Source organism: Cupressus sempervirens, chromosome 1 (genome assembly GCF_028749045.1).
Source record: "Cupressus sempervirens isolate cs-2001-9-10 chromosome 1, ASM2874904v1, whole genome shotgun sequence".
Lineage (NCBI taxonomy): Eukaryota > Viridiplantae > Streptophyta > Pinopsida > Cupressales > Cupressaceae > Cupressus > Cupressus sempervirens.
The window spans coordinates 84527213-84599301 of record NC_143118.1 but is presented as its reverse complement, the minus strand read 5'-3'; the positions used below and the strand labels follow the sequence as shown (position 1 = coordinate 84599301).

General features: G+C 35.7%; 1 protein-coding gene and 1 pseudogene across 1 annotated transcript; both read right to left on the bottom strand.

Moving 5' to 3' along the window:
* Positions 1–28151: 28151 nt before the first annotated feature.
* Positions 28152–32260, bottom strand: LOC149576351 (uncharacterized). The gene is made up of 3 exons (XM_089794273.1): positions 32222–32260; positions 28820–29034; positions 28152–28422 (listed from the first exon to the last, which is right to left on the bottom strand). The coding sequence occupies exons 1-3, from the start codon at positions 32258–32260 to the stop codon at positions 28152–28154; spliced, it is 525 nt and encodes a 174-aa protein (XP_089650399.1).
* A 114-nt stretch (positions 32261–32374) lies between these two features.
* On the bottom strand, positions 32375–34319 carry LOC149576350 (uncharacterized; annotated as a pseudogene).
* Positions 34320–72089: the final 37770 nt, after the last annotated feature.

Below are 72089 nucleotides of genomic sequence, written 5' to 3'. Positions count from 1 at the left end.
AGAGAAAATAGTTTATGACTATATAGGTCATACACATAGAGATAGATGGTTAGATGAGAAATTCAAGTAGTGTAATGACACTTTTCCCTTGGGTACAATTATGTTATTTGTTGAATTCTCTGAAAACTGTAAACTAAAACCTCAAAATGAAGTGCAACCAATGTATTACAACTCTATAAAAGTGTCAATTTTTGTACACGTGGCATTTATTCATGCACATGATAGCACCGAGGATGAAAAAAAATTATTAAGAGAGTATCACTGCTATATCAATGATGATTGAACTCATTCATCAGAGTTTGTAGGAGGATGCTTTAGATTTTTATATGATAATTTGAGGGAAATAGATGAAAGATACAATCAACACATTATATGTTCAAAAAAATGCATCACACAATTCAAGAATGCAAGGATGTTCTATTGGTTGAGTAGGATGCATGTGACAAGTGCAAAATTTTTGGAATTTCATTAAGGTAGGACATGGAAAGGGAGAGCGTGATGGTGTTAGAGCATGTGTGAAAAGAGCCCTTAGTAGAGAGGAATTAAAGTATGAAGATGGCGCAATAGTAGAAAATACTGAAACAATTTTCCAATGGTGCAATTCTACGATGGGACTAGGTAATGCAAGTAAGTCTATGGTTTCTATATATTTTTGGTTGATGTGTGAACCTAACATTTTAAATTTTCAAGATTGTTGTACACTTACAGGATCAAGTGAGATGCATTCATTTCGAAGTTCAAATGCAATGTCACTAGCTATTCATACTAGAAAGCTTGCATGCTTTTTCTCTTTATGTATGTATAATTAATGGAATGAATTTGAATCAAAAGAGTGGGTTGACCAATGGTCTTGTAGACCTTTTCATCCAATTGATTCATATCAACTTCCTATAGCACTACAGCTCAACTAGGTTGAAGCATCAATAGATGTTGAGCATGTATCTGACCTAGTTGAACCAGGTACTAAGTTATCAATTTAATACTTGGTTAAAATAGATTACTTTCAACTTTTCCATTAACTTATCCTTCTATATAATGCAAGTCATGTATATGCAGTTATTGCATATTAAAATAATGATGAAGGAACATATTGCTTTCTATGATGGTGTATTTAGCCCAAAAAGAAACTAATAGCTATAGTCATTGTTGGTGAGGATATTGAGTACCTAATAGGATCCATCATTGTGATAGATACATGGCTTAGAAGGTAGTAAATTTTTTTCCCAAGCCATTAAGATCTCTTTAAGTCAATTTGTTATGTGTAATGTATTAATTTTGACTTTAAATTTTCTTTACAATTAAATGTAGGCAGCCTATCAAGAATTCTACCACATGGTTATTTGAGGATTTTGAGACACACAGACATATTCTTCATTACTCTAACCTTATTGTTGCAAAAAATATTTAATTGATATCATATCATGGTAGGACTCTTAACAAGAAGTTGTGGAAAGTACATGAATCTGATCATGAGGCAATACATGGTATAATAAGGGTTAGAGCTAACTCAAAAGGTTCCCTTAATTGATTATGTGTTATATAGCTGAATCATTCTACATATGGTAGAATAATTTTGTATATATGTTATGATAAATGTTGCAACTTCATAGTGATGTGCATATGTAGTTGCCAAATTTTTTATATAAAAAAGAGAAGACATTACATGTGCATATTTATATGTCATATTTTGTATAAAAATCTGATAAGAGATGTCACATGTGCATATTTAGATGCTAGATTTTGTGTATAAAATTGATAAGAGATGTAAATATTGTACATCATTGTTAAAAATTTATTATAGATTTTTAATAAATTTTTCCTCTTGCATTTTATCATTGAGCTCAATAGGTTCTACAAAAATTCTGGGTGAGGTTTTTACCATAGGTAAGGTTTATGGTTAAGTTTGAGATGACAAGAAGGTCATTTGACCAAATTGGTGAAAATTTGCAAAAAAATATAAAACTTTGCAACTTTCAAAAGTTGCCTAAGTAACTTTTGGCAAGAAATTTACATAGAGTTGAAGAGGAGACCTAAAGGGTGACTAACCACCCAACCATCCTATATAAAACATGAGAAGAGATTTGATAGGTTGGTGAACTCATTTGGAGACCAAAAGATCACCTAGTGTTTGTTTGTCTAGGTTGTTCTAGGTTGGTCAAACATAGTCAACATTTGGTAAAATGTAGACTCAAGGTTGGATTAGATAATTTTTGGTCATCTTTAGTCTTTAGACATTATTTGGAATCAGTTCATACCTGGTTGGATTCAAATTTCATAGTAGTGCAAAAAGTTGTTAAAAAGTGCAAAGTGAAAATTTTGCAATTTCTTACAAAAGTTGGCAAGAATGCACAAACAAGTGCAAAAGTTGGTTGATAAATGAACAAATGACTTGGAGGAGTGTACATGTGTTGGAGATTATGATGTAGAGGCTAATGGAGGATTTTCAAAATCTTCTTAGGAGAATGCTAATGTTTTCTTTTGTTTTGTAACAACACCTTACTCTTCCTTCCAAAAGAATAAACTCTAGGCCCTCAACCCACACTATAGACCTATTAGTGGTAAATTTCATCATTTCATAACCCCACTAGACTCCAAAAGCTCAATCTTCTTCCCCATCTACATATCCATGCATTCAACCATGCCCCATGCTCTATTGTTGCCTTCAAACCAACCAACCCAACACCCCTCAATCTCTCCAGTAGGTGTTCCTAACTTCCAAATGTCCCCAATACCTTAGAAATAACATATCCAATACTTCCCAAGTGATAGGTTAAAATGGTTAATCACCTACAACCATATTGTCCTCTTCTAAGACTATCCTACTAGTCCTACCCAATGAGAAATTTGTAGATTTCTCCAAATTTTCCCAAAAGAATTTCCAAAAAAATTATATATTCAAATACCCTTTTCCAATTTATTAAAAATATGTATAAATAAACCCCACTTGTTTTGCAACATCCCTTCCAAAAAATATTTCTTTACTTCTGGATTCTAGGCCTAATACCCCAAATTTTCAAAGCAACTCTATCATGGGTGTACTCCTAGACCTTTCTACTTTCAAAAGAATCACAAAATGGATCTAATTAGAGGAAAATGCATCAAATTTGACTCTATGACACCTCTAGATATGAAAGCCCCAGTTTGGACCTAAAACCCCAAAAATCTAGGGCTTGCTCAATGTCTAACCTCCCAACACCATGCTTGAAAAATGAAATTTGTTACACCATCCTTAGACTATTCTAAGAAGGAATCCATCATAAAAATACCCCCTTCCAATGGCTAGATCTTCTTCTGCTACACCTATGGCTCCATTTCATGACCCCAAAAGCACTCGAAAATACCATCAAACTCCTCCAAACACTCTCCACCTAAAAACTCTTATTCTTTCCTACATTCACATTTTTATAATGTTGTAATAAAATGTGAACCTTCTATTCTTCAAGAAGTGCCCTACACCAGATCACCAAATTTTTTACTTGGAATCAAGAAGACAAGTTTTGCAGCAATTTTTTGTGCCTTCTAGAGTGTTGATCCATACTTTTCCAAGAGTTTTTTTGGTTTTTTATGATGAGATGATTGGATCTAGTCCTTGGATTTCTTTCAATTGTTCAATGAAATTATTTGAATCGGACCAATAGATTGCCTTCATTTTCCTTCATTTTGTGCTTTCCTAGCAACTAGAGTTTTGAAGCTTCTAATCCATTCCTAGCAATCAATGGTTGCTCTATTAGCCCCAGTTGATTAGGTTTAGGCTAGAACCAACCTCATTTCAGCCACAACATCCCTTTTATGGTATCGACTACACTAAATGGAAGTGTCCCTAAGGGTCTCTAAGCACCATCAAGATGGGACCTTGATCAAGAATTTCTCTAAGCTCGTGTGAGGTATTAATGAACTATCAAGTGTGATAGGATTGCATAATCTAGGCCTACAACAACCTATCTTAATTTTTAGAGATTTGACTTTGTTTAGATTTTGCATCTATATCTCGCATATTGCCAAAAATTGCAATGTTGCTTAGTTCAAATGAGCAAGGTTGTGTATATTTTAAACCATTGGTCCTAGGATCGAATCATCTAATTTATTAGCTCTTATTGGTTAGATCTAGACTAGTACCAACATTTTTTCAACCACAACATCCCTCTAATGGTATCAACCACAATAAATGGAAGTGTCCCTAAAGGTCTCTAAGCACCATTGGGTTGTGATCTTTGATTGATCATTTCCCTAAGCTCATGTGGGGTATTGAGGAACTCTTAGGTGCTACAAGATCATGTTATCTAGGCCTACAACAACCTATCTTAGTTTTTAGAGATTTGATTTTGTTTGGATTTGGCATCCGTATCTTTCCTATTGCCAAAAGTTGCAATGGTGCTCAGTTAAAACGAGCAAGGTTGTGTATAATTCAAACCGTTGGTCCTAGGATCGAATCGCCTACTCTGTTAGCTCTGATTGGTCAAGTTTTGACTAGGACCAACCTTTTTTTAGCCATAACATGCCTCCAATGGTATCGACCACACTGAATGGAAGTGTCCCTAAGGGTCTCTAAGTATTATCGAGTTGCGATCTTTAACACAAATACAAAAAATAATAACATATTTTTAATTTTCATGTCTTATTACATCAAAATAAGTAACATATTATTACATGTTATAATGAATTTGATAAACATGTTACATTTTCTATATAAAATAATGAACATTCATGTGTTTGATTAATTGCAAGAAAGTAAGCTGAAATACAAGTTTGTATGAACACATTGAACGAGTTGGATGGAAATCCAAGTTTAATGAATATCAAAATAAACAACATATTATGCCATATCAACCATATAGTTACAAAAGGATGTTGTGTCTGATCAAAACAATGCAAAAATTGAATACCCAATAAATGTCGAATATGTACAAGAAAAATGTTGAATGTGCACAATACAAATCTTGAATATATACAATACAAAAGTCAAATACCAACAAATGTTGTGTGTGTGCAATAGAAATATCGAATGTACACAATACAAATCTTGAATATATACAATACAAAAGTTGAATATATGTCAATGTCATGTGATGACCACAACTACATATGTATATCAATATCAATATCTATGACTCTACAAGATCTTCAAAATTGAGCCTCTTTGATGCAATTTGTGGCTTGCTAGGTGTTTGCAGAAGAAAAATTAAAATACACTATCAAATATCTTATCTATAAGTAATATGAAAATAACTAGAAATTGGGTTCTAAATTGTAGATAGTTGAGTTGTTTGTTACCTCATCTGTTTGTCCCATGATTGGACTAAATGATAATGGTAATGGGATCCTTCATTAATGGGTGGGACTCCTAACAAAATGTTGAGGTAGGCTGACAATGGGGCATAGAACTATCGATGAATCAATGCTCATGGGAGGCACAACCACTAATGAATCAATGCTCATATGAGGCACAACCTATATGGTAAGTGATAAAATGTTAGAATTATAGAGTGGCATTAGGGATTCCAAACAAAGTAAAAAAACAAAAAATGTACTGCAACCTAAGCTAGATCTCTCGTGCTAGCAAGAGTTACAACCACTGATGAATTAGTGTTGGTATGAGACACAACTTATATGGTAAGCAATAAAATGTTAGCATTATAGAGTGGCATTACAGGTTCCAAATAGAGTAAAAAAAAATTTAAAAAACATATTGCAGCTTGAGCTAGATCTCTCGTGCTAGTAGGAGGTACAACCACTAATGAACCAATGCTAGTATAAGGTGCAAACTATATGGTAAGCGATAAAATATTAGAATTGTAGAGTGGACATTAAGGATTCCAATAGATTAAAAAATAAAAAAAAGGTACTGCAACCTGAGCTAGATCTCTCGTGCCAAAAGGAGGTACAACCACTGATGAATCAATGTTGGTATAAGGCACAACCTGTATGGTAAGCAATAAAATCTTAGCATTATAGAGTGGCCTTAGAAATTAAAATAGAGCAAAAAAAAATTTAAAAATATACTACAGCCTGAGTTGGATCTCTTGTGCTAGCAGGAGGCATAACCACTAATGAATCAATGCTGGTATGAGGCACATCTTGTATGGTAAGCATTAAAATGTTAGAATTCTAGAGTAGGCATTAGGGATTTCTATTACACACACAAGAAAATCCAAATTGAGATCACAAGAGGGCTTTGTAAGAATTTGGTATAGCTTTGATACCATGTAAGAATTTGGTATAGCTCTAATACCATGTAATAGTTTTTCTTAGGGCAAAATTCACCCAAGACCAAGGAACTGAAGCACAAGCACAACAATAGGCAAAAAGAGTATGATTAGAATAATGATATGATATTAAATTCAATGTATGAATGATTGATATAGTAGAGGTTCCTGTATATAAAGGCCTATAGAATTCTTCTAGAATGCCTAGAAGTTAGCAACATGATAAGTCATACAACTAGGCACATGTCTACCAAGTGTGGATTATCCTCCATTAAGCACAGGAGTAAGTACGATGATTAGAGGATAAGCCTAAAAAGGTGCAGCACACAAAAGTATGTTGTAGACAACATGTGCTAAAATAGGAGTGTGAATAACTATGTTTTCTACATGACAACTCAATTAATTATGCAAACTCTAGTGTTGTAGACACCATGTGTTGAATTAGAGTTGTTTACTTCAGTATTTTCAACATGACAACTCATAAGAGTACGCAAACTCCTAAGTGTCTCACCTAAGAAATAATAAAATAATGCATTAACCTAAGTAAACTTAAGTAAAGTGTAATAAGTAAATACTTATTTACACCAACAAGCCCCTTAAGTACAACTTAGGGGAATGCACTTAAGCTTACAAAAGCTAGGATGAAATGCAAGATGAGTCCCAGCTACTAGGCCATGTTAGGTACCCATGTACAAAAGTGCAATGCAATATCTCATAAAGGGGAGAAAGAGGGAAAACCTCATGGGAGAAACCCTCCCCCAAAAAGAGAGATGAAAAGACAAGATGCATGGATGGATGGAATAATCAAGACCCCCCCATTACAACATACATCAAGTATATACAAAAGAAGTAGAAGGGAAAAACCCCATAAGCGGAAAATATCCCCCCCATTAAAGAGAAGAAGAAGGAGACAAGGTAGTCCCCCCCCCTAAATGTAGAGTGTCAATCAGTGATAGCTGCTCCAATATAGAAGTTGATCCATGACTGCTGAATAATGTTCCTCCCCTTTAGAAGAAACAATGGCTGAGGTATAGGTGATATGCTTCCCCTATATGTAGAAAGAATCCCAAAGATGAATGGTGTCTCTCAAACCTACTCAACTATCCCTATGTTGATGTTGATGGTTGCCCCTTCTAATACTAGGAAAAAGAATGAGTGCAAATCTAGCAAGGATGGATGTAGAACATGTCCCAAAGAAAAATTTGTCTCCTCAAATGATAAAGAGACCTCCTACAACTGTTGTACATAAGAATCCATAATCACATCAACCTCTGAAGACTAACCATGTAGAGTATGGACAAGAGGGTCAAAGTGAGCCATCACAACAACTAAAAAAGGATATGCTTCATCAAAGAGAAGATGTAGATCATCAATGAAGTCTCCCAAATCTGCTATGTGTGACTCCACAAACAAACCTAAAATATCTAGATCAAGAATTCATCCACTAATGTTGGAGCTAGAAGACAAGGTGTACCTTGTTGTTTTGGACCTATCACTGTGGTTATGGATCAAGTATTTGCCTCAAAAAAGAGAAGATGTATATCATCGATGATGTCTCCCACATCTTCAATGTGAGACTCCATGAACATACCTGCAATATCTAAAAGGAAGTTGTCTCATGAAGGTAGAGTAGGAAGACATAGTGTTTCTTGTTGCACTGAATCAAAAGCATCTATGGCTGGAATTGGATCAATATTAGCAATAGGAGCATTAGGAGTTGTGATCTCATCTAGAGGTGAAGGAACCATAGCTGAAGTGACTAATCATAAAATGTCTTCTAGAAAAGGAGGAACTGTTGAATCTCCATATTATTTCCAAAGAGCCATCCACATATCATAAGGGTGAATGAGCTTTTTAATGGAAGGCCAATAATCTGAACTAATATTCAATATAATGATATCCAAAATTATGTTAATAGGTGGTTGTTCTTCAATGTCAGAGATCGGTTTGTTGGAACATAAATAAGGAAATACTTCCTTATGCTCACTTCTTAGATGATCAATGATTAAAGCACTCCATTTATGATAGTTCCATTTTGTCAATGGGGGCCTAACTTGCTGACATGTGTGGCAAAACTCCTCCATGAGATCAATGAATGTATGCACCACCAAAATGCAAGAGAGAATCAAATAAACCCTCCCCTAATGGATAATTTAGGCACTGTATAGCCACTTGCCAATTTAGGGCCTATTTTTGAAAGTATTATTTCTATCCACACAAGCCTACAATCTGATTGTAGATCTGGAAAATAGAAAAAAAAAATATGCACTTTCAAAAAAAATAGAACCTAATTATGTGTCCAGATGACCTCGTACTAATCATTTGAAGTGGAAAAATTTAGGATTTATGAGTTGCAAAAATATTCAGCAATAGAGATCTCAAACCACCTACACCAATGTGTAGATCATGAAATTCTACCCCAAAACAAACAAAAAAATAGCTCAAAAAAAAGAGTCTATATTAGGGAGATATCGTTGTTTAAAAATCACTTCTATTATTATTTTCTAGAATTGCCACCATTGCGCCTCCAAAAATCAATTAACTCTAGATTTCACCTCAAATGTTCGATTTTGATGAAACAAAAGTCAATTTAGGAGTTTTTTGACCTTGTGAATATGATGCCAATATCTAATTAGCAACACCAAGCTCTAATCTTTGCCTACAAAAAATCTCTCCTACTGGCCTGATGACCAAAAAAATTTCAAAAAATAATGTAGATCTGAAAAAATAGTAGAGATTCAAATGATAAAATATGCAGATCTAAAATTTAAATTCAGAGATCTGAAATGATATACGAATTCTGAAAGTCGGGCCTCTGAGTGCCGGTTTACAAAAAAAAAATTGCCTCAAATTCAACTATGGCCCAATATAGGAAAAATTATAGTCATTTTTTATCAAATCGACATTTCAAATGCAATGGTGAGCTCTACTTATCTGTAGATTCTCTGGATCTAGGTTGAGGTGTTGAAGCAAGAATGGTCTCAAAAATGGCTATGTGAAGATAATCTCCCTAAGCTCTAATACCATGTAATAATTTGGTATAGCTATAATACCATGTAATAATTTGGTATAGATCTAATACCATGTAAGAATTTTCCTTAGGGAAAAAAATTTCCAAGACCAAGGAACTCAAACACAAGCACAACAGTAGACCAAAAGAGTATTATCAAAATAATGATATAATATTCAATTCAATGTATGATTGATTGATACACTAGAGGTACCTATATATAAAGGCCTCTGGAATGCTTCTAGAATAACTTGAAGTTAGCAACATGATAAGTCATACAATCAAGCACATGTTCACCAAGTGTGGATTATCCTCCATTAAGCATAGGAGTAAGTGTGATGATGAGAGAATAAGCCTACAAAGGTGTAGCATGCAAAATTATGTTGTAGACACCATGTGCTAAAATAGGAGTGTGAATAACTAGGTTGTCTACATGACAACTTAGTTAATTATGCAAACTCCAATGTTGTAGACACCATGTGCTGAATTAGAGTTTCTTACTCCAATGTTGTCAACATGACAACTCATAAGAGTATGAAAACTCCTAAGTGTTTCACCTAAGAAATAATAAAATAATGCATTAACATAAGTAAACTTAATTAAAGTGTAATAAGTAAAAACTTATTTACACCAACAAGCTTCAACTAAGACTCTACATACATACCTCTAGCCTATGTTATGTTTGACAAAGTCTTTGATGCCCAAGACTCCTAAAAATATGAAATGGGAAAGGATTTGCACAAAGTCTCAAATATTTTTGTAATAGGTAAAAGATAAATAACACATGTCAATAAGACAAACTATTGATAATTACTATAAAAGTGATAGAAAAACATGTACTCATTTGTAAATGAAACTGTTTAATATTTATATAGAACAAATGTATACTATAACCTAAAATTTATAAGAAGGAAAATATGAAATTTTACCTCTTCCATTGCCTCAACATCGAGAGTCTCAGGTGCATTCATCAACTCTACAAAACTAAATTGTTTCTAAATATATTCAACAAACAAGTCAACACATATTCCTCAATATTGAGTACATGTATATACATTTATTCATAATAAATTTAAAAATATGAACTTGACTTGTATTTAATACATTTTTTTGTTTCGGTGTTATTGTTGATTTCCTTCCCTTTCCTCTAGACCTCAAGCTATGTGGAGTACCCTAAAGAAGAAAAAAATATAACAAAAGAGGAATCAATAAGACATATCATGAGTTCAACTTGAATCATAAACTTGATAGGTGTGCAAGCTATGATACCACATAGCTCTCAAGGCCAGAGTTAATGGTAGAAAGTATGGCATCATCAATTTGAAAAATTTCAGCCACTGATAAGTCCTATAAAATAATGAAGAGTATTGTTATAAATTTGAGATAATGTTGTAAATGGAAAGAAGGCACAATAACAAGAGAAAGATCCTAGGAGGGCAAGAAGACACAATAAAGACTTGAGGGATGATATTGGAAGGATAGTTGAAAGATAGGAAAAATTGGGGCTTAAAAAGACTATAAGGCCTAAATTGAAAATAAAGAGACTAAGAAGGAAAAGAGAGATGTGAATGAACTTTTGGCACCTTGTCAAGAAATAAAAGTGGAGATTTATGATCTCCACAATCCTATAAGACACCCTATGTGATATGGAGGTTCTTCGATGTGGATGGGTATATGGAGGATGAACTCATGAGATTCATTAATTGGATTTCAAGTATGTTAGGAGAAAGATATGTAGATGGGAATTGGATGGATTTGATGAATTTGGGAGGGTTTCAATGATGGTAGGAGATGGAAAGGTATTATTGTACTTTTAAGAATACCAATTAATAAACAATATTTCAAAGCCAATGTATTATTTTACTTTTAAGAATATTTAAAAACTTTTCCTCAGGTGTTCTTTCTCCTAACCTCATACCTCTAGTAGAATGAGTACTATGTGGTGTTCGCATGCCCCTTGTTGCACCCTACATTTCATATTGTTTGAACATATAAATCTAAATTTCTCTATAAAATAAAAAAATATTTTTACTTTTATGATATTTATATGATTAAATAATATCATGTCAAAACTCATGAGGTTCATTAGATGGGGTTTGGGTAATTCTAGGAGCAAGAGATGTGGATGGGAATTGGATCGATTTAATGAATGATAGGGTTTCAATGATGATAAGAGATGGAAGGTTCTTAGTGTCATACCAATTACGAAACAATATTTTTAAGCCAATGTATTATTATACTTTTAAGAATATTTAAAAAACTTTACCTCATGTGTTCTTGCTCCTAGCCTTATAGCTCTAGCAGAATGAGTACTCCATGGTGTTCTTGTACTGCTTTGCACCCTGCATTGCATATTGTTCACATATCAATCTAGAGTGATCTATAAAATAATTTATTTTTTACTTTTACGATGTTTAGGTGATTAAATAATATCATGTCAAAACTCAAACAAACAAACCTATGTATCCTAACTACCAAAGACCATCACCATCAAATCATCTATGAGTGTGACATCCCCACCTTTGTATGAATAAAAAGTATCCCCATAATGTACACATCAATGAGATGACACTCCATCCTAAGACACCTCCATATCCATCCCATCACTCATGTGTTGATAGTTTTAAAAAAAAAATTGATTGGGCCATAAAGACTATAATGATGCATGTGATGATGATACAAGTGGCACAAGTAAGGATGACACTAGTGGTGCAGGTGACACAAGAAAAGATGACACTAGTGGTGCAAGTGACACAAGCGGAGATGACACTGATGGTGCAAGTGATGTTGATGGATTTATCATAGGCTATAATGACTAAGGTGCCATAGGTGATGATGATGGAGTTGTCACATGCTGTGATGACCCTAAAGGTGCATCTAATGATGGTTGAGGTGCCATAGGTGAAGGAAAACCACCTAACTATGAGCCATGCTCAATGATAACATTTGTTAATGATGTAGCCACATGAAGAGTCTATAAATCAATAGAGTCCTTTATAATTGATGGGAGTACAACATGAGGCATTTTTTTCCATGATGTATGTCTCCTCTCATGTTGTGGCACCACCATGTGAGCCCCAAGTCTATCCTATGCAAAGCCTCTCCCTCTATCCTAGAATTGACAGATGTCAATGTAATTTGGCTTCTCACCAAGGATGAATTTACAATATAGCTTTCTCAAAAAATATAAAGGCACCTCATAATTATTACATGGTGGTAGGTCAAATACCATACACCACCTATCCCAAAAACATGATCACATCCTAGGCTGAGTGCACCAATGAATAAGAAAAGTTTTGGTTGTGTAATACGGATTTTCCAGATATAGGATCAGTGAAAAGATAATATATAGTACCTTTCTTTATGTCTTTATCTTTCACTTTCTAATATGATAACCCATCGGTATAAAATGCATGATACATATCCGTCCACAGACCCCATTTCGTAACCTCCCTAGACACCAAATTTGTATTTTGGGCCATTTGTTCAAGTGTATTCACTAGGGTTGAGTGGTGAGAAAGTGTATATAACCGCAACCTATTGACCATTTGGGTAATGCTAGCACTAGTTTGTGTAAGGTAGTTTACGAGGTCCTCTTGTGTAGTAGTTAAATGATTTAATTTTATGTAGGAAGGGTTTATAGGAGGCAATGGTTGTTGAACATGAACATTGAGAGGAGGGTTTTATGGTTGTGTCACTATGGGTGGAGGGTTTTGTGATTTTGTTGCTATGGGTGGAGTGTTTTGTGGTTGTGTCATGATGGGTAGAGGGTTTGATTGTGTAGGAGGTGGACTTTTGTCTCTCCCTTTTTTTCTTGGATTCCTTGATGCATCTATATTAAAAAATAATTATAAACAATTATAGAACTTATCAATTATAAAACCACAGTACAAATTTTGATGGAAAAATACATAAACATTGAATAAAAGGAAGACCTACCTCGTTTGTGAGGCACCATGGATGGAAATGTAATAAAAAATCAATTTTTATCCCAAACCTAATTGGATTTTGACCTTCTCCTCTGCACTCCACATTGTTGTTGTCATTTGAGGGTATAAAAATGCCCTCAAATATGAGCAATAGACAAAAATACATACTTTTCAAAACCTGATTGAGTTTTTGTAATTATCTTATTTAATAACCTGACTAAGTTTTACAAAACCCAATCAGGTTTTCTAAAGTATAATGGCCAAGCTTGGATACCAAGCCTAGCCTGTATTTCACTTTTAAATAACCCAAAAAGGTTTATTAAAAAATTTGTTTTTTTGGTTTTTGGGTGTCCACTTTTTGTGTACGCCAACTTGGTACACTCACCCTCCTCTCCTACTATTTCAAGTTCTTGTAGTATGAGCTAGATTTGAATCAATTGATTATCAATGACCTTTCCCAATTTTTAAGCCTTTACCTCTAAGATCTCAACTCTCAAGTGGTTAAACACTTTATAAGAGAACAAGGCTCTCTGATACCAATTATTGGAAGTCTATTGGGAAACTAAGATATTGGGGGGGGGAGGTAACATAACATATAATTTTAAATTTTGTAATAAATCTAACTATTTATCACATCTATCAATCATGAAAAAGTAAACACATAATACAAAGATTTTGGTTACCCAAAAACCCTCCAAGGTGAAGGTAAAATTGGGGTGAGGATGACACCCACAAATCTTCACTACTACATTAACAAACTTAGCCTATTAGGACTACAAATTTTATCACTTCGTATGATCTACCCTGTAAGGGGTCTAACCTATTAGGAGCTTTACAAAGGCTATTTGGTATACCTTGATTAAAGGATTTAACACTTATAATGAAGTAAGGAATCTATTAAGAGATTTACATAGGTCTGTTAGGACCACTTTGTTAAAATATTTACCTTGATTTACTTTACCAAAATGATTCAGTACATGATCCTTTGGTCTACACTTACAATGTCGATTATAGATCTCCTCTTTCCAATATTTGATCTAATCTCCTATCTGATATATCTTTACTCTATCCTTCCCTACTTCACTGGGTCGTTAAACTTTGTTACTTTGCAACTTTCTCTTGTAGCTTCCAAAACCTAACTCTTTTGTAGAATACATCACTTCCTTTCTCTTCATACGGACATACTATTCATTCTATATGAAAATTGGTTTTGGATATTACCTTATAGAGACATATGTGGAGTCTTCTCAAATAAGATCAAAGATCTAGATGTCTCTTTCTTTGTATCTTCATCTGATTGGTTGTCCCACCTTCATAGGGATTGATGATCCAAGCCAAAATGTATAACAACTAATATAATAAACTATATGATCATTAAATTTTATTTAAATGTCAGCTCAAAATGGTTTATGTGATGAAATAACTTGCACAATAGAAGAAATAATATGAAATATTATATAAATACTTGATAATAACTGAGATTAATAGGCCACTTCAAGGGGGAAACCTCCAAATATCTCCAATGAGAACACACTTCACAATATGATGATGAAATAAGACTCACAAGCTCCTATATATACCTAATTATGCTTAGGTTGAATAGACACAACCCTACATAACACCTAGGCCTACCTACCTACCTAAATAATAATATAATAATTATAACATGACTTAATTAAGAATTAAGATAGCCACAAGTTGACTATTTATAACACTATATACACCAATATCAAGGGTGTATCATGCCCCCTCTCTTAAAAGAAGTATTGTCCTCAATGCTAACCAAGTTTGGATTCTTTTGAATGAACTCCTCATCCTCCCATGTGGCCCCTTCAATTAGTAAATTCTTCCATTGAATGAGATACTAAGTTAGGGTTCTTTTCCTCAGCTTCTTAGTGCATGTTTTAAGAATGCACTCTGGTTCTAAAATTATTCTTCCTTCTTCATCCAGTTCTGGTAGTACTATTTGAATAGGAATATTTTGCCCAGTTACCTTCTTCAAACAAGAAACATGAAAAACTGGATGCATCTTTGTTGTTGGTGGCAACTCAAGCTTGTAGGCAAGACTACCAATCTTTTGCACGGTCTATAAGATCTTGGAGACAACTTATTATTCTTTTTTTGTTGCTTCATTGAGATTTTTTTATAAGGCTACAATCTTTGGAAGACCCAGTCCCCAACTTCAAAAATATTTTCACTATGATGTTGGTTTTCTTTTTGTTTCATTCAATTTTTTGCCATAGCTAAATTCTCCTTGAGTCTTGAAAGTACCTATTGTTGATGAAGCAAGTGGTCCTCTACTGCCTAAACTCTCAGTGACACCTTTAATGATGATGTGATGGAAGGAGGATGATATCCATAAAGTGTCAAAAATGGAGCCATTTTTTATGAGCTATGAAATACCACCATTCTACAAGAGGTAGTCAATCTACCCTTTGAGATTATTTTTCTGAAGTGAAACAATGTAGATATCCTTCCAAAAATTTACTAACCATCTCAGTTTGCCCATTTTATTAAGGATGGTATGAAGAACTATGAGCCAATTAAGTACCCAAACATGAGAATAAATCTTTCCAAAAGTGACTAGTAAAATTAGGATCATGATCACTAACAATAACCTTAGGTGTACCATGTAGTTTTTGGATATTCTCCAAGCACCTATACTTGTTGTAAAAGGATGTGATAATGCAATGTAATGTGCATATTAAGTGAGGTGATCAACTACTACCATGATAACATTATGACTTTGGGAAGCCCTGTGATGAAGTTCATGGATACCTCTTCCCAACATTGACTAGGAATAGATAAAGGCTACATGAGACCTGGTGTCATAATTGTTTCCCCCTTATTTCTTTGACAAACCAAACATTCAGACACAAATTTTTGAACATCACCTTTTAGCCCTTCCCAAAAAAAATCTTGCTTGACCCGATGATATGTCTTGAAAATTTTTGAATGACAACCAATTTGGGACTCATGTAGTTCTTTGAGAATCTTTTGTTTAAGAGTGGAATTCTTGTAGAGATACAAGCACTCTTTATACCAAAGAATATCCCCCTTTAAACAAAACTTATTTTAACTACTAGGGTCACTTTTTATTTTCTAGATGAGATTACTTGTTGCGACATCATTTTGTCACTCTTCTTTGGCTTCTACCACCCAATTTTCTTGTAATATTGAAAGGGCACATAATAAGGCTTCATCTTTTTCATCCTTCCTAGAAAGTCCATCTGCCACAATATTTTGCTTCCCTTTCTTGTATACAATTTCAAAGTCATATCCCAACATCTTAGTGACCAATTTTTGTTGCTCTTCTAATGATAGTCTTTACTCTAAAAAATATTTTAGGCTATCATGATCTGTCTTAACCTTGAAGTTTTGACCCATTAAACAAGGCCTCCATTTTTTAACTATATGAAGGATTGCTAACATTTCCTTCTCATAAATAGGTTTGACTTGATTTTTACCTTTTCATTGATGATTCTCAAAAGCAATTGGTTGACCTTCTTGCATGAGAATTACTCCTATCCCATTTCTAGAAGCATCACATTCCACAATGAATTCCTTGGTGAAGTCTAGAGTGCAAGCACTAGAGTTGTACACATAACCTTCTTCAATTGCTCAAATGATACATTAATAGATTCATTCCAATGAAAAGAATCCTTCTTCAATAGAGTTGTAAGGGGTGGTACTATATGACCATAATTCTTCACAATATCTTTTCAATCCCAAGAAACCCCTCAACTTCTTAATAGTTTTTGAATAGGCCATTTCATGATAGCCTTAATTTTGTTAGGGTCCACCTTTACTCCTTTATGTGAAACTATGTGTCCCAAATACTCCACCTCCTTAAGACCAAAATCAAACTTGGATGGCTTATCATAGAGTTGATTATCTTTGAGTAATTGTAATTCTTGATCTACATCTTGCAAATGTTCTTCCCAAGTCTTTCTATAAATTAATATATCATCAAAAAACACTAACACAAAATTTCTCAAGAACTTCTTAAAAATGGAATTCATCAAACTTTGGAATGTAGGTGGTGCATTGGTAAGACCAAATGGCATCATAGAAAACTCATAATGACCCTCATGAGTTCAAAATTTTGTCTTACAAATATCTTCCACTTTAATCCGAATTTGATGATAACCCAATCTAAGATCTAACTTGGTAAAATAAATAGCTCCATTTAATTCATTTAGAAGATCATCGATGATTGGAATAGGAAACTTATCTTTAATGGTGTACTTGTTGAGCACTCTATAATCTAAACACATGTGCTAAGTTTCATCCTTCTTACACACCAGCACAACAAGTGAGGAGTAAGCACTTTGCTATGCTTGATAATTCCTACCTCTAGAATTTCCTCAACAATTTTTTCTACCTCACTTTTTTGTATGTGTGGGTCTTCACTAGTCACCTGGTCAACTATATCAGATAGTTGCTCTATAATTGGTGTTGACTCATCTAGAGATTGTAAGCAGAAAGCTTCTGTGAATATGTCTTTGATTTCATTCAAGGTAAGCTTATGTTTGTGTTCTTTTCTTAATGCTTCTTGTCTCCTTCTTCTGTCCAATGCACTCTGAATTTCATTGATCTTCTCTTCAGTGAGAGTGCTAGATTCATAATATGTAATCTTTATTTCTTCATCAAGCTCAGGAACTCCATAGTGAAGTTTCCTAACTGTCTTTGATGAGCTTGAGCCTGGTGTCCTGATTTGTAGCTGTAACCCATCTATGCTCGGCTACTAAAGAGTCTGTGTTGGAGTACCAAATTTTTGTAATGCAAACAATGTTTGTATTGCAAACTCCTCCTTCTTCTTTGTCTCATCTTTTTCTTCAGCTTGATTATCCCTTTTATGATCGCTAGGTGGGGTTGAACTTGTTCGTTGTTCAGATGTTTCTTTTATTTCTTCTGCTGTTGTACTTGGCATTTGAAGTGTATAAGTGACTACACTTGGTGGAGGTGGTGGTGGAAGAAATAGAATACCAATAGTTTGTATGGTCAAGGGTGGCACTTGTGCTTTTACCTTGACTATCTTTGTTTTAACTTCTAGATTTTGTAATTCATCAACACTGACCAATACAGTATTTGAACTTAATTTTGCAACTAGTGATGATTGGTCAAGGATTTCTAAATCCTTTGCAGTTAATGGATTGATGTTTGGATTTGAAGTGTCTGTAACATCTTTTATTTTTATAATATCTGCAGGTGTGATGGTGGCATGAGGAGGACTAGGAGGAGATACCTGTGTGTCTTGCATACTTTGATCTTGTGGCTCAGTTGTATCTTTCTCTTCCTCTTTATCCTCTGTATGTGCCTTTTCTTCCTTTTCTTCTTCACTTTTCTTCTCCACTTGTTCCTTCTCTTTTTCCTTGGTTCCTAACATCTTCTTTTCTCTTATCTTGGCACTTGCCTCTGCCTTAAATTCTTCATTATACACATCTTCTATTTTTTTGTAAACTATTTTCCACAATCTTGTGGATTTTGTAACTACCTCTTCAATTTTATTATGTAATATGTTGAATGCTCTATGCTTGGGAGTGAATCTATTATTATGCCTTTTTACTGCATTTTTTACTTGATCTCTAGTCAAATCAAGCAACAATCTAACTAATGTTGACTCCCTTATCTCCTTTTCCATTTGTAAACAAAAATGTCATTTATCCTCTACAATTTTATACAATTCTTTCCGCATTGATTCATCTAATTCTAGAGGTGTGTGCTTATATTAAGCCATCATAGCATACACAAATTCCTCTAATTTATTTTTCTCTTCTTTGGTGAGCTTAGAAAAATTCAGGTTCTTTAAACCTTTCAAATCATCATTCCTATTTTTTGAACATAATTTATCAACAACAGTCTGAGGTTTGTGTCTTACCACTTGAAATTGACTATTGTCCTCTGACTCTATCTTCTCCTCATCTGTTTCAGGCTGGGCAATAAATTTTCTTTACTTAGACTCGACAATAGTCTTCTTTGAGTCTTTCTTCTTTCCTTTTGCCTCCTCTTGGGCTTTTTGTGCTGCAACCCTTGTGGTAGGTCTCTTTGGTGCAGGAGCAGCTACTTTCTTTCCCTTGGATTGAGTAGTAGGAGGAGTTGTGGCTTTTCTTTTAAATTGTGCTTCCTCAGCTTCCTCTTCCTCAGCACTTTCCTCTTTATCTTCTCCTAACCCTTGAGTTAGACCTTGAGGTTTATCTCCCTCTTCTTCAATGTCTTCTCCTTCGTCTTCTACTGTTCCTTCTTCTTCAACACAAAATTTTCTCTTGATTTGTCTCACCATTTTTTCTTTCTTCTTTACTACAGAAGCAGTCTTCAAATCTGTTATCACCCTTGATTTAACAATGTCATAGGTTCATAAAGCTTTTGCATTTTTATCAGCTTCTTCTGCAAGGAGGGTTGTTATCGCTGCAGAAGCTTGATCAATATCAAGTTCATAACCTAGTGGCCTAAGCCATCTTACTCTAGGTATAACTACTTGTATATAGGTATAATCTATATCTACAAGAAAAAAAATGTCCTTTTCATATTTCTCAGTCAATGAGACTGGAATCCTCATTCTTTGTTTCATGGACTTTTTGAAGTCCTCAAAGTAACTAGTCATTTGGGCATCAAAATTTTCACCCATTTGTTCAATGTATCCATTGATTTTTTCAACAATTGTTTTGTTTGGACTCCATCTTACCTTACCCACAGAAGGGAATTCTTTCATCAGATAGAAAAATATGCACACCAAAACTGATCCAAATTTGCACTGAGCTCCCTTGCTCTTCCTTATAGCTCCCAGATTTTCATTAATCTGTTGAAACATGAGCTCCGCTAAATCGTAAGTGTGATCCTTTTTAATTATCTTGTATGTAACATCAACTACTATACAAGGTACACTGTTTAACCTACTTGATTGATAGAATTTGTGTGAAATGATTCTCATAGAAAAATCTAGTAGGGGATCTGTGACTGTGCCAATAGTCATTCCTCTATTATTCCATTTAGCACCTATGTTTTTCTCTATTACTTCCCTTTTGTCACTTTGCAGGGTCTTTGGCCGATCTAGGGTTGGAATACCAGTAACCCTATGAACAATTTTCTTGGTGAATTTTACTGGCCCTGACTCTAACCAAAAAGCTCCATCGTGTATTCTACTCAAAACTATCCATACCCATTCAGTTTTGAAAACAATCAGAAATTCTAGGGTTTTGGTTAATCCTTTTCTTTCTATTATTGAGAACTCATCTTTCAGTCTTTTGTTCTCACATAGCTTGTCATATGCATTGTAGATCTCTAAATCCCTATGGCTCCAATTTTGCAGTTATAACATTTGCGAACATCTTGGACCATAACAACTTTATCCGGAATAACTGATAATGCACCTGCGGGATCATTCTTGTATGCTACTTCTGGAATGGGCTTGAATTCAAGTTGTTTAACTTCATTGCTAACCAGTTGTATCTCATGACTCTCTCTACCCTTAGTGGTTCTTGACCTAGATGCCATTGTTTTCCAAACTAGGGTTTACAATTTAAACAAGTTTATAAATTCTACGTAGCTCGGCACTTAAGTAAAATACCTCAAATCGATGAAACTTGTCCTGAATTATTGTTGAAATCTTCACAAATAGCTTCTGAGCTGACCTTGATCTTCTCTACTCTTTTCGACTTTGCTTCTCATTTGAATGGTGGGAAAATGATCAAAAATTGAATTTATGTACCCTTCAAAATAGAGTAATTAATGCTTAGTGCGCTGACAACTGTCTAATCGACACTTGAAGGGTTTCAACATGACTCGGCACCCATTGTGTTTCACTTTGCTTGGCTCCTATTGATACTTCACAGCTTGGCATCATCTATCAACTCGATCGTTGTTAGCAACTCGGCACCTAAAGACAACTTTGATAGATCTTGCAAAATTCTCAATTTTGACTTGGCATCTTTGCTTATGTTGATTTCTTCTTTGCAGTTCTTCTATGTCTTGGGACTGATGTATGATGTAACTTGGTTTATCAAACCCACACACTTATTCTTGCTTATTTTGATGAAGTGTGATCACTTGACCTATTAGGTGAAGTGATCTCTACACTTGATGTGCTATACTCATCTTTCTTCTTCCATGTCTTAGTCATTTCACTTTTGATATGTCCAACATCTATCTTTGCCTTTCCATTGTTGAACTCAGAACTTGATGCCTTTGACCTTGTTGGGAAATTCCTGGTGACATGACTAGTTTTTAAGCAACTGAAACACGTAGTTTGACTCAACCATCTTTTATAGTTTCCCTTGAAATGTGTTCTTATGCAATTTTGGGGTATATGTCCATATTCTTGACAATAGTGACAACTGTACCTGGTGTTGTAATCCCAAAATTCATGGTTTGATGTCTTTGCTGGTTGATTTAATGTCCATAGGCTTTGATCTAAATTCAAAAGCTCTATGTCCATACTTTTTGCAATTATAAAAATGTCCATCAAATCTTGATGTCTTAGTAGTTTTGGTTCTGCATTAATATGCTTGATGACCTTGCTTCTTGCATTTATGACAATGGTTTATACTTTTAGGTTTATCATGCTTATGGGCATTCTTGCTTCTACATATATTAGATGTATGTCCTTTCTTTCCACATAAATAACATGTAGGTTTAACATCTTTACCTTTATCACTTCTTTGTTTTGCACTCTTTGATGATTCTCCAACTTCAGCGTTGTTGTATCCAAGTCCTAATGTATCATGGGTTGATCTTGGGGATTTCAGTAATTGCTCAAAATATTTGATGGCTTCACTTGACTTGTTGAGATTCTCTGCCACCTCTTTTTCTCTGTTCAATTCATTCTTCATTTGTTCATTTTGCATCTTCAAAGTAGAGATCTCAATATCTTTCACATTGAGTTCATGATGAAGGTTCATCATTTGGGCAAGTGTATCCATCTGCATGTTTGAGATCCTTGTCAATTCAGTACATTTTTCTTCAAGTCTGTTTGCAAGATTTCTTTTGTCATTTTCTATCATGACCTTGTCATCAACTGCTCTTTTCTTTTCTTTAGTAATTTCACATGTCATTATGGCTTGTGATTCATGTTCCATCTTGAGAGATCTTATCTCCTCTGTTTGAGCTTTGTTTTTCTCCATCAATTCTGCTATTGCTGCATCAAACTCTTTAGTATCTACGTTGGAAAATATGTTGGTGGTATCAATCTCTTTGTAGTTTATCTCATTTTCAGCTATGGCTGGATCCTTCCTTTTTTTTAATGAATTTCTCAACTTGTTTCTAAATTCCTCCAAGCTATGTAGAGCAAGCTGCACATCTATCACCTGATTTTCAATGATCTTTCCAAGTTTGAAAGCTTCCATCTTTAGATCTTTTCCTCCAAGCTGTTAGGCTTTTCCTTGTGAGAACTTGGATTTTCTCTGATACCAATTGTTGAAATATTCAAATATGGAAAGAGTACTTATGAGAGGGGGGGGTGAATCATAAGTATCACACTTTAGCCAATAAAACTTTTAGGTGGAAGTAAATTCCATACATGTAAATACATCAAATAAACATGAAACTAAGACATGCATCAACAACACATAACATTGGAATTTGGTAACCTAGAAACCCTCCAGGAATAAGAAGGTAAAACTAGGGTGGGGATGATACCCACAAAAATTACTGCAGCAATATTGTTCAACCACTTCTGATGGTCTGCCCTGTTAAAGGCTTTATATTGTGTCAATAGTGACCTGGTTAAAGGATTTCAAACACTTAACATGAAGTGTCACCCTGTTAAAGGATTTAATCGCCTAATTAAAGGATCTACAAAATAGTTGTTAAGCTAACCTATCACCATAGGATTTTCATTCTAATACAATTGCTAGAAAGTATTAGGTATAATGAACCTGATAGATTACAATCCTTGATTGCTGAATGCAGGTACCTGTTCCGCTTTCTCTGATCTTGATCCTTTTATGATCTGATAATCCTCACTTCTGAAAATAGATTTTCTTGTGCACCCTTGTATGTCCACTCATATATTTTTACAATGAAATTTTGTCTTCCTTATAAATACATTTGAGGATTTAGGGTTAAATCTCAATTTCCCACTCAATACTTGTCTTTTGCTGATTGGTTGCATGCCTTTCCAAGTTTTCCAATTGGATGCATGAAAATTGCATAGGAAATGTAAAAGATTCATTCTTATCTCTATATCTTTCGAGATTTATCTTATGTTGACTGCAAAAACTATTTGCATCATAGTTTGTGCAATTACAAACTCTTATGTTGATATTCTGAGTTACTCGGCTCTTGAAGCATTGTTGATGCTCGACACATGTTGTTTCCTGGATAGCTCAGCATCTAAGAAAAACTGTATCACTCGGCACCCACTGTTACTCGGCACTTGTTAACACTCAGCACTTGTTAATCACTCGGCACTTGTTAACACTCGGCACTTACTCTTTGTTCAGCATTGTTTAGTGGAAAAATGGTTAAGTGTATTGACACTCAGTTGTCAAAATTATTCTTTAAACTAACAATATCTCCTTGTAGGTCACACATATCCCTCTTAACCTCTTCCTTGAACTTACTAAGTTCCTCATTCAGATTACTATCCTCTATTGCTTCCCAATCTTGATCAGAGGATTTCCCTAGTGTGGTAGCATTCTTTTTGCTTCTTGTTGAAGGCCTTGTCATGATGGAAACCAATGTTTTTGAAATAAATCATAGAAATGAAATGTAAATTCTCTAATTTTTTTGTTCTAAAACTTACTAGGGCCAAGATACCCTTACTCAAAAAAAAATCCCCAAAACAAAGTTAGCAAATTTGTTGCCTTGAGAGAGAATTTTCCTAATTTTGCAATATATTTCTTATTTTTGTTTTTCAATTTCTCCAAGCTTTGAATTTAGGATCCTCTACTATGTATTGAAAAATTGAATACTCCAATATGGCAGGATGTGAGAGATATGAAGATCTCAATAATTTGTGTAGAAATATTAATTTTACAATAATTTTCTCAAATTTTCTCCAATTCCCCTAAATTTTGGACTATATATTCCTTAATATGGTCTTCAAAAACCCTTTAAAAATCTTTGAAAAATTTGCTAAAATCTGAAAGTTACGCTCTTCCCAAAATCACCCCAGTGTTGAGAAAAAATCTTGCCTCTATGGTGCCAAGATCATGCTCTAATACCACTTTTAATGAAATAACTTACACAATAGAAGAAATAATGTCAAATATTATATAAGTACTTGATAATAACTGAGAGCAATAGGACACTTCAAGGGGGCAACCTCCAAATATCTCCAATGAGAACACATTTCACAATATGATGATGAAATAAGACTCACAACCTCCTATATATACCTAATTATGCTTAGGTTGAATAGACACAACCCTACATAACACCTAGGCCAACCTACCTACTTAAGTAATAATATAATAATGATAACATGACTTAATTAAGGATTAAGATAGACACAAGTTGACTATTCATAACCCTATATACACCAATATTAAGGGCATCGTAATTTACCTCAAAACTTGTACCATTTCAAACATTTTTGTATGCATTGTGTTACTTGGCACATACTGTCTCTGATGCTTAGATGTAACTATTCTTCTTATTGATACTTGGCCTCAACTAACTCAGCTACTCTTGTATGACTTGGCATCTATATCCTTTGTTTACTCGACAATTATTGAACTCAGCTCATATAGTGTAATGTCCCCACTTTAGCAGTTAAATTAATTTCTTATAAAGTCATTAAATAAATTTAAAATTAAAAGGTGACTTTATATTTAATTAATTTAATTAATTCTTGTATTACAAGGGAGAAGCTTCTAGAGTGTGTATTAATTATTGGAAAGGGGGAAACCTCTAGTAATTTAATTTTTTAGAAGCACAATTAATTATTGTATTGCAAGGAAGGAGTTTCTAGAGAGTGCGTTAATTATTGGAAGGGGGAAGCTTCTAGCACTTGCAATTAATTAATATTTGGTTTCCTTCTCAAAGGGGGTAGGGAAAGTATAAATAGAGGTGGAAGCCTCATTGTTTAGCATCAGATCATTGTGAATTGCATTTGATAAAATCTTGGAGGTGTGAGTTAGAGATTTGGTCTTGGCATTAGAGGACGTCCATCCTCTCTTGTAACATTCTAGACATCATTCCCTTGGGGTTTGAACTTTGGAATACATTACTATGTATTTGACTTTATCATTTTGAGAACTAACATTATTTTAGCAGCAGTTGAAATCTATGCAAAGACATTAAAATCACTTTTAGCAATTGGCTTAGTTCTTCAGCATTTCTAGGGTGCCCATTACAGTGGTATTAGAGCTTGCCTAAAAAGTATAACTAGTGGGTGCCCTTTACAGTGGTATCAGGGCTATCCATTATAGTGGTATCTGAGCTATAAGTCCTACCATCCTGTGGAGGTCTTATAGGGAATTTGGAACAACCAAATAGAGGGAAAAATGTTTGACAAAATGTGTATCAGTCTAGGTTAGGAAAATGTACTGTTTAGGTTACTGGGTACATTAGAGGAGCAAAATAGGCGAATGGATATGATGCAATAGGAGTAGAATAGGCGAATGGATATGATGTTGTAGCTTATGGCTAGATAGATGGGCATCAATATTGATGATTTGTATGTTGCTCTAAGGTAGGAGGCAATTGATTCCTCTGGTAAGATCGAGACAAGTATAGAGCAACCCAGCTCTAATGTTGGTGATGTGGACATTTTAGTGGAGTCAGTAGATGTGGGTTTATACTTTAGTATTATTTATTCACAATCTAGTGTTGAGTCATGTGTGTAGAGTCAAGAGTCTGCATATGAAGCTTTGTCAGGGGATGGTGATGCAACAATAGTGGGAATAGGGGAATGCGAGGATTTTGTCATATCAACAACCACTTCTGTGTTAGTTGAAACATCCAATGAGGAGTTTAGCAGTATTCTTGCAATGGTTGATGTGTGTTCTAATGATGGTGCACATGTTGATTATGAGTTTTCATCAACTACAGATTCAATTAAGTTTTTTGTTGCAGCAGTTAGTGTTGTTCCTATGTCCACATATTTTGATGTGGATACACCTATTTTTGATACAATTAGCATGAGTACATATGGTTCACTTTTCGTTACATCTTCTTCAATGCATGTTGGTGATGATGGTGATTCCAGTCCAATATATATTATGTGGGTGGATACAAAGAAGAAAAGGTTACAAAGATCTTCTACGGAGTTACTTTCTGGTGACATTTTGACTTCTACATCATCAACACAAGTTTTGGGTGCTAGGCTACAGGACATATGGTTGGTCCTGATGATGTTAGTTTGCAGTTGGTTTAATGTCCACAGGGATTTTACATACTACTTCAATTGGGATCCAAGTGGAGGTTGGAGTTCATTGTGTTGTTAGATTGCTTGAGGACAAGCAATTTCAAGGAGGGTGGATTATAATGTCCCCACTTTAGCAGTTAAATTAATTTCTTATAAAGTCATTAAAAAAATTAAAAGGTGAATTTATATTTAATTAATTTAATTAATTATTGTATTACAAGGGAGAAGCTTCTAGAGTGTGTATTAATTATTGGAAAGGGGGAAGCCTCTAGTAATTTAATTTTCTAGAAGCACAATAAATTTTTGTATTGCAAGGTAGGAGTTTCTAGAGAGTGCATTAATTATTGGAAGGGGGAAGCTTCTAGTACTTGCAATTAATTAATATTTGGTTTCCTTCTAGAAGGGGGTAGGGAAAGTATAAATAGAGGTGGAAGCCTCATTGTTTAGCATTGGATGATTGTAAATTGCATTTGATAAAATCTTGGAGGTGTGAGTTAGAGATTCGGTCTTGGCATTAGAGGAAATCCATCCTCTCTTGTAACATTCTAGACATCATTCCCTTGGGGTTTGGTCTTTGGAATACTTTACTATGTATTTGATTTTATCATTTTGAGAACTAATATTATTTCAGTAGTGGTTCAATCTTCAATTTGCATAAAGTCCTTCTTGTTCATGTTATGTGGATTGAGACCTATTCAAAGACATTAAAATCACTTTTCAGTAGTTGGTTCAGTTTTTGGGCATTTCTAGGGAGCCCATTACATATAGGAATACTCAACAACCAAAGACTTTCTTAGCTCCTATAGAGCTCAACATATACATGAGTATTTGCAAGTCTTTACAAATACATGACTTAGCCTATACAAAGTGCCTCGGTCATAGTGATGACCAATGAACTCTTCCATATATATGACTAAGTGTTTCACACTAATAGACAACAAAACTTAGAGAGATCAACACTCTATTGTTAACAAAGTGATCCCAAAGGGTTTTCAAAATGACTCTCTAGATAACCTTATTTTTCATTGTCATGATTTGGTGAATACAGTCCAAAGTTACTTCAGCATCAAAGGCCATTTTCCTATTTTAGTTACCAAGCTTAATGGTAGTTTCCATACTTAAGGGAAGAGAATGGGAAATAAGATAACTAGAGAGCCCCAAGGAGGTCTAGAAATAATAGAAACCATTATAATTTTCATGATAATTTTTCATCACTAATAAATTTGGCATCGATTTGTGATGGCTATGTGTCACAATTACGACAGCAATGTGTCACCACTGCAACAGTAATAGACGTCATTGTTTTTTAGTCATAAATTACAATGTCTATCCTATACCATTGCAATTACGATGCCTATCCATCACTATGCAACCACTTTATTGTGACATCAACCCCATCACAATTCTTGTGAATGATGTCGCAATTGCGATGAAAATTTGGGCAATTGCGACGACAGTTGGTGTCACAGCTACAGCAACCCCATCGCAATGCTTGTGGTTGACGTTGCAATTGCGACAACAATTGGCATCACCGCTATAGAAACCCCATCACAATGCTTATGGCTGACATCACAATTACAATGAACACCCTGGCAATTGCGACGGTAGTTTGTGTCGCCGCTATAGAAACCCCATCACAATGCTTGTGGTTGACGTTGCAATTGCGAAGGATACAAAGTAAAACAAAACAAAAAATTTCCTCAGTTATATTCAGTTGTCAATACCTGCCCATACTGACCTTTGATGTCCTCTTCATCTTCTTCATAATCTTCCCTTGCATTAAGGGCAAGCATTTGGCATATAAGCCAAAACAAAGAAGCATCTAAAGCCAGGAAGGCAGCTCCACCATATAAGCCAGTCTTTATAGTTGGGCATTTTGTTGTGAGATCATGATGTACATTCTGTGTTCTATGCAGACTCTTTGTGATTGTATCCCACATCATCAAGGCTTCCATGAGAAAAGAGATGGCCCTAGTATAAAGATACATGATATTAGCATGAGCAAACACATTTAGCTATCCAGACAGCCTTTTATTTATATCCAAAATTGAAAAGGTTAAAGTAGTAAGTTATTTCAAATAGCTAGTTGATTAAACTCCACTGGCTCATCTCATGTTAAATTATAACAATGTTATCCAATCCTTGAATTTTATCTTCCATTCAACATTTACGTCCTCAAACACCTAAATAGGGAAAAGAAATTGATTGTACACTATAGATAGAGAATATTAAAAATGTGTTGACTAGTATATTGAAAATGCACCTATCATTTTTTTATTTTCTTTTTAAGATTCCAAATATTGATGATAAAAAATGCTAACATGGTTAAATTCAAAAGCTATCAAGACATATTTTTGTGATTACTTACATAGCAATAGTGAAAAACACCACCAGAGAAGTGGTCCTTTGGAGAGTGTACACAGGAATAGCTTTCCCTTTGTAGGGATAAAATATAGCTACAACCCCAAACACAGTTGATAAGAATGACAATATGATTGAGAAGCTGACCAATGCAATAGTTGGATCAAAAGGGTATTTGCAGATGAAAATGCCCTTCCCTGTAATAGCGGTTCCCGAAGCAGGCTGCAGAACACATAAAAGAAGTAAAATATTAACTGTAGCTTTGTAAAACTAAGCCAGTGTTTTCAAATACAAAGGAAAAAGTTAAATTTATTTTTTTCTACATACATAATCGAATAATCAATTTATTCTAAATACTAAAGCAGATTGGTAAAATGCAATGTGGTCCCTATAAATTTAAACTAACAACAATCCCGATATACTTGATGTCATGCATCTTGCTACTAATGGGTAATTATATGGATATTATAAATAAAATGAGGAAATTCTTTTTTACAAGGAACAAATACCAATAATAAATTTGTATTTATGGCTTGGAACAGAATTTGTTAACTAGTGGGATATGGGGGAAGTAGTATCAAAAATCAACTACATCAAAACCAAGCTTTAGGGGCAAATTATTTTTGGAAAATTCATCATGAACCACATTTCAAGTGTGTTAGAATCTTAAGAGAGATATACCTTGAAAACCTAAATAGGGAGGAAGCCTTAAGAATTACAAAATTTCCCAAAGGATCCTAAATATGGATCTTTATATCTAACTCTAGTAAAATAATACTAGACCACACCACATGGAACATAATGGAGGGAAGTAAAGCTTTATTTTGGGATGATTCATGGGGAGGATACCCATCGTTAGAAAACTATTGAATTTAGAAGGATGAAAAAAAATGCCTTGAAAGATGGGGAAAATATGCCAAGGACAACATTACAATCCAGAGCCTAGCCCTAAGAGTATGTTGAAATGGAAACAACTGGAAAGTCTAAGATTGCATCGGGAAGACATAGACAACCTAAATAAAATCTTCAAAGATAGGTTTTTCATTCTTAAACCAAGTAGTGATGAAATCATTTGGAATGGTGCTAAATCAAGAAAATACGGTGGGAAGGAAGCATACAAGGTAATCTCCAATCGACAAAATCAAACTGAATCTCAAATGCCAATTTAGTTATGCTAGAGAAAAGTGTCCCTATCAAAAGTGAGAGTCTTTTCTTCGGTGGTGTTACAAGGGAAGATCTTGATTGCAGACAAGTTTAAAAGGTTTGGATTCTGAGGGTCATCAATATGCTCCCTCTACCAAATGAACGAGGAGTATGCCAATCATCTACTACTCACCCATTTTTTTCATCACAACATTGGTAATGGTTGTGTGCAAAATTAGGGTGGCTCTATGCATTACCAAATGATATGTTGTCCCTATTTCAATCATGAACATTAATAAATGAAGAGAGTTTATGTGGAAACTTGTCGATTATATCACCCTCAATCCTTATCTAGGAATTGTGGAAGGAAAAGAATAGGAGAATCTTCCAAAACAAAGGCATGGGCATTATTTCATTGTTAAACAAAATAGAAGCAACAATAGTAGAAAGTTAGAAACAATGAATTCATGAATCTCAGTTCAATAATCTTCCCCAAAATTTCATACCGGATGGGATGGTTAAATTGGTTTGAACTCATTATCCCTTGGGTTAAAGGTAAAGGAGGGAAAGTTAGCTCGAGGAAAAGAGACAATTGTAAATGGGCCTAGCCAGCCAATGGTTGTACATGTTAAACTTTGATGGAGCCCAAGAGGAAACTGCAACCCATCGGGTGTTGGATGTATCATTCACTCTAGCAATGGAGAGACTGTAACAAGGTTAGCACTACCCCTAGCTGAGGATACCAATAATGTGGTGGAATTCAAAGCCTTACTAAAAGGATTATCCATGTGCCTAGAATTGAAGTTAGCAAAAATTAGAAATTGAAGGGGACTCATTGATTGTGATAAATGCAGTAAGATCAAAGGCTAACCCAAATTGGAGATTGCATTCTCTATTGGAAGTTGTGTTATCTTTTATTAACAAATTAGAGCAGGTTACATCTACCACATCTATAGAAATGGAAATAGTTTAGCAGATGGTTTAGCCAAGATGACTCTCAAGAATTGAACCCACAAAAGGACAAAGAGGAAAAAGGATCTTTGTATTCCTTAGATGGAGGAGTAATAGATCAAAATCTCCTTACTCTACTTTCTTTTCTTTTTTTGCAAAAGTGGTCATGTAGCTTCTAATGTTTCTCTACTAGTTTATCAAGATCAAATTTTAGGCTAGCGAAGTTAGCTCAAAATTTAGACTCATTTTTTGAACTTGTGTCTTTTTTTTCAGCTTGAACTACTTTTAGAAACTGTCACTTCAAAAGATGTTTCTATCATACTTCAATATAAAACTCTTGGCTTTAGCTGCCCCTTATTTAGTTGTAAGAGAAAATCATATTTCCAAATGAGACATTACATAATCATAAAACCTATTATTATTGTAATGTGCCATGTCCAATTCTTGTAGCAGAATGATTGACTTTGCTTTATCATGATCTTGGGAAAGTAGCCTCTTCCAAAGATATGTCTTAACAAAACAATGCAAGCTATATCTCGACACTAAGATTTGACCGTGCAATAAAAATGATTCATTTGGAATATAATAAAAATAGTATAACAAATAGGTACTGAAATATCATAGCACAAATTGTAATGTGCACTTCACAAGTGAAAAATTAAAGGTTGAACAATCTAGATGAAAAATCTATATAACTACTGCTCTAAAAGCATTGCTATCCCTCAAGAGACAGTCAATATATATGGATAACATTAGATAAACATCCCAAAGAAAGATTCAATTCATATAAATCAAAGTAAATAAGAACTAGTAAAAGATTTTTTTCACCAAGAAATAATGCAGTTGAAGCACCACCCAGAAAACAAAATGCTCGTTCTCTGTGTACCTTGAATTAAGTTTTTAGGATCTCTTTAGGTAAAGCCAAATAATAATTAAATTTTAAAATTTATGAAACTAAAGAAAATGTTAGATTTTACTCATCACTCATTAAATTGACAAAATACATAAAATAGATCACTTATTAAATAGAATCTTTGTATCTTGTGCTTTTCTCTAAGCTTGGCCTCAAGGATATAATTGTTTACTGCAAGTGGAGAGACAGTGGCAGAGTAGAGGAAGAGTTCTACCTTCATTAATTTATTAGTTGCTAATATAATCCGAAATAATGTGGCATTAAGATCTAAATTTTAAGAGCAGGTGCATCATACATTTCACAAACCCAATTTAAAGTAAATACAATATAATGTCAACTTGCTTGAGATTTTTAGTTTACTGTGTACATGCATACAAATTTAAATGCTAATATATCACATACTGGCAAAGAATTTACTTTTATGAAAGATATATATGTCATTATAATCTTGAGAGAGTGTGCAAATGATTTTAAGCATTAATTATTTACACACATTGTCAGTAAGGAATAGTTTGAACAAAGTATGCAGGTCACTGTTAAACCCACAGTCATAGGTTAGGCATGAGTAGCTCTAGCTGGAATGTTATACTCAGTTGTCAATACCTGACCATACTAACCTTTGATGTCCTCCTTGTCTTCTTCATAATCTTCCCTTGCATTAAGGGCAAGAATTTGGCATATAAGCCAAAACAAAGAAGCATCTAAAGCCAGGAAGGCAGCTCCACCATATAAGCTAGTCTTTGCAGTTGGGCATTTTTGTGTGAGATCATGATGTACATTTCATGTTCTATGTAGACTCTCTATGATTGTAGCCCACATCATCAAGGATTTCGTGAGAAAAGAAATGGCCTTGGTATAAAGATACATGATATTAGCACGGGAAAACACATTTAGCTATCCAGACACCCTTTTATTTATATCCAAAATTGAAAAGGTTACAGTAGTAAGTTGTTTCAAATAGCTAGTTGATTAAACTCCACTGGCTCATCTCATGTTAAATTATAACAATATTATCCAATCCTTGAATTTTATCTTCCATTCAACATTTATGTCCTTAAACTCCTAAACAGGGAAAAGAAACTGATTGTACACTGTAGACAAAGAATATTAAAAATGTGCTGACTAGTATATTGAAAATGCACCTACCATTTTTTTATTTTCTTTTTATGATTCCAAACATTGATGATAAAAAATGCTAACACGGTTAAATTCAAAAGCTATCAGGACATATTTTTGTGATTACTTACACAGCAATAGAGAAAAACACCACCAAAGAAGTGGTCCTCTGGAGAGTGTACACAAGAACAATTTTCCCTTTGTAGGGATAAAATATAGCTACAACCCCAAACATAGTTGACAAGAATGACAATATGATTGAGAAGCTGCCCAATGCAATAGTTGGATCAGAAGGGTATTGACAGATGACAATGCCCTTCCCTATAATAGTTGTTCCCGAAGCAGGCTGCAGAACACATAAAGGAAGTAAAATATTAACTGTAGCTTTGTAAAACTAAGTCAGTGTTTTCAAATACAAAGGAAAAAGTTAAATTTAAATTTTTCTGCATACATAATTGAATAATCAATTTATTCTGAATACTAAAGTAGATTGGTAAAATGCAATGTGGTCCCTAAAAAAATTTGCTGGCTTCCAGCTATGTCAAACCAAATCAAAGATGGAGTACTATCAAGCATGAGAATCGCATGAAACTTATTGTCAGTTTATAGACATACTTCAATTATTTTGTATCATGTGCATGTGTGCTACCCATATGTTGCTTCTCTTGGCAATATAATGATGAGAAGATTTCACTAACATGGGGAGTTAAACTTACAGAGAGAAATGACCCCTGACAGATATATACTACACCCAAGGCAAGATCCCTAAAGATGGAAACCAGGTATTTGAGACATATTGCTTCTATTGGAAGTCTTCCAAATAGGGAAAAATGGAAATATATACTTAAGTATTATAAACAAGATAAAAGTTTCTCACACCCTGGTAAATTCTAATATAGATTGTATGAAAAAGATTTTGCAGGAGACAACTATTAATGTCAGTAAATTTACACCAAAGTTTAGGGAATGTGCATTATGTAGAAAATTCACGACTTCGTGAGTAGAGTCAAAAAATCCTTATGTATGAATAAGAATAGCTAAGGATTTGCTAAGCATTTGAGAGTCATTCAAAGCATTCCATACTTCAAAATTTCAATTAGAGAAGGAAAAAATGTTTAATACTTGATAAAGCCTGTATTGTAAATAATCAAACAGATACAATCGACAATTCTAAAAGATGAGATAGGTAAACATTCTGCCTTATGAATACATTATTTCCAGAACTATATAATTAGTTTGGAAATTTTTAAAAACAATATACTTTTCTACTTGGATAAGGAAAATTGAGCATGAAGATAATACTTACCTTACCCATAATATTGCGATGTTGACTTATTCCCACCCATTCATAAGATTTCCCATCAAAATAGTGCACAGTTTTCATACTTGCCCATATACCTTCACAAGAAAAAATAATAATGACATTAGGACTAGATTTGTATACTACTTAAACAATCCATGATACAAAAAAGTGAAAATCAAAGTAAGGTTTGCGATTTTTTCTGAAGATTGAACTCTCCAATTTAGGCTCAGTTACAATGAGGTGAGATGCTGAGTATGACATTTGTGGCCCTAATTATATTATTCATAAGCTTTCTTGTCTTTTCCACATTCCATGAGCATTCTATATTATTTGTCACAACCCATTTTATTAAAACATTATGTGAATAAAAAAATTGATTATTAACTAACTATTTATCTGTGTGCATTTGATGTTTCGATACAATGAACTAAATGTGATGACACTAAATACAAATTTATGTCAATTAGTATTTTATTATTTTACGAATATCCATGACTTGATATCTTGTTATTTTAAATCTTTTCCATAGGTCCTCCTATTCAAATAATTTATAAATAAGATTGGTAAAATTGATTGTGTTTTGCAAATCATATACAGGCAATATTTTAATTATTTCTATTGACTTGAATTATGATCTTTTGATTCTGACATTGTCTAACTACAATCTATTGGCATGAGGTGCATGCTGGTCAGTCTTTTTCCCCTCTCACTTGTTGAGTTAGGCATCATCTGGAAAAGGGAGGCTAATCATGATAGTGAGGAAATTGTACTATAAATTTTAAGAACTTGTACACATGCATCAATCGTAAGTTGATTGTATGATAATGTAGGGTAGATAATGCAGGGTGTACACATGCATCAAATGGCATTTTGCTATATCAATTATACAGTCACAGTAAAACTACCACCTATTTTTCATTTCTCAACAAAAATTTAAACTTCAAAATGTCTCGAAAAAAGGATGAAGACTAAATTATAAATGCACAAATGGTTTAGAAAAGTAATCAAAAGTTTGTGGTAGACTGAATTGAATTTCAACGTGAATTGGCATTTGTTGACTTCGAGAAAGATTTGGAGGACCAATTTAAAATAAAATAGAACTTTAATTATCCTTTATCTTGCATTTAAAGAGCAATAATTACTCTTATGTGCCAGTGAATGTGAGACCAGGCAGATTTGATTGATACATTTTGGTTTGGTTGGCATCATTATTGATTTTTTCTCTAAAGGAAATAATTGGTTAGTCTTTTTCCCCTCTCACTTGTTGAGTTAGGCATCATCTGGAAAAGGGAGGTTGATCATGATAGTGAGGAAATTGTACTGTAAATTTTAAGAACTTGTACACATCCATCAATCGTAAGTTGATTGTATGATAATGCAGGATAGACACGCAAAGGTTTTCTCAAGTGTCATCACAAGTATCTGTACTCTCATTGCCTTTCTATCATTGCATGAGATCCAATGAAACATAGGGACTCATTCTTTCCCTAGTTAATTATGATAATCGTATCATTGGTGATAACATAGTCCCAAGACAGTGCTGAGATCCAAGGATGTAATAAAAAAGCTACAAGTTTAGAACTTCATGAAAATTCAAAGCATGAAGCCTTAGATGCATAGGAAAATAGTCTAAACATAGGACAAAATAGAGAAATATTTAGTATCTTATTGAGCTTCACTTTGTTTCGAGAATAGTTTAATATTCTCTACTAAACAGGGCCAACCACATGAAGGTGGAAGCTCATTTGGCCCCACCCCCCTTTCCCTAACATCACTCTACATTCCCTGTTAACATCTAACATTCATTCATTCTTTCAACCATTAATAAAATGTAGCATTCAATCAATATCACATGATAAAATTCATTAACACATTAGATTCGTTAACATGCAACATTCAACAATATTTTGCATTAACACATAATTTATGAACATTCATTAGCACATAATTAAATTCATTGAGACATAAAATTTGGTCATTATCAATTAAGGTATGTAGATGAAAATCATTTCTTTTTTTTCTTTCTATTTCTTTTTTCTATGTAAGCTCTAAGAGGAGCATCAGTGTCATCATCAATTCCCCCCTCATCAGTTGTTCTATTCTCTATTCTTAATGATCTCAAATTCCTATACTGTTGCAAAGGGGTCCTCTGCAATAACAAATAAAAGAATTAAATTAAAAATAATTTATTATAATTGTTACAAGTATTTAATTATTCTAAATAACATAACTATGGCACTCTTTACCTGATCAAACCACATCATTTTGTCTAGACTCAACATCAACATACTCATGAACATCGACCCCTCGATCCTCTACAGCTGCTATACAAAATGTTACGTTAATCCAAACAGCAATTGCAATTACATGTAAAAAATTTAATAGCAAATGTATACCTCCACCACTGGGATGCACATCATGCGAACCTTCAACATCCACAGATTGTGTAGAAGGATTGTCAGGTTGCATTCCAACATCCTACGCATTGTTATCATTGCTTTCTTAAAACAAATATACTCACTTTATATTGGAACTTAACATCAAATAGACTAATTGGTAAAGTATTCAATTTGAAATAAATTTCATTTAGATTATTTACTTGTGGCTCATATGCATCATTATTAGAACCTTCCACACTAATTTCAGCTCGTAGTCATTCAGCCACAACTCTATAGCCTTGTTGGAAGCCAATTCTCTTATCCTCTTCTATGAGGCATCTTTTGAACTCTGAGCGCTACATTTTTGCGTGGTATGGTGAATTTTACTTGCATTTTTTTATCAACCAATGGAGGGTAGTTAAAATATCAAAAGGAAATACAAAAGTTGCCAAAACACTTGGTGTCAAGGTTGGGTGTATGAGGCCTTGAATGGTACAAGGGAGAAGTAACTAGTATGCAGCCTTATGTGATGAGTTGGGTCCATGTATTAAAGGAGCATTTGTAACAATAGATTAGTTCCTTGTTTGAAGGTGAATCAAGCCTTGAATGTTCTTGTGAAGAATAGAGGTTTGGGGTGATAACTTGAATTGCTTAGTTGTTCCAAGGTGCTAGGAGTTTGTTGGTGCTTCCAAAGCATGTTACTCTGCATCATATATTGGTGTGGAGGAACACTGAGACCCAAGTTGAGGATCAGGAGCATAGACAAGCTAGTCTATCCTAGAATTTCCCATCACAATATATAAAAAATTTGATACAATTTTTCATTTACTAATACTTACAACTCGGGCTTGAAGTTTCAAAAAACCACTAAAGTCGAGCTTATGTGTCTCGTGCTTTTCTAGTCTTGCCTTTGTTGCCTTTGATGTGTCAGGAAATCTATGAAAAGTTTGAAATATGTTAGATAGTATAAATATAGAGGTTAATTAGTACATAATTACATTCTCAACAGTATCACATACCTTGTTGTACTCTCTACTAGTGTAATATTATTTTTCTTGTCAGCTTTATACTTTCCATCCAAAATTAGAGCCTGCCACTCAGCCTCAGGAACATAGGGCGGACGCTCGTACCTGGGGTTATCCTATAAACTTTTTCTATACTGGTCCCTAATATACTTCAAACATGAACCAGCTTTTTCAAGGAGCTTGTTTCTCTCGAATGCACGAGGTCCAAAGAGTTGGGTCATGCTCTCTATAAGATCATCCTTCAACGATTTGTCTTGGTTATTCCACCTTTTAAGTAAAAAAAAACATGTTAGACTCATAAATGAAGTGAAGCTACCTTTAATATAGTTCAAGAAATGGATGAAAAGGAAAACTATTCTAGCAATGATATGAAATCAAAATAGTGGTTTGGGGATTTAGTTAGGATATGATGTTCCACCAGGTACGCAGGGTGGGCCCAAATATTCGAAAACACACCAAGTTTTTTCCAAAAAACATCATTCCCTACAAAATAATCATGGGACCATTGGTTGATGAAGAGTGATCAAAAACTAAATTACTATTATATCACTATAGAATAATAATAACCTTAAATTACCTAGAACTTTGGCTACTTTTTATGGAATGCCTTCATCGTCGCTGACGATCAATATGACATCCTTCACCATTCCCGTACTAGGAACATAGGAACATCCAAGAAATGATGTTGCAGCTCCTATTGCAAAAAGTTTCATAAGTTTCATAAGTATTTGTCATGAAGTATAAAAGAACAAATGATAATTGATGTTAAAAAGTTGTAAAAAACAAACTATTTGTTGTTGTCATAAGACAGTTATGAAGGGCAGTTGGCATCCAAGGAGTCTTTGTTTAGTTTGAGAGGTTGATAATAAGCACAAAAGGTAGTTTCTTTTTTAGGCAAGGGCTCATTAGGCCTAATTGATTATAGAGACGGCCATAGAAGGGTTCATCAGTCACAAGTTGAAAGGTTGATATTTGCAGGGGTTTAAGAACTCATTAAAGGGTATTTGAAGAGGTGGAGAAGTTGCCATGGTGTTTGAGGTGTAGACACCTAAATTTGATTACACTATTTTAGTAATCCTATTTAGTTATCTAAAAAGACATTATTAATTAAATTTTTATTTAATTAATCCTTTGTCATCCCCTAGTTGATTAATTTAATTAATCATCTATAGTCCTAATTGATAAATCAAATAATCTATTATTTATCAATTAAATCCTATTCTCCTATCTAATTCCAAAAATCCCCATTTATTAAATAAATCTATTTGATAAATGAAATCCTCAAATTCAAAGACCCCTAACCTATCTCTAATCCTCCATTTAGCCTAATCCACCCCATCCACCCATACTAACCAAGCTTAGCCACTAACTCACCCACCCTCATTAATGCCATCCACTTGCACATCTCTAACATCCCTAATCTAATCCTAAACCCAAGCCTAATCCACCCCCTAATTTTGTCACATTCCTTAAACAAGTTTAAGACTTTCCTAATCCAAACCAAAGTCTCCCCTCAAAAAACTCAACCACTAAGTCATGAGTGCTCTTACAAAACATAAAGACTCTTACAAGCCCACTCATGACTCTTACACCCATCTTCCACACTCCTCCCTCTTCCACACTCATTCCTCTTACATCCCTCTTACATACTCAACCCCACTCATCATGCCTTTAACCAACCCTTTACCCTACCCTCTCACACTCATCCTCCTTGTGACAAGTGTCACCTTCCCATTGGTGCTAAACAAGCACAATCCATGTGCTCTCCTTTGAGTGCATCCTAGCCCTCCTTAAGCCTTCATCCATCCTTGCATCTAAGCCCTCCATCCCTCTACCCCTTAGCCTATAAATTGAATCCCATCCCAAGCCATTTCATCAACAATCTTTGAGCTAAAGTTACCATGCTATTTTGAGAACCAAAGCCATCAACCATACCCTTATAATGCCAAATTGAGAGCTCACAAAGCTACCAATTTGCCATTACCCATCTCCATTGAAGCAGCTTTTGAGCATCCTGAGCATACATCCACAGCAAAAGGACACATCTACAGAATCAAGAAAGCATGGAGTGTTTTCTCTTGTGAGGTTTGCACTTCTTGTTTGCTTCCTTTCTCTAAGCATATATGTGAATTTAGTTTTTGGTTTGTGAATGTTTACTTTATTTGTTAATGTTCTTTGCATACTAATTCTTGTTCTACATTTTGGCACGCCCGGTGGGACCCCACTATGGGTCATTTAATCATCTATTTTCATCTATATGTCATTTTTCTAACCATCTAATGTTTGTTGTTGTTTGAGTGTGTTGTGAGGGTGTTTTGCTTGTTTTTGCAGGTTAAAGAACGCACTTAGGAAGAAGAAATACCATCTAAAAAAAAAAATCGCATTTTTCAGCTTTTTTTGGCGCAGTTTTGGCGTCTGCAACCTGTTCTGTCTGCGAAAATTGATGTCTGCAAAAATCCGCGTCTGCGAAAATCGACGTCTGCAAAAATCTACGTCTGCGCAAATCGACATCTGCGAAAATCTGCGTCTGCGAAAATCGACGTCTGCGAAAATCCGCGTCTGTGAAAATCGTCATCTGCGAAAATCTGCATCTGCGCAAATCGGCGTCTCTGCTTGTCACCTATGTTCTGTTTTGTCCTCTTCGTATTTTGGCATCCTGTATTTCAGCATCTTCGTATTTTGACAGACTGTCTTCTCTGCTTGCTTATGTTCCATTTCTACTTTATTATTTATGTTCTGTAGGATTTAGACCATTTTAAGCATTTTTACGCGTAGAAAAAATAACAAAAAAAGTTTTAAAAAAATTTCCCATAGTTAAGCTCTCATTTTTGAAGATTTTGGCTAACTAACTAAATTTCTTTTTTTTTTGTCTCATTGCAGGTTGGAGCACATATGGAACCACTAACCATGTTTCTTGCAGGTTTTCATGTTGCTAAAAAATGAACTTGAATGGTTAAACACATTTTCCATTGAATGAATGTTGCTCAAAACACACTCTTGAATGTCATGGATTAAAATCAACTTTCCTTGGATGCATGCTTAAAACAAAAAATCCAATCTTGAATGCCAAGGATCAATTAACCATTACAATATCAAACACTTCATTTGGAGCTTCTAAAATTGAACAAAACAAATCTCTTTTTCACATGCAATCTAGGTAAAGTTTGATTTTTGGACATTTAAGAAACTTTGTTAAGTTAAAATACAAATTTACAAAAATCAATTTGAGTAGTTCCTTGGACTCACCTCTTTTCTAATCACCCATCAAATATTAACCATTGGTTGCAATCTCAGCGCCATTTATGGGGATGGGTCTACTTGAAAAAGGTGTTAAATGTTCCACAATCTAACTCACTCACTTGGTCTTTGAACGTTTGCTTTAACTTTATCAAAATTCTTAAATGGCCAAAACTCTAGATTAAATCGATCACACTTCAAGTTTGGGCACTAAAATTGAACAACAACTGACGTGGAGAGCCTCCGGGCGCGCGCTTGAAATCGAATCTCACACACTTTTGTTTTGGGCTTAAAACAAACTCACACTCAATCTTGAATGCCTTAAAGAAAATTAATCGATACTTGACGTGGAGGGCCTCCGGGCGCGCGAGTTTGCTTTTGTTGACCCTAACTCTTCTTATTGTTTGCATTCTTCGATCGATTTACTTGTGTTGGCACTTCAAGTTGGAATTGAACATTTTCTCTTAAACATGAGTGCTTGCAAAGTCTAGATTAGCACACATAAGAGTCAGTTGGTAAAAGAACAAGCGTATTTTTTAGCCCAAGGTCATCCAAGTCTTCTCTCCCCTTGTCGTCTTTCGAGGCCATCTTGGGTGCATAAGATTAGGATCCAAAACCTTGTTTCTTTTTAGGAGGCCTGCTTGGGGATTTTATCACCCCTTGGACGACCTCAACTCCAGCGCTCTGACGGAGTATAAGAATCGGGAGGTGAATTGAAAGACACCTCTCTTGGGATCAAGATTTTGTCATTCGGGCTAAGCCTCAAGGAACTTTATACCCTTGAGATGTGAAAGAGGAGAAGTGGGTTACCGCTCCTCTCGACTGTGTGACATCCTTTTGGTCTCATCTATGGATTTGGGCCTCACATACCTTGCGTATATCGAGGACTCCCTAGCTAAACCAATTGTCTACCTTGCAGAAAACCATCTAGGATGTTAATGTGTTTGGAGTGACTGATCGAAACATTTGTAGAACATACACACTCCTTGGTGCAAGTATCACATTTTGAGAACCACAAACTTCTATCTAGGTGTTCCTATCTATTGCTTGTTTTTATTTTACTTGTTGAATGAATGTTTGCCAAACTTGGTCAATCCTAGCTTAGGGCACACTTAGCGTAGTCACTGCCTATTTTAGAAGATTGAACAAGTTGAAGCAAAACAACTGAGATTTTTCCCAAAGTCAAGAAAATTTAGGAATTTATGTCGGAACAACCCAAACCCAAACAGAAGTTTCACAAGGTCAAACTCAAGCCATCTCTAGCATACCAAGAACTTTCAGCCAAGAGAAAAGAAATAACGTCAAGCCCACGAATTGCCAAACTCCACAAAGCAGAGGACAAAGCTACCGATGAAGCACTTCAAGAGGCCTGGTTAGAGTGCACCATCAAATTTAGCCAACATCCAGGAGTTAATCTTGCTTATGCCTTACCAACTAGGCATGATTTCTATGATTAGACACCCTTATTTCTTCACATCTTCTTGGATAAGCTTCACTTTAGAGTCATCTTTGTAGAAAAACCAGCCATCTTAGGTTATCCCCTTAAGCATTATTAGATCATCCATCTCATTTAGAATCATACCATCTAGCCAGTAATCGAAAATCGGCACATCTAAGCTTTCAAAATTGTTGTCACCTTGCTAAAAGTTTGTCATTCCTAAAATCTTCCAAATCCACCAATCTCACCAAGGTTATCCCTTTGACAGAGCTTTGTCTAGGGTAATCTAGCTTTGTCACTTGTTATCCCTCATCACCTTGAGCTAAAGGTTGGGATCCACAAGTGGTCAATCTCGTGTTCTTCCTAAAGGATCATCAGTCTATCCTTAAGTTGACACAATCACCACCAAGTTTGCACATAGGAAAGCAGACCTTTTGTGCTTTGACAACATATCTTTGAAGTTAGAATCCCCAACCCAATCCTCCTTAGGTTTTGTCATATAGCTTTGCCTCAACCTAGGAAATCATTTGCATAGAAAAGCCTTCCCCCTTTTGCATCCATCAGCATTATTGCATCTCATCCCTAGGAGCATTTTTCATGCCACCCGTCACTCGCTTAGCCAAGAAGAAAGAAACAATGGAGCCCTATCATTTAGATCGAAAAGCCTCACCCCCCTTGAGCACTCAGCCATCCTTCAGCCTAGAGCCAGCTATGCCATCACCTACTGACATTGAAGCTTTCATGAACCAACCAGGAAATGGAGTATTGGTAAACGCCATTATAGACAAAAACAAAGAGACAATCATGGCTAATTTTCGAAGGGACAATGTAGGAACCTTTGACTTTGGAAGACCCCCTCCATTATCAGATCCATCTCACCTGTTGTTTGGGTAGCTGCCACCACCCATAGGCTCTTATGATCCAAATTATCCTCAATTTATTCCAAAAGAAGAGCCTCCAGCCAATCCATATGACCCAACAGACCCAAACATACCATCATCCACCCAAGTTGAAATCTCCATGCCGCAAGCCAACCTAGCCACCACCACTCCATCCTTGGTTCATACCTCTCCGCTCCAAACCCCCTTTACCCAAAACATCTCACTGTTCACCCCCTTCACTATTGTTGTTGCTCCCCAACCTAGCCTTCCAAATCCACCCATCTCCCAAATCAGTGCTAGCATCTTTGGCCAACCTCAACAATATACAACAGGGATGTCACCCATGGGGCCAAGTAATCAACCTTTCATCACCCCCAGCTTGTTCACTGCAGCCCAGAACACAATCCCATCATTTCCATTAGGTCTTGGGAGCTCAATACCATTAGCCACAAATCTACAAGCTACTACCCTCACTCCACAAAGCTATCAAATCCCACAAGCTACTACTAATTTTCTACCAAGCTCCCAAATGACCCCAGCTCCTGCCACCACTCTACCAAGCTTCCAAATCCAGCCACAAAGCTATCAAACCCCATCAGTTCCATTCCCAAGCTTTCAATTCCCACCACCTCCACCACCAACTAATCCATTACCTCCAATTACCAACTACTTTTCAATGCCACTTCTACGAGGTAATCCACCACCCTAGCCAACCACCAATTATTTGCAGATACCATCCCAAATGGGGGCACAACCCACATATATTGGTCAAACCCCACAAGCCCTTCGATCCTTTCCCCAAGCCTCACAACCATCTTATACCTTACCTCCACAAAGAAATCCATTTATCCCACAGCCAGCTTATGTTCCTCAATCCCAACCTCAAATCCCATATCAACAACAAGCCTCGCAGCACATGCAGCAATATGCGCCACCTCCCCCTCAAAAACCCGTCATCCACCATGCAGCTGCCCAAACAATGTACAATCCCTATCAGCAAATCCCTCACAGCCATCCATATTCAGTGGCCCCATCCAGCACATACCTACCTCAAGGCACTCCTACATTGGGGGCACCCCAACCATCACCTATCAATTCAGAGTGGGAGCATATGAAGATAGCTCTGAAAGCCATCCAAGAAGGGAATGATCAAAAGACATTCAAGTTTGAGAATGTGTGTCCTTACCCATTTGACAGAGCCATTACCACGACACCATTTTCCAAACACTTTGAGGTACCTAAATTTGACAAATTCAGAGGAAAAGGAGACCCTGTCACACATATCAAAGAATTTTACATGCATTGCCAAGACGTGGCATACAATGATGTCTTCCTCTTGCGCCTTTTTCCCAAAAGCTTGGCTAGACCAGCTCTTGAATGGTTTTATAGAATCCCCTATGGCACAATTAAAAACTTTGCTGAATTATCTGAGTCATTTGTAGCCCAATATGCCCATCTTGTTGAAACAGAGCTATCAATAGTTGATCTTGTCCACACCAAGCAAAAAGGTGGAGAAAGCCTTACCAAATACCTGCAAAGATGGCAAACCCTTACCACCCGCATATCTTGCACCTTGCCAGAACGCCATGTGGTGAAAATGTTTATTGATAATGCACATCCCAGCTTGGCCCACCACATGACCATGAACTGTTTGCAGACCTATAAGGATATCAAAGAGAAAGGAATGATCCTTGAGCAAGGGCTCATCAAAGATGGTGTGGTAAAGATTTACAAAGAGGCCAACCAAAATCAATCACATTCTAATGACAAGTCTAGGTATTGGAACAAAAACAAGCATGTTGCAACAGATGGGGTTACTGACACCAGACATGTGAATATCGTCGGTCCTTCTCAAAACCAGTCTAACCCACCATATCAAACAAACAACCAACAAGCTATCAATTACCAACAACAAAATAACCAAAGCTATCAAAACCACAATACAAGACCCAACTTTCAAGGGTCTAACAATCAAGCTAATGCCATCAATGTAGTTGCAGGGAAAAAGCCCAGATTCCAACCTACACCTAGAAACTATACACCCCTTGGTGAGCCATTGGATGTTATTTTTGAGAAATTGGCTAACGAAAACCTCATCAAATTTCCTCCTATCCAGCAAATTGATCCAAGCCAATCTAAAGCTGCATGGTACAAGGACAATGAGTATTGCAAGTTCCATAGGGTAAACGGTCACACCACCCTCAGATGCATGAAACTGAAAGACTATGTGCAAGACCTCATTGATCATAAAGAAATCACTATTGGTGCCCAAACCTCTCCCAATGCAGGCTTACAGATTTATCAAAATGCTTTTCCTCCACACAACAACCAAAATCCTAGAAAAGCACCTATCCAAAACAACACCAACAACCACTAACCAAACCAACAGCATGGGAAGAACAATGACCACACTTCATCCTATATAGACTATGGTAGCCTTATAGGTTGTATATCTGAGAAAGAGCCTTATGTCAATGTTATCAATATCCGAGGACCAGACAATGAGTGTGCGGTCACCACTCGAAGAGCGCAATTTAACATCGCAGGCCCACCAGTTTCATCAACACCATCAGCTCCATCAAAAAGCTAGTACAATATCTTGGAACACCTTGGGAACATGCCAGCCCAAATATCCATTTTAGACCTTCTCCGCACTAGTCCTGTGTACAAAGACATCCTTGACAGTGCTCTCATAGAATCCCGTGTCCCTTTTGATATCAATGCCACTGATTTTCGTAATCTTTTTGGACACCTTTCATCCTCATGTGCCCTATCTTTCAAACCCACCGACATACCCGCGGTTGAGCCAGATCACACCCTTCCGCTTCGCATAGCCATCATGGTATCCAATTTTGCTGTGAAAAGAGTAATGATAGATAATGGATCAGCCTTGAACATTTGCACCCTAAAATTCATAAAACAAGCTGGGTATACTGAGGCAGATATGATCAGTGAGGTTATCACCATCAAAGCTTATGACAACTTGGAAAGGACCACAGAAGGGACTATTTTGCTACCAATCAAGGTTGGGCCAGTCATTCAAGAGACAATTTGCCATGTTGTTGATCTAAACCTACCATTTAACATCCTCCTCGGTCACCCATGGATTCATGCTATGAAGGTTGTTCCATCCACCTACCATCAGTGCATCAAATTTCCGCATCAAGGCACTGAGGTAACCATCCATGCCGATCCAGAACCCTTTGCTTACTGCAATGCGGTTGAAGCTTCATATACAAACCATTGCCCTGGAATAGACATCGGCACAGCCATCACCAGCTCATCCCACACTTGTAATGACGCAGAAACCATCCTTGCCTCCACCCTATCTACTGTAAAGATCAACAACAAAGGTTGTGGAGAATATAGTCTATCAGATGCATTTGCTGTCGGAGCAATCCCACTTGATCCACATACCCATGGACGGCCAACATATCACAAAGCTAAGCAGATTCCACCTCCTCGATACAAACAGTTTGGCCCAACCACCTTTGTGTCCTCAAAAACCCCTCTTCATGAGGAGCTCACTCCAGATATCAACAATTGGTTACATAAGGATGCACCTCCAAGAAATCAAGCATGCCTTGATCACTTCAGCTAGAAGTATCCCCAACAACATAAGCTCATCACTGAAAAATGGAACTATCAAGGAGGTGGACTAGGACCAGAAGAAAGGGGCATACAATGTCCCATCAAAGCACATAATTGGGAAATAAATTTAGGTCTTGGCTTTGGCATACCCACAACTGGGGGCACCAACGAGAACGGTCACACTTTTTTGAACATCCACCGCGACCTTGTCGAAATCGAAGACATTTCTAAGGAAGTTGAAAAGAGAGCCTACGACGATATCCCAGACCAAATATTCCTAGGAGACTCTGTTCTCCGAGAACTATCCATCCATCTCATTGACCTACCACTTGCTCATCCACAACTCATAGATTGGGACCAACCAAGTGTCATACATATTGATGAGTTCGCATCAGAGGAAGTGCTTCTAAGATTCATGCGAGCTGAAACTCCTCATAAGAAGACAAAGCCAGATTCTGCCTACATCTACAAGCTAGATCTCAAGGGGTATTTTGGAGAAAATCCCCAACCTAGTTTCGATACACCCAAAACTGGAACTAAGGTAAATCTGGGACTAGCTAAGGCAGCGAAGAGAACCCCTCAGCAAGAAAATCCAGAGCCACAAGCAGAACATGAGGATTTAGTATTGCCTCCTCAAGATAATCGACCAGAGGTGTCTTCTATTCTAATAGAGGATACTAGAGAAGTCAACATTGGTTCTTCAGAGATCCCTAGAATTGTTCACATTGTTGCATCCCTATCACAAGACCAAGCTGACCTCTTCTTTGAGGTTTTACGAGAGAACATTGGCCAATTTGCATGGTCATATCAGGACATGCCAGGACTTGATCCAAAGCTTGTAGTTCATCATCTTGCAGTCGATCCAAAGATCAAGCCTATCAGACAAAAGCTTAGAAAAATGCACCCCAAGGTGGCATTACTAGTCAAAGCTGAACTAGAAAGAATGTTAGCTGCTAAGGTTATCCGACCTATCGACTACTCAGAATGGATCTCCAACATGGTCCCTGTCACTAAGCCTTTCAGTGACATCAGAATCTGCACTGATTTTAGAGATCTTAACAAAGCTTGTCCAAAGGATGATTTTCCCTTGCCCAACATAGATATGATTGTAGATCTTACAGCTAGACATGAAATTTTGTCCCTTATGGATGGATTTTCTGGGTATAATCAGATCAAGATTGCAGAAGAGGACCAGCATAAGATGGCATTCACTACCCCTTGGGGAACCTTTTGCTACACCATGATGCCTTTTGGCCTAAAGAATGCTGGGGCTACCTATCAAAGAGCTATGACAGCCATTTTCCATGATCTTATCCATAGCATTTTGGAAGATTATGTGGACGATATCCTGGTCAAATCTCACACCTTCATGGATCATCTTGCTGACCTAGAAAAATTCTTTGATAGGTTGGCCCAATATCATCTCATGCTAAATCCCAAGAAGTGTGTCTTTGGGGTCACATCTGGCAAGCTTCTAGGCTTCATAGTTTCTCAACGAGGTATAGAGATTGACCCCAAAAAGGTCAAGGCTATCTTAGACATGCCTCCTCCCCAGACACTGCGACAGCTTCGCTCTCTTTAAGGAAAACTTCAATATGTCCGGCGCTTCATCTCCCAACTTGCAAATAAGTGTACACCATTTTCACACTTGCTAAAGAAGAATGAGAACTTCAAGTGAGATCTTTTATGCCAGCACATCTTCGATCAGCTCAAGCAGTATCTCACCAATCCCCCTATCTTGGTTCCACCAGTTCCTGGTCGTCCCTTGATCTTGTATATATCAGCAACACCTACTGCTCTAGGGGCACTTCTAGCACAACATGATGATTATAGCAGAGAGAGAGCCATCTACTATATTAGTAGAACCCTAGTTGGTTATGAACTCAATTACACTCCTATGGAAAAAGCTTGTTTGGCAGTTGTTTTCGCAACTCAAAAGCTTCGCCACTACATGCTAAGTCATACCATCCAACTAGTCTCTAAGATTGATCCTCTCAAGTATATGCTCTCTAGAACAGCACTCACAGGCCGGCTAGCGAAATGGGTTATGCTACTAAGTGAGTTTGACATCCAGTATGTGGACAGAAAGGCAATCAAAGGGCAAGCTATAGCAGATCACCTAGCTGATGCACCTCTAGTAGATGCATATCCTTTGCTCACAGAATTCCCAGACGAGCATATCTGCCTAATTGAAGAACAGCCCCCATGGAAGCTTTACTTTGATGGCTCATACACCTCTCATGGATCAGGGGCAGGAATATTATTAGTTACACCTCAAGGAGATTACATTCCAAAAGCCTTCAAGCTACAATTCCCTAGCACCAACAATATAGCAGAATATGAAGCTCTTGTAGCAGGATTAAAGATAGCTGCAGAATGGAATATCACTGAGTTAGAAATATTTGGCGATTCCCAGCTCATCATCAAACAAGTCTTAAATGAATATCAAACCAAAGATGAAAAACTATTACCCTACAAAGAGCTAGTTGATCAGCTGACCCAACATTTTACAAAGCTTCAGTTTACACAAGTGCCTCGAATGCAAAACAAGGCAGCAGATGCCATGGCCACTATCGGCTCGCTCTTGGAAATTCCCCAAGAAGCTACACAGTATGAGTTTTTAGTTGAGCAGCTCCTCACACCTGCCTATGCGAATGAGGATTCAAACCGTGTTTGTATCTTGGTTGGTCCCCAATCCCCTTGGTACCATGAAATTCACGCTTACCTTAACGATGGTATCATATCCCCTCACCTCACACGTACCCAATGCCAGAACCTCATTCGAAAATCATCCCGCTATGTTATCATAGCCAATACCCTATATCATCGGGGTTATCACGATACTCTCTCTCGATGTTTAGATGAAAATGAGGCCGCGATGGCATTAAAAGAAGTACATTCCAGACTTTGCGGTGCCCACACGAGTGGTATTGTCCTAGCATGAAAAATCCTTAGAGAAGGCTACTATTGGCCTACCATTGAAGAAGACTCTTGTGACTTTGTCAGAAAGTGTCTCCCATGTCAGCAGCATGCAAATCTTGTGCACACTCTAGCACAGGATCTACAGCCTATTGCACCACCTTGGCCTTTTGCTTGTTGGGGCCTTGATCTAGTTGGAACTATCACACCTCTCTCATCTGATGGACATAAATGGATAATAATAGCCACAGACTATTTCACTAAGTGGGTGGAAGCAGTCCCCCTAGTCTCAGCTATAGGATTTCAAGTCTCCAAGTTCATCTTGTACCACATCATTTGCCGCTTCGGTATCCCATCCACCATCTTCACTGACCATGGAGGTAACTTTGAAAATCTCAACATGGAAGAATTATGCACTTCCCTCCGCATCCATCACCGCTTTTCTAGCCCATATTTCCCACAAGGTAATGGCTAGGCAGAGGCAACTAATAAAACCCTCCTCAAAATCCTAAAGAAAGTTGTCAATGATTCCGGCTGTGATTGGCACCTTCAAATAAATCCGGCTCTATGGGCCTATCGAACTTCCTTCCGTACATCCACAGGCACAACTCCATACTCCCTAGTCTATGGTGCCGAAGTGGTATTACTTATAGAAGTTGAACTTCCCTCACTACGCATATCTTTGCGAGGGAAAATCTCAGATGAAGAATATAGAGTAGCTCGACTCACCCAACTAGATCTCTTAGACGAGAAGAGACAACAAGCCTATGACCATCTCATAGTCTATCAAACTCATCTCAAAAGGAATTTCAACAAGAAGGTGCTCCCACGACACTTTCAGCCAGGTGACATGGTCCTCAAAGAAAATATGAAAGTCCAAGCAGATCGAGAAAAGAAAGGCAAGTTTGAACCTACATGGCTTGGTCCCTATGTGGTTACTGCCTCCTTTGGCTCCGGAGCCTATCAATTATCTACACCAGAAGGAGAACTCTTGAATGATCCCACTAACATCATTCATCTCAAGAAGTTCTATGCTTGAAGATCCTTGGTATACCCAGTTTTGGAAAAATACAAAAAAAAAAAAAAAAAAAAAAATAGTAAAGAGAAATAAGCGTCCAATGGTGAAAACTTGGCAATTCAAGCGCCTTGGATAGGTACCTTGGTGAAAACCTGGTAATTCAAGCACCTTGTGTGCTAAAGACTAATCCATTATCTATCACTATCCTATCCCTCATCCATCCACCCACCATCCCATAAAACACCTGCTTGTTCCCTTGGTGTTTTAATCAAATATCCAAAATCTGATGGAGCTTGTCAATACCTCCTGTACAGCTTGTAAATCTTGTACCAGAGCTTGTATTATACCTTGTAAATCTTGTACCATACCTTGTATATATCTGAATCTTGTCCAAAGCTTGTACCATATTCCAACTTGTAAATAATCTTGTATCCTAGCTTGTATCCTATCACATGCACACATAGAATCCCATTTTCTTTAAGCTTTTCACAAACCATCTACCTATCCACCTATCAACTATTATAGACATCCCATCCTTCACAAACATTTCCATCTCACAAAAAAACAAAACATGAACAAACTTGTACATTTGTAACATATCTTGGTCTGTTAGCTCGTATATCCTCTTTAGCTTAGTATCATTGTATCTATCCGGCTTTCGTGTTAGTTCATCCTTGGTCAACATCTTGCACACATCGCACACCTTGGTTAGATATTTCAATGCATCCTTTAGCTAGATCTCCTGTCACCAAAGTGTTATCCTTCTTAGTTCAGCCTGCTAGACGCATCACTCATCCAGATCCATCAGCTTAGGTGCTCTCTGATAGATCCTTGTAGGATATAGCTTTCCTCATGTCTGATCTTGGTCCGTTAGTACCTCGTCCTACCCATCTCGTTTGCAAACAGTTCTCTTTTGGATTTTCGCTTTCTTTTGATTTGGGATCTTCCCTTTTGGGTCTTGAAATATCTTTTCCAAGCAATCTCTTTATTCCCTCCTCAAGGTTGCCATGATCTTCCATATCATGGTATGCTGCGAATGGGGCAATTAGAGCGTAAGGTCTTGATTAGGTCTTTTGCTTGTTTCCTTTTTCTGCTTGTGGGTTACCTAGTGTCATTTCCACACTGCTTCCTCTGGGATTCATGTGTGATACTGGGGCAATCCTTGCGTGTTTGTTTTGAGTCAGTTCGTCAGTCCTCTGAACAGTTGGTGAAAAGGCCTTGATGTTCTTGGTAACCTTGGCAATTAACCAACAGTCCTATAGCAAATCTAGTGCTCAACTACATGGTGGTACTTCTCTTTGAAGTATCCCCCCGCTCAAAAAGCTTCAATGGATTCCCTTCATCTCCATTATCCCCCATCCATATCCAACACCTATCCCAGCTTATGCATTAGTATCTCTTTGAATCACTCCTCACCTTTAGCTTTAGGGATCCACAATCCTAGTCTTAGGGATCCACCAATCCAAATCAATCCACCAAGCCTCATCTTTCGAGATCCACAATCCTAGTCCTAGGGATCTCCGAAACCCATCTTCCGCCAATCTGACTCTTTGAAATCCTGTTGCATCAACTTTATCATTCTATCTCCCTACCACAGATTCCTTTTATAGCACTCTGCTCCTCCATCTCCCCCCCCAATCCTGGAAAGTCTTAAGCTTGCTTTACTTTTGTGCCTCTGATTTCCCTTTATCATTCTCCCATAGTGAGAGTTTGAGCTAATTCAGCCCCTTCTCTTTGCCAACCTATGTCTTAGCTGATCTCAATTTCTTGTACTTTTCAAGAAGTCGTCGAGCCTCATTTCTCTCCCCGCCGCCTTCTTGAGGGGGCATCATCTAAGTCTAGTCTCTCCTCTTCTTATCCGAGACTGGGGCAACCTTGTTGCTAAAACATCTTCTTCGCGTCGTCTTCATTCAAACTTCTTTGAAATAGTGTTGTCTCAACACTATGTCAAAGAGGGGCAAAATGTAGACACCTAAATTTGATTACACTATTTTAGTAATCCTATTTAGTTATCTAAAAAGGCATTATTAATTAAATTTCTATTTAATTAATCCTTTGTCATCCCCTAGTTGATTAATTTAATTAATCATCTATAGTCCTAATTGATAAATCAAATAATCTATTATTTATCAATTAAATCCTATTCTCCTATCTAATTCCAAAAATCCTCATTTATTAAATAAATCTATTTGATAAATGAAATCCTCAAATTCAAAGACCCCTAACCTATCTCTAATCCTCCATTTAGCCTAATCCACCCCATCCACCCATACTAACCAAGCTTAGCCACTAACTCACCCACCCTCATTAATGCCATCCACTTGCACATCTCTAACATTCCTAATCTAATCCTAAACCCAAGCCTAATCCACCCCCTAATTTTGTCACATTCCTTAAACAAGTTTAAGACTTTCCTAATCCAAACCAAAGTCTCCCCTAAAAAAACTCAACCACTAAGTCATGAGTGCTCTTACAAAACATAAAGACTCTTACAAGCCCACTCATGACTCTTACACCCATCTTCCACACTCCTCCCTCTTCCACACTCATTCCTCTTACATCCCTCTTACATACTCAACCCCACTCATCATTCCTTTAACCAACCCTTTACCCTACCCTCCCACACTCATCCTCCTTATGACAAGTGTCACCTTCCCATTGGTGTTAAAAAAGCACAATCCATGTGCTCTCCTTTGAGTGCATCCTAGCCCTCCTTAAGCCTTCATCCATCCTTGCATCTAAGCCCTCCATCCCTCTACCCCTTAGCCTATAAATTGAATCCCATCCCAAGCCATTTCATCAACAATCTTTGAGCTAAAGTTACCATGCTATTTTGAGAACCAAAGCCATCAACCATACCCTTATAATTCCAAATTGAGAGCTCACAAAGCTACCAATTTTCCATTACCCATCTCCATTGAAGCAGCTTTTGAGCATCCTGAGCATACATACACAGCAAAAGGACACATCTACAGAATCAAGAAAGCATGGAGTGTTTTCTCTTGTGAGGTTTGCACTTCTTGTTTGCTTCCTTTGTCTAAGCATATATGTGAATTTAGTTTTTGGTTTGTGAATGTTTACTTTATTTGTTAATTTTCTTTGCATACTAATTCTTGTTCTACATGAGGAATTTGGAAGAAAAATGCAATTTTCTTGCAAGACAGGGCTAATAGGACAATCCTACAAAAGGTAGTTTTGAATATTGGTATAGAGTTGATGCTTTTTAGGGGTTGGAAATCCTTAGTTATGTTATTTGAAGGTTATTGAGGCATTGGAAGGATCAAGAGAATCCTTGAAGATAGAGATTAAGTGTTGATTGCATGAAGGGTGAATTAGGAATGTTCCCAATGAAAGGGAAGTTGAAACATGGACAAAGTGAATTTAAAGTCGTTCAAAATGAATCAAGGTAGTGAACCTGTTACAGAGGAGTGTTTGGTTGATATGCTAAAGTCAGGGACTTCTCATTGATCCTTGAGTTTAACTCTAGTTCCTTGAGTGGATTCCAAGACATTGTTCAATCCTTGAGTAACTTATGAAGGGTGACTATTGGGAAGATGAAAAATCAGATATAGATCAGAGCCAATAATTACAACATAGTTTTGGCAATGGATATATATATATATATAATTAAAGATGATGAAAGCATTGATTACTACTAAGGAAGATCAAAGCAAGACAACTTTATCATGAAGTAACTCATACACATTAGAAACGGAATCATACTTAATGTAAGTTTATAAGGCTCATCTAAAATATCAACTACATCACTGTAGATTTATTATCCCATCAACCATTCTATGAAATCAAGGACATTGTATTAGACAATTATTTCATCAATAAAATCAATATTTATTCACATCTCATTGCATGATCAAGCACATGAATATGGTGAAGGGAACCTAACCTAGGAGGCAGGGGAACAAGTAGGAAACAAGTACCTAGGAGGCAGGACACCTACCCACTCCATGGTAGGGTGGATTCAAGCAATTTAGGAAGTTTTAACAAGGTTTGGTCCATACTTTAGTAAGTTGGCCCATGTTTGGTAATATTTTGTAGTAAAGGCACATGTAAGGCCCATTAGCACTTTGGTGTGGTTATAAATTGAGTGACTCAAATGGGACCAAAAGGCCTTAGAATAGGGTGTTTGAGTCAATATAGGTCTAGAGAAATGACCATGCACTTGTTAAGTTCATTAGACTTACAAATTTTTTAAAAATGCAAAAATTCCCTAAAAGTTGCTAACAACTTTTAAAATGTTGATCGGTAATTACAAAAAGTTGGTGTTTGTTTGTTTCATGGTTGGAAATGGCTATTTGGTTGTTCCAATGGTCATATAGGCCTACAAATATGTCATTTGAGGTCTTAGTTGGAGAGAGAGATCAGGTTGTAGCAGATGCTTGGAGAAAATGAATAAAAACCTCTAATTTACTGGTAAAATTATTTTTATTGTGGGTTGTATGATTTCGTACAGTACTTTCATGATTACTCTACAAGTGGATTAGTGGTGGATGTGTGTTCAAAAGGTTTTGGCTTTGATTTGATTCAATTTGCAATTTTGGTTTGTGAGTTATTAGCATTTTTGTCCGGAGAGGTCTGAATAGCCCTATTTTCTAGGGCCTTGTACAAATGCAGCCCTAACTTGTAAATCCACCAATGGAAATCTCTAAAACTGAGGGATATGCAAGTTAAGGGACTTTTCTACATGATTCTAGGAGTTGGAGGCGTGGTGAGCAGGGCAAGTATATTTCCAAGCCGGCCCTAGGTCAAGCAAGACCATGTGCTTGACTGGTTTTTGCTATTATTGTGGTGACAGTCATGTTTGGAGGCACTTCTGATCTATGTGAGTGCTGAAGTTAGATGCATTGAATGTGTTTAGGATTTCCATAAGTGATTGGGGTCTTGGAAACCCACCTAGTCCATCTTTCCTTGAAGCCCTAGCCTAACTTGATTAACTAGGCCTAGGTACCAAGCAGCAGTTTGGAGGGTGTTGGAGCAAGATCATCCTAGAAACTTTTGGGATTCTAGCAAGTGTCTTAAGAGGTGCCTAAAAAAATGGATAATTCCCTATGCCATAGAGGGATAGTTGGTGAAAATACAAGAAAATGGATTGGAAAGGGTACAAGGATTGTAGGCCTAGAAGTGCAAAGGATTGTTGTGGATTTGGTAGATTACAAACAAAATGAGGATTGTGGTTGGACTGAAGGTCTTGGTTGTTGTCACCATTGCTTGTGTCAGTGAGTGAAGCTTTTGAAGTGGATTTCCCCATTTGGGCTCAGCAGTTGTGTATACCCGATGTGGGTAAGGGGACTTATACCAAGTCCTAGATCCAAAATTTGGATTGTGAAAGCCTTCTGAAGGCTAGTAGAAGAAGTGGCTGCTAGACTCTACATTAGAATATAATTGCAATAATATACTACAAGAGAAGATGATCTTCAATATTACAATCTTTCATAACTAAAGACAGCTAATTGAAGTTTGACCTATAACATAACCTTGTATATCCAAGCTATGAATGGAGTCGAGTTCTTATGGTTTGGAATCATAAAATTGTGAAAAAGTTTAAACATTGAGTGACTACCAAAGGGGGGTCATTATAATCTACATCGTAAACACATAAAAAAAGAGAGAAAAAGAGGGATTTGTGTACCAGTAGATGGTGCAACAGTCGATGCCTGTAAGTTGCATGTTGTTTACTCAGCAGTCGAAAAGAGATTTGTGGTTGTCCTAGATGGAGGCAGCGTCATCATAGGATACAATTGATTTGAATCTGAAGAATAAAATTGTTAGACCATGCATAAATATAGAACGCGTGGACTAGCATGGACAAGATTGTTAAAGCATTAAAAAAAAAAGATTGTTTGAGCATGTATTGTCAATGATTATGATCATTCCTATATATATTCAATGGAAAACACAAGTGGGAAATGGAACATGCGATCTACCTGAACCACCTGCAACACCCTCATCATGGGAATGGGGCTCAAAATCACACAAAAAACTCTGTAAAAACAACGCATCCATATTTTAATTAATGCCATAAAAGAGCATAACATAAAAACCATTATTGAACTCTTGTTATAATTAAAAATTTCATTAATACTTACTTTTAAGGTTTCAAGGTGTGCAACAATTCAGATCCCCTATCTTTTATTTCCTAAGTAGTAGGCTTTATGGTTGCCAAATGTATAATTTCTCTGCCAATTTTCTTTAGCACCTTTTTAATCAAACTAATCAGGTCATCAGTCTCTGCTAAATCAATATAGAAAGGGTCCTCCTCAAGGGGGGGTTGCTGAAGGACTGCAGGTTCCTTTCCCTCCTTCTAACCATTGGCCCTCTGTGACAACAATAGTATTAGTATTATCAAAATTACTCCAAAACAATGAAGAAAACAACATTAAAAAAATAACATTTTTCTTCTATCTAGTTTGCACAATTACAATGAGTTTTACCTGCTCATGTGTAGATGAGCTGGGAACATCGCCAGCATCCCCTCTGGGCGGTTGCTCCATATTGTGCCCCTGTGTCAAAGATCAAGTATAAAAATGTTAGCCAAAAATTTATTGACTAAATGGTATGTTGGAGTCATTGATTAGAAGTTGGTTTAATAGTATGCACCACCCCCATGATAGTAGCCTCGTTTGTATCTATGTGGTTCAAATTGTAATCAATAAGAAGCTCTTCCCCTGCACATATTGATTTTATCGCACAGATGAATACACGATTTCCCTCGCCGGCCTAAAATATGCAATTGGGTTGCTTTATAGTTGATCCAAGTCATGTACTATTTATAAAACCCACAATATTCCCTGTTGCTTTTGGCCTTCTATCAATGTATATAGCCACACTTTTATTTTGATTATTGTCTTGTTGTTGTATATAATTTGCCAAGAGGGCATACCTATGCATACCTTTTTTATATTGAACAATATGCATCCAACTTTTGTAATTGTAACATGGTCCAACATACTCCATCAATTCAGAAACTTTGTTGTAAGACACCTTATGTCATCCATATAAAATAGGCCCAAACTATGTAATGATGATGGTGCTATGCAATATATCCTCTCGTTAACACAAAAATTAGTGTTTATTGGAGGAAGTTCCTTGGGTACCCAATGTTTCTACAGATGTTAGTACCTCAAGGGCACCTTGATATCGCCTTCTATCTCATCATCATAAGAACATGACCCCCCTTGAGAAAGCAAAAATTTCATGCATTTATTGAATTTCCTTCTAGTCCTTTGACCTCTAGTTAATCTCCCTATTCTAGATAAACTGCATGTCTCACTTTCCTCTTCTATTCCTATATTTCCCTCACTTGAGGAAGACACTTTTGACAAATACCTATTCGCTGGTACCTGCAAATGGGAGAGATCTTAGAAGACATCAATATTACTATTGATAAGTGCATTAAAGAGACTGTGTATAAGGAGTATTGACTTATACCTGTCAATCCATGAGACTGTGCGGGATGCTCCTGAAAGGGGTTCAATTTCCTACAAATGTAATTCAATTATCATGAGCATAATCACATAATTATCATAATCACATCCATCATAAGCATCACATAAAAATTAAAAACATTAAAAGGTACACAATATAACACTTAAATCAAGCTCACATTATAAGCCTTCTAGGGAAGTAGGCCTAGTGAAGGGCTAAAACTGGGTTTTTGTATCAGCTGATGAGTTGAGGGCTTATCCACCTTGGGGACATGCTATTTAAATTTTTTTGATGTGTGTGGAGGTGGAGGAAACACCTAGTTAAGGTGAAGTCAAGTTTGGTGGCTATTGAGGCATTGTGAGCGTTTGATAGTTTGTTGATTAGATTGCTTGGATGAATCCATTGGATGGATTGAGGGACATTCATGGGATTATTCCAAAGATGTAGAACCTAAGTTGGCATAAGGATTTGGTGTGCAATCAGATAAGTTATGGAGTTGGCTTGGATCAAGGAGAGGGATCGTATGAAGATTCTTGGTTGGTGTTGTGAGAACACTATGGAAGTCCCTCTTGTTATGAATGATTGCAAGTCCACCTAGGGTCTCTACATCACCTATAGAGGCAGAAGTATTAACCAAAAAATTGGATAAGCACTTATATTATGTTTTCCCTATGAATTTTATTCTAGATACAACTCCCTTTTATAGATATTTAATGAATTCCCTTTTCTAAACTAAACACTTACAAATACTTTTGACCTAAAAGAAAATAAGGCTCAATACATTCACGCATCAATATGTGTTTTAAATAGTTTTATTTAATTAATTTAGATTAATAGTTAATTTAGATTAGCAGTATTCTATTTGTAGTTGAAACTTGTAGCTTTTAAATAGATAATGAATAAACTATGTAACCATAAAAGACAAATATATTTCTATCAAGAAATGAATATTAAATAGATTAAGTATTGATGCAATACCTCTAAATTTCATCATCATCATCATCATCATCCTCCTCGTCGTCATCATCATCATCATCATCATCATCATCATCATCCTCATCATCATTGTCATCATCATCATCATCATCATCCTTGCCATCATCGTCGTCATCATCGTTGATGTCATTTTCATTTTCATCGTCATCATCAACATCATCATCATCAACATCAACATCATCTTCATCATCATCATCAGTAGTAGCATCATCATCATCATCTTCTTCTTCTTCATTAAAATTTGTGTCAGGAACATCATCCAATAATTGTCGATCATGATCACCATCTACATCATCTTCTACTTCTTTGGTATCTTCTTCTTTCATCACATTATACTTTATTGGCCTTCCTCTCAGTTCATGTCTAACAAAAAATGACCAACCCAGTTTATGTGGAACCTCTAAGTAAAATACCTGCTCACATTGGCTTGGAAGAACATAGGGCTCATCCCCAATTGGCTCAAATGACCTTGTATTAACCATTGTAAATCCATTATCATGTTTAATAACAGTTCTATCAAGATCATTTGGATTAAGTCGTAGCCTATACCATTTGACAACGAAGAGTACTAATTTGAAGGAACTAAAGTCACACTCAAGTATATCATCCAAAATGCCATAGTATTGATTTTCAGACTCTCAAGGATGTAAGTTGTTTCTAGATGAAATATTAGTCACTTGAAAGACTGTAGTTATTCCTGAATCACAAGTTTTCTTCATGTCATCCAACACTTTGACATGAAATTTTTGACCATTACAGAACATAGCCTTGTGGTGTTTAACCTGCAATAATATGTGAAACATGTCAAAATTATTGTATCGTGAGTTGATAAACATACGGGTGATTAATAAATTTGTACATACCTAAAAATCTCTTGAACCACGTGCTAAATCTATTTCCCTTTGCATAACATTGGAATCTCCATTACGATGAGCTTCTTTAACCATTGAAGATACATCTTCCCATTTTAATGTGCAACCAGAATGTTGACATCGTTCAATCCATACTGTCATCCAATCAAGATTGTTTGCAATATACAAATGTAGTACATCCCACTCTCGAGCACCTGTACAAAAAAAAATAGACAACTTACAACCAATTTATTTTGAAGATTAAGAAATAATTTATTACAATAACATCTTATAATTTATTACCTCTCACTTTCCTCAATGTACCTTTCCCCATCAAGTAATCCCCTTCTAATTTTTTAAAAAGCTCGAGATCCCGAATGCGATCTACATGGATATTTGATGCAAACTTAGGAAGATATTCAGTAATGTACACCATAGTCTGGTATACCATATATCCCTCTACCATAGAACCCCCAGGATGTGCTCTTTGTCAAACCAAAGCCTTCAAAGATTTCAAGTGCCTCTCAACCATCCACATTGACCTAGTGTGTACAAGTCCACACAATTCAATCTCCTCAACTAGGTGTATGAGGTAGTGTTCATGTGCATTGAAAAAAGTTGGAGGTAGACACTTTTTCATTTCACACAGTAAATGAGGAATTCTTCTCGTCCAATATTTTATATCTTCTTTATGGATTTCTTTAGATGACAACCACCTACATTAAGAGATTCAAGTCACAAAAAATATATAGATACGAGACTTTACAAAATAATATACAATAGATTACATAGCAAGAAAAAAAAATTACGAATATAATAAATATATACAAAAAATTGAACAAATATTACTACTTACCTCATGTATTTTCCAAGATCATATATCACTTGTTTGATGTTATTGTTGAAGTGCTCTGGGAGAGATAGAGGAAGCACATACTGCAGTAATTATAAACCAATCATTTCATTGTTTTCTAACATAACATAACGAATAGTACACGTAGTTTATGAATATATTGTAAATACAAAAGAACATAACTTACCTTGAAGAAAGTATGCCAGTCATGCATTTTGAGCCCTGGCCCAAATTCACTTTTTTTTATATGAGATTGTTTATGTTCGCAGCAAATCCTGTAGGAAATCAAATTTTTTGTATGACTTCTTTTATGGCATCACTTTGCTGCTCCATTAATAACCAAGGAAGGGCACATATATTAATCTGATCTCTATTGCTATTTGAGTGAATGAAATTCTTCAATGCATGATTGGATTCATGAATGTCATTACAAATTTTGACAATTTTTTCTTTGTCATGCCTTCCATCCAATATTTTCCACAATGTCTCTGTTATATTCTTTCCAATATGCATAGTATCAAACAAATGCACAATTTGTAACCGCTCATAGTAGGGTGTTAGGATAAACCACAGACAAAAATAAAAACTACATGCAAATATAACCAATAATAGAAAATAATAGAACACACAGAAATGAACACAAGGCACCAAGATTTAACGTGGTTCACCCAATCCCTGGGCTACGTCCACCAAACAGCAAGTCCAATCTTATTACAATCCAGTGATTACAACCTGATTACAATCTGTAATCCCTTATAGCTCAATACTGCCGCAAGAACCAATTTCGTATCACAACATTATGAAAAAATGCCCAACCCTAAGCCCTTTTTATACAAGTATTAAATTGCTTTAGGGTTATAACATGCCGGCCACATGTCGGCCATAATATGTTGGCTACCATGTCGGCTACTGCCCAAAAAAAAATTTTGGGGCGATGCCCCGAACCCCACTATTTATGAAGTATGTACAGTACTTTCCTGATCAGTCACCACAATCTAACATAGGGCAACCTACTAAATTGTCTGGGAAGGTTGTCAGTACTACCTTGACGACCTTCATGGTCATCAATTACATAATTAGTAAAGAAAAATCACAATAGAAATATATAAATTACAAACATAAACCATTAGGTGGAATGGCATTACCTCAACGATTAATTCTATTATATTCCAACTTCCATAGGCGAGGTGTCATTCTTCGTGGCTTTGATGTAGTCTCTTCTTTCCCATTGAAAAGATGTTTTTCCATACTTTGATACTTATTATTCCTATGGAGGAAGTGTCTACACTCATCAAACACCTGCTTTCCTAAACTTTTTGAATGACGAGATTTCATCTTTGGATCACAAACTGGACATGCAAATTTTCCCTTTGTTTGAAGACCTACAAGATAATGATATAATTGGATTATTAAATATGTTGATTTTTATAATTAGAATTATTGTGCACAACTTAAATTCACTATAAAATACCACAAAAATGTGTTAGCCCTAGGACATCATGTATTATCCATGCAAGTATTGCATGGAATTGAAATTGTCTTTGTCCTATTGGTCTAGACACATCATGCATAGTGACACCATTCCATAACTCCACCAACTCGTCGATAAGAGGCTCAATATATATATATTCATATCTTTTACTTGATATTTACCTACTTGAATGAACAGTAACATTACATAATTGTTGTGATCGTTTTACTGCAAGATTTGTAAGTACATGTAAATTAATAACTATCAAATGATAAGATACTTGGAACAATCATTGCCAACATAATGTACTCCCTCTTTATTGACATTCATGGAGGAATGTTATTGTTGATAACAAAAATAGGCCATACCAAGTAAACAGATCTCATCTCTCCAAATGGATTGACACCATCCGCTACTAATGAAAGCCTAAGATTACGAGGTTCTTCTTTAAGGTGTTGCCACTTTTCCTCTATGTGCATAAATGTCAAACCATCCACAAGGATTTGAATAATGTCATCTCGACTTCTATTGCATGCATGATAATCCATAAATTGAGCCAGGCTACTACACCTGAATAATTGTCGCATCCATGGAATAATGGGGATGTAACGAAGAACCTTTTGAGGCACCTTTTTTCTTGGTCAATCTGTTCGATATCTACTTGTATGAGATACAGGGCATTGTGTTGCAAATTCATGTTCTTTATAATATATAATATGATCATTGGGACGAGCATGTATTGCTTCATACTCCATTCCAATATCTTTCATAATAGTAGATAATTCTCGATATAAGCGAGGTAGAATATTTGATGGTGGTAACAAAAACTCACCTATCAATCTATAGCAAAAAATATAAGTTTTTAATATAAACAATATTAGTGGTACATTATTCACCTTTTGTTAACTATAAAGACATATATGACATACCTTAACATACATGACATTGTTATGTTGGATAAACCATTCATAACCTTCAAGTTCAACAACAACAATACAGCAAAGAGAAGAGTTGTTTGGGAGTCTTTGTATAGGGGCTCATATGCCTTCTCAAGTAGAGGTACATCGAGGCTATCATCATCATCATCATCATTAGATACGCTTGGACTAAATGTGTCATGGATCAATGTATTTATACCATCATCTTCAATTGTGTTTTCCGGTGCATGATCATCATCTTCCATGGGATCATTATCTTCACCTTGGATATTCACACCTCTATTTTCCTCCACTTTGAAAACCATATTCTTCAAATTGTTGTGGTTCATATCATGTACTTCCTTGGAGAGATCAACCTATATAAAATTGATTAACATAAATAAACCATGATCATCAACTCATCATCAAGTGATTTCGTATGTATATAAATTGTTAAAATGATATAATGAACAAGTTACCAGTGGATGATAGTCATGCCCTCCTTCAATGTGACCATTCTCCCTACAATGTCTCTTAACTATTTTGATTAGCAGTCTTCTATGATTTAAGGCCTTACAAATTTTGCAAGGACAATAACATTTTCCATCACCTTTTCTTTTCAAGTTAGACCACAATCTAGCGATTGTCTCCCTATTTTGTTCTTCACTTATATTATCTAACATGATCATTCTTTGCAGGAAGCAAAAATTGAGCTATGAAAACTTTGGTCTACAACTTTCACAAACTAAGCAAAAATTTCAAAAGTACACAAATCTTCTTAGACCTAGCTAAATACTTTAATATTTTAAAAATACTTTCTTTGACTTTATTCCTAAGACATTTAACCCAATCACCTTTTATAACATTCAGTCAATTACTCTAAGAAAATTTGTCGATAAGATTATTTGTAAAACTTTGACCAACCGCCTAAAGTTCTTATTTCAAGAGACCTTACAACATTAATCCACTAAAAGTAATTTCAAAATATATAAGCTAAAAGTCTAGTTAAAATATACATTAGATTAAAAAATATACAATTTTCATACCCGAGTGCGCGGCTATAACTCATGCAACGGCCTTCTTGCTTAGCTGTAGGAGCTCTCCAGCAATCAAATTATACAAGCTACAAGGCCTAACCGCAATTTCAAAATATATAAGCTACAAGGCAAGACATATTACATGACATGACAAAAGGAACAAAATTTACAAGCTTTAGCAATACGTATTAAATGAAATCATAGTGCTAGAGAGATCACAATTATATGAGTCAAACATAATCATGAAAAAGCACATAAATTAGTTAATATATGCAATTAAAAGATATATAGTTAGATAGGGACATCCATAGGGCATATTGAAGAAATGAAATGGTCATCCATAGGGAAAATTGAAGAAATGAAATAGTTAGATAGGAACAACTGGAATTTGTCTTGCCCTCTGAAGAAATGATAGAAAATTTAAATCAAACATCCACAAACTTGGATCAAAATTCTCAGCAGGCATCTATAGTTAATATTTCTAATGCAACAATGCCAGAACAAAGTTCTCAGCAGGCTCGGGGAGTTAACATCACCGATGCTCAACTGGATAATGATTCACAGCAGACATTAACAACTACTGCTTGAGATGTAATTGTTGAAGATAAAAACAAGGCTGATGTAGGAAGCACATCTAGTGAAGTGGTAAAATGGTGTAGGGGCACCCAAGGGACACATGAACCTACAAGGTACACCAAGAGTCATGAAGGAGACCATGAAGGTACCAAGGGAAATCAATACCTAATGAAGACATGTTAAGTCATTTGATGATGGATTATGGCTATTGAAGCCATCAAAATGTAAGGAATTTCATAAAGTTGTCAAATTGTAATGTATTGCCAAGAACAGGCAATGTGATGTAAGGGGTCATTGTGAAGTCATTTGAAGTCCTAGAGTTCCTAGGAAGAGTTATAGGTTGATGTCAATGAATAATATTGTTTACATAATGTAATAAGGCTCTAACTGGTGTAAAATGCACTAAAAGTGCAAGATCTTGTAAATTGCCAATGTTGGCAACATAAGCCAAATAAGGCTTGAATGGGTTAGCTGAGATTATAGGGGTGTGAAGATTGTTTTAAAAGTCTTCTAGAAGTCCCTAGGAATGAAAAACAAGGTTTTATAAGTCCTTGTCACGAAGGATAACAAAACAAATAATGAGTGTTGTTAAAAAAGTGTTTGTTACTGTCATGTGACAGTTATGAGGGACAGTTGGCGACCAAGGGGTCTTTGGTTCATTTTTATGAGTCAGTTAGATGGGAAAAAGTATAGAAAAGTAAGGTCTTTATAAGACAGAAGAGTAGTAGTTGAGGGAGTAGCGAATGTATCAAGAAAAGAAATAAATAAAGGAATTCTGCTATTCACTGTCACAATGACAATTTTTCTGGTTTTTTAAGATTCAGTTTGGTATCAAATAAGGTTATTTCTTATGTTTCTTATATTCTAATGTTTTGGAAGTATTTAGGAACATCTAAGAATTTTCTTAGAACCCTTTGCAATCATTTCTTAACAAATTTTGCTTTCTTTAATGTGATTATCCTGAAACAGTGCACTGTTTTGTATTGAAAAAAACATGTAATTGGGTGGATCCATCCACTTTTTGTGGTTACTATGGTTTTGGAATGGATCCAACCCCTATAAAATATGTAATTGGATCTAATAATGCAGGATTTTGAAGAATAAGCAAGGTGGCTGACTAAATTTTCAAGTTGACAGGTTGAAGGGTGCATGGAACATGGGCCATGGGTATAGCAATGAGTGTTTGGGCTGAATAAGGATATGATTTTCCTTTTGAACATGTCAAGATATGTTAAGTACAAGATTTAGGATCGAATTTTGCATCCCAAAAGTGAGTGTAAGGTTATTTGTGAGAAAGCCCTAGTTAAAAGCTTGAATTGGAGAAGAATGGTGTGTTGGGTTGTAACCAGGGGTTCCATGGACCAAATGATGACAAAATCCTTTTTTTTGCTTCATAACTAAGGACTTTTAAAAGTTATAGGGTCAGACTATATACCCTTGATAGGGTTGCTTTGTAAATGGAGGGCTAATTAGGCCTAGAAGCATGTAGGCTTAGCCATAGAAATGTACACCAGTTAAGGGTTGAAGGATTGAGATTCATAGGGTTTCAAGAAATTATTAAAGGGTATTTGAAAAGGTGAAGAGGTTACTAGGTTGTTTGGGAAGTTTGAGAGTAAAGTATAGATTACTTGTAGGACAGGGCTAATTGGGCAGGCCTATTGAAGGCAGTTTTGAAGATTGAGATAGAACTGATGCTTGGTAGGGGTTGGAACTCCTTAGTTATGTTGTTTGAAGGTTATTGAGGCATTATAAGTATCAAGGGAATCCTTGAATATAGAAATCAAGATTTGGTTGGATGAAGGGTGAATTAGGAGTGTTCCCAAGGAGAGGGAAGCTTAACAAAGGCAAGGTGAATTGGCAAGTTAGAATTTTAAATAAAGGCAAGGTGAATTGGAAAGTTTAAATAAACCTTAATTCTTGGATTTGATTAGTTAGAATTTTCATTTCATGAAAGACTCTTATACCATTGTAATCACTTCAACTTTTTTCTTTATTTCAACCAAGTATTTTTATTTTAAAGTTCTAATTTTGCTAATGTTTATATATGAGATTTTTAATTTTGAAATGATTAAAATTATTTTAAGCTTATTTCATTGGCAAATATAACCATTAAATTTTTATCTTTACTACTTTATCAAATTAAATTGCTATAACTTTAAGGAAAATATAGGTCACTACTTTGATTTAACTATATTTAGTTGAATGCTGATCTAACTATTTTGATAAATTTCAATATTTAAATTTCTGAATTCTCCATATATAAATTGATTTAAAAAATTAAAAAATAAATAATCCAACTTTCATCTAAATAAGACGGAAGTGGAGGGAATGAATTGGCAATTGGTTGCGGTGATTAATCAAAATTTGAGATGTGTAGCTTTTCGGTCTGGCTCAAGGGAATGGAGGAATGGAACAATGTTGCCAAATATCTAGCTAAATGAGTCTCTTATGAGATGGGGCTATGCAATATTGGGGATTGAAATGACATATCTTTGGAGTACTCTAGAATTTTAAAATATCTAGTGAGAGTCTTTATTGGGACTATGGCTTGATTGGTTGGATGTTTCTGTTATTTTTTTCTTCAAATTTCAAGTCAAAATTGGTCAACAATATATTTGTTACCCTTTTCTTTTAAATAAACCATAATTCTCGGATCTAATTATTTAGCATTTCCATTTCATCAAAGCTTCTTATTACAGTTGTCTTTCTTACCTTTACTAAAAAACACCACCTTTTATAAGTCCTTGAATAGAAACAATCACAAAAATTGAAATAATCTGTTCACTGAGAAATAAAATAGATTGAGAAATGATAATAACCTTTGTTCCATGAATATGGGTTTAAATGCAAGGAAGGTAAATTATTTTGCACTTTAAATGGCCCTAATTCCATGCCATGCCATAGCCAACGAATGAGCAGTCGGGCCCTACAAGGGTTACAAAAGCCCCAAATTAATTGTCAGTATTAGAACCCTGATTTTCAAAAAATAAATAAATCGAAGATGTTCTAATGAATGAAAATGAAATACATTAATTAATAAGATTGAATATACCTCCATTCAACCAAAGAACAAGAGGCCTTTCTAACGGATCCCTCATGGCTTCGAAGAACCAGTAAAATAGGGCCTTCCTTTCATTAATGCTCACATAACCAGCATATTGAGCAAAACCTACAGGGGGTTGGCCTGGGAGGCTTTCCACTCTGTCTACTTCTTTAGTGGATCCATTGCTCCCCTTCACCAGCAAAACCAAAGCCAACTCAAGTCAAAATGTGAATAGGAGTCTAAAAATAGCCTCACCTCAAACTTTCCCTAAATCATCCATCCATTTGACATTGCGTCTGGTAGCGGAGAATAAGACAGTGGCGAGCCCCACCTTTGTAGTTGTAGAGTCAATCTATGAACACCTGACCTACCGAGTGGATGGGATAGGAATCATGAAAGAAAGTTCCTCTACATGTTGATTCATGACCAACCCTACAATCTAATCGATCTCGGGCAGCAAGGTAGATGAGTTGTTAAGTATAAAGATAGATCGATATCTGACATGCCCTCCTATATTATAGTCCAAGATCAATCATTTTCGTGTCAATGCAAATGAGCAACATTTTCTTCCCAAATTGACCTTGAAAATTAAAAAATAGGAAGCATTAGTAAACATCCAAACCTAGACCATATCCATCCTTAGAAAGGTCTACAAATCATACAAAAGCATTGCTCAACGTCTAGACCTAGACATTCCCGATCCTTAGAAATGATCGAGCCAATTGATGTTCTGATTAACCTTTGAGAGAGCGAAAAAGTGCAAGAAAAACATTCTACTTACACAAATAAACATTAGCCTGCAAAAGGGAAAGTACAGGGATATAACTCTGCAACGTTGACGTTCTTACCAAATGGAGAGGAAAAAAATAGTCAATTGAAGCTGATGACATAAAACTGGAGGAGGGGTAAAGAAGCTTTGTAAAAATTTTCATACCTGGTTGAGAATCCCCGAGAGTCCACCCAAGAGTGTTCTATTAAGGACGGTGAAGTGATCACTTTGGTCTAAGAGGAATTTGTTGCAGGGCTGCTCATTTTTTTTTCTTATAACCCGTTAGCATCACAATTGCAACGTCGTCGGGCTATAATTGAAAAAAAAAAAGCCAAAAACACATTACATTTGCCTGTCGTCGCAAATTGACCCCTAATGTATTAGTGCATATTGCCTCTTTAGTTACAGATAATAAGGCATGTAAGCTAATTATTGTATCATCCTTATACTGACTAGGGAAAAAGAAAGAAATCAATATCTAAAAATTGAGGCAAGGATGATCAAAAAGACCGAAAGGGACAAAGAAATAATTTCTTAGAGAAACAGTGATAAAAGAAGTCATTAATACTCTTATAGAAAATTTATTATTAATATCCATGAGAATGTAGTCGTCATCATTTTGAGTAAATTATTCTAAAGACATTTTTAAGGGGGAAATATGAAAAAAGATAATAAATCCTAAGTTCATCACATAACCATACACAAATCAAAGAGGGAGTCAAGGAAATTGATCCTTTCAATCTAAATTCTAAAAGACTAGATCTAGAAATATTAGTGCTACCAAGTGAGAAAGGAACACCAAGATAAACTAGATCTAGGTGAGAATAGAGGAAAAGATACAAAGTCCTCGAAACCCTATGAGATATTGAGAGCTCGATAAATGCAAATGAAATGAGTATATATTTTGAAATGAAAAACAAGATAGAAGACACACCTTTAAGATCTAATTTTATGCTTGTTGTGTTGTTCAAAATTGATAAATAACACAGATCTAGGCTTGAAATGTTGAAATCTACAAAACCTAGACATCATTTGATGATTTCGTAAGGGTGACTTATATCTAAAAGGGTGACCTTAATGGCCTTATATAAATATATTTGGCATTGATTCTAATTTCATAGTTCAGAAGAAAATTAAGAAGGTTATCTAAATTTGCAACCTATTCGCCAATCTGAGAACCAAAACCCACAATAAGAAGAGTTTTTTAAATAATGGGGGGGTGTGGTTGCTTTAGTCAAACCCTATTTTATGAATTAACCTTGAATTTAAAATAATTGAATTGCATAAATGTAAAGTAAATATATGATTTACCTTACAATAGTAGGATATCTAAAATCAAATGCAATGAGCTCTCTTTACTAGTGGATTTGGATCAAGAATGTGGATTAATGAATGTAGAGGATGCAAAAATGGGCCTTGAATGAATTGACGAAGATTTTAAAGATAAACTCCTTCAATTGTTTGAATGCTTGAATCTTGATCTTGAATGGATGAATTTCTTGAAGGATGCTTGAAGACTTGAATGCTTAAGTGCTTGAGCACATGAATGATTGTATGTGTATGACCTTAGATGAAAAATGGAGGAAATGGATGGATTTTTAAAGTGCTTAGAATTGACTAACTTCAATAGGCTTACCCACCTAGAAGTTAACACCCCAAAACAATCTGGATAGAGGACCTGAGCTATGGACCCAAAATAGGGCACACTACATCCCTGATTGTCCCAAAAAGGGTACACTATGCTTCTTATTGGGAGGGGCACACTGTGGCCTTGCCAACCAAGGTCCAGAACCATCAAGATCTTGAAACATATCCTAAATCCCATAAATTAGGTGCAGAACCCATGATATAACCATTTTGATGTGCAAATTAGATTATGAGTGATTAGATTAAGGAAAGGAAGGACCTAGGTGGTTAGATCATACCTTGACCTTTACACCATAAAAATAGGATCTTTAAAGAGGTTCAATTATGTCTTACCCCATTTCTACCTAGGAGAGAGGAGAAGAAAAGGGAAGAAAGGAGGAGAGATGCATGGAGATGATGACTTCACACTAAATAGGTGCTAAACCATCATGAAAGTAAAGTCCTTCCAATTTAACATGGTACACATACCAAGTCTATAATATCTCCCTCTAATGATGAAATCTACCATTAAAGTACAATTGATGTAGCTAATAGAAGTATACAATTAAATAACTAAATTATAATGAATATTCTAACAATGAACATGTATTGGTTATGTTGTGAATTATATAGTAAAAACATTATTATCTTAATATCTAAAAAATTATCATTAAATAAATATTATGTATTGATTGAATATATAGAAATACAAGAATAAAACTCAAAATAACTAAAAATGAAAGAAATAAATAATAAAATAATAATTAATTACTACCCTAACACGGGGTCATACTTAAGACACCCCATATGTCATGTCTCTTGGAAATTACGGTTATATATGTCAAGTGGCTTGGCAGTAAATAGCCCATCTTCCTGACGAAAAAGAATGGAAGAGTATTCAAGGAAAAACACATATTAAAGAAGTGATTTATGTAGTGCCTCTCCCATTTGATTTCAGTAAGTCATCTTGATGGATGCAACCTTGTTGATCTTTCATTGAGAAGGGATCGTGATTGGAACCATGAGTGGTCTACACCCTTGCGGTGATTGGATTTATGTTACTATATTATTTGATTTGATTATGCTTATGGATAATTTATGAGATTATGATGTGTTAGTTGGTTCACTAAAGTTTGTGCCAGTGGTTACCTGGATCGATGTGCTATCATGATGTTGTTCCATGATTACCCTAAGATGTGAGCAGAGACTGCACTATGTATTATTACCTTGTTACGCTAAACTCGGTTCCTATAGCAGTGGTTAGTCATGTTTTACGATTGTGTTTGTTTATGTGTTTTAAGTGCCTTTTCATGTTATTTAAAAATTCATTATTAAATGCCTAAATAATTAGAAATGAATTGTCCATGTTGGATTTTTTGGTTATGTGCTATGGATATTTACCTTGTTATATTTTGATCTAAGACATACTTATGTTGTTATTTCTACATTTGAGATGACTTAAGGGCCAGATGTTATACTTTGATTTCAATATCATAGACATTAGACTACTATGTTGTTCAGTTGATCATATTTTCAAGATGATGCCATTTTGAGATGACAATATGTTTTATGATGATATTTAGTTATCCAATATTTGGACATATCTTTGATTATGTTATGTGATGGATTTAATGCTATGGTTATTTACTTCATTCTTTCTTTATTATTCTATATGTGAATGTGAGTGATGTAAATACATTATTTTAGTATAATTGAATAAATGGTTAAATTAGGTGATTTAATGCATTTATTGCTTTGGCTAAGTTATTATATGCAATTGCA

Excerpts from the sequence above, each read along its gene's own strand:
- LOC149576351 (XM_089794273.1), bottom strand. The coding sequence starts at position 32,260 with ATGACATATATATCTTTCATAAAAGTAAATTCTTTGCCA. Across the intron at positions 29,035-32,221 it reads TAAAAGTAAATTCTTTGCCA|CCTGCTTCGGGAACCGCTAT; the intron begins GTATGTGATATA and ends TGTGTTCTGCAG. Across the intron at positions 28,423-28,819 it reads GTGTTTTTCACTATTGCTAT|GGCCATCTCTTTTCTCATGG; the intron begins GTAAGTAATCAC and ends TCTTTATACTAG.